The 72,089-nt window shown below is 47.6% G+C and overlaps 3 protein-coding genes across 3 annotated transcripts; 2 read left to right on the forward strand and 1 right to left on the reverse strand.

Annotated features, from left to right (window-relative positions):
• Window positions 1-26,306: 26,306 nt before the first annotated feature.
• Window positions 26,307-33,715, reverse strand: LOC129597523 (zinc finger protein-like 1). Its single transcript, XM_055495109.1, has 8 exons — window positions 33,472-33,715; window positions 33,311-33,403; window positions 33,130-33,148; window positions 33,014-33,041; window positions 32,190-32,355; window positions 31,301-31,442; window positions 27,474-27,618; window positions 26,307-26,830 (listed from the first exon to the last, which is right to left on the reverse strand). The coding sequence occupies exons 1-8, from the start codon at window positions 33,571-33,573 to the stop codon at window positions 26,596-26,598; spliced, it is 930 nt and encodes a 309-aa protein (XP_055351084.1). The 5' UTR covers window positions 33,574-33,715; the 3' UTR covers window positions 26,307-26,595.
• Window positions 33,716-34,142: 427 nt separating this feature from the next.
• Window positions 34,143-42,539, forward strand: LOC129597535 (la-related protein 1-like). Its single transcript, XM_055495133.1, has 6 exons — window positions 34,143-34,577; window positions 36,190-36,568; window positions 37,060-37,470; window positions 39,402-39,738; window positions 40,204-40,348; window positions 41,266-42,539. The coding sequence occupies exons 1-6, from the start codon at window positions 34,458-34,460 to the stop codon at window positions 41,602-41,604; spliced, it is 1,731 nt and encodes a 576-aa protein (XP_055351108.1). The 5' UTR covers window positions 34,143-34,457; the 3' UTR covers window positions 41,605-42,539.
• Window positions 42,540-44,773: 2,234 nt separating this feature from the next.
• Window positions 44,774-45,803, forward strand: LOC129597545 (uncharacterized). Its single transcript, XM_055495152.1, has 3 exons — window positions 44,774-45,469; window positions 45,542-45,708; window positions 45,770-45,803. The coding sequence occupies exons 1-3, from the start codon at window positions 44,774-44,776 to the stop codon at window positions 45,801-45,803; spliced, it is 897 nt and encodes a 298-aa protein (XP_055351127.1).
• Window positions 45,804-72,089: the final 26,286 nt, after the last annotated feature.

Below are 72,089 nucleotides of genomic sequence, written 5' to 3' on the forward strand. Positions count from 1 at the left end.
AGCAGAAGTAAATATGACAGATGCATGTTAAGCATTATCTTGCACGGTGTTTTTATTCGATGAAAGTTCACACTTGCTTCATTTTTGCACTGCTTACAGTTAACAATACTGAATTCTCCGTTTACAATGGATTTCCCGAGCTCAAGTATCAGTTTCAGGACGGAAACGTCAAGTGTTACGAGATCACCAGCAAATCTTCACTGTGGTACGATACTATCGGCAACACTGTCCTTCTGTCCCGCAGCCCTGCCTCTGATGGACTCATGACTGCCAGACAGAAGGGCATCATACTGGACTTACCCGCTATCAACAATCTTCTCCTATTGCTGAAAGAAGGAAAAATCCGACATGGTTTGGATGCAGCATGCATTGGACAATCCCGAAGTATACACATGTTAAGGATGCTGACGATGCTGTCATCGACATCAAGTTGGCTTACCATACCGCTTTTGGACGCACGATTTCCATCTCCCTTGAAGGGGCCTCAATCATGCTGGGCTACCGGAATTTCCGAAGTGTGTGCAAGTTACTCACTCAACTCGTTCCTAAAGCTTAAATAGTTCATGTGCTGCTTAAAATTAGAAAAAAAAAAAAAAAAAAAAGGGCGTTGCCCCAAATCTGCGTTATTTTTAGCTTGTCTACGGCCAAGCTGAAAGTAACGTGGTTTTGGGTAGCACTCTGAAAACGGGAAAATTCCGGAATTCTCAAATAGGCGTAGTCTGCTTTTGGATTGGTTAACTGCGAACGGAAATTCCAACTATCGTTCAGTGGTAGGAACGATCGGGTAAAACGTATAAAATGACCATGAAGCAGGGAATCAGACATCAGTTTTAGTCCATTGTCGGTTTTCCTGCTTTGCATAAAAATGATTCACCACTTCATAACCGTTGTTGTCTTTGACTGCAAGTTTGATCTGCAGAAAATTGCATCGTCCACCAAGTGTACATCTGTGAAGGATTTTAAGGCGCTTAATCTGACATCCTATGATGGTAGCTATTGTCAAGTTTTCAGTTCAGGCAAAGCAATCATCAATGGCGGCACTTCAGAGAAAGAAGTACGCACATTGTTGAAGCGATACCGGTTCCGTTTAACACATCTTGGCTATACTGCCAATGTCGTTAGCAAGCGCACTGCGAATATTATGGCTACGTACGACCATCAGCATCCGATCAACTTGTATAAGTTCGCGAAAGCACAGAAGTTGTATTATGAACCGGAGTTGTTTGACGCGGCAAAAATGCGATACGCCGATTTGGGTATAACCGTGAAAGTTTTAGTTCCGGAAAATGTACGATCCTAGGCGCCAAGAGTGTGAAAGCAGTGGATATTTGCATTGACCGTCTTCGAGCCACACTGCCATCCAATCCACCGCCGTCTCCTGACTTCGATGTAAGTGCCGTGCGCAGAAGCGCAAATCCATCAATTCTGACATTGATGAATTCGTGCGAGTCTTGGAAGCAGAGATGATGCGTGAATCAGAGGGCCGCACAACAGTTAGTCAAGGCACACAGACCACACCCCGAAAGCGAAAACGAACCATTCCCAAAAGATTGATGTAAGCCAAACAGTACAGCAGGAGAAGTGCAACGACATGGAAGAATGGCTGCAGGCAATTGAGAAGTGTGGAGAGGAGGAGCCCGCCCTTACGTTGACACAGTGCGATAAATTGGTTGCACAGTGGGGAAAGGATTCCAAAGAAACTGACCAAGTCGCCATGGAGCACGAGGAGAAGTTGGAGGAACCCGTATTCACTCTAACACAGTGCGAGAAATTAGTTGCACATTGTCCAAACAGATCAAGTGATGCCTTTACTTGGCCAGAAGACATCTTCTAAATGAACTGATTCGATGTGCGCTGTTCATACTTTTGCGTAGTTTTTATGTCGCAAACTTGTAGTTTTCGATTTGCTTTTTCCATAGACTTTGCATGTAATAATGTGACTTTCCTTGCACTTTTCCGATTGCAATTTTGGTAGTTTATTGAACGCAATTTTCTAATACAAAAAACTCCCGGTTTTTATCCTGAAAAAATGTTAAAAAAGAGAGCTGAATGCTCCAAATCGGTGGTAGTTTTAACTTGTCTGCGGCCAGGTTGAATCTACTGCTGTTTTGGGAATTTGCTCATTAAGCCATTCTACAAATCTGAATCACATGCAACCATTAAAATACTGTTTTTGGGAAAATGGAACGTGTAAATTTTGATTTTCGCTTCAAAACACCATGCTCGGTGTATGTGTGCGGCCCAACAATGTCTGGTAAATCCACTTTGATAATGGAGTTACTTAAAGCACCGCATGCACACTTTTACCCGTGTCCGAAACGTATAGTATACGCGTACGGAACTTGGCAGAATTCGTTCAAAGAATTTCCTTCGTCAATTGAATTAGTCTCTGACTATAACAAACTGTTCGATGATGGATTTTTCAACCCAAATGTCCCAACTTTACTAATACTTGACGATCTAATGGAAGAATTAGCCAACAATGTAAAAGCCTCAACACTTTTCACGCGAGATGTGCACCATAAGAATGTCACTGCTGTATTTATATCGCAGAACTTGTTCAAACAAGGGAAAAGCATGCGCGACATTGCTTTGAATGCCCAGTACTTGATTTTGTTCAAAAGTGTGAGAGACATCCAGCAAATTCGTGTGCTGAGTCGACAACTAGGAATGAAACATTTGGAAAATGCGTACAAAAAGGCCATTAAGGAACAGTACGGCTATTTGATTGTAAATTTACGACCTGAAACTCCGGACAACTTGCGACTTCAATCACATATTTTTGCTCATCGACGCATTTATACAGAATGAATCCAAGTGAAATCTTTGACATAGTGCGAGCGCTGCAAGCTATGTCACCCATTCAGCGTAGAGGCTTTTTTGCACATTGCACAAAGAAACAAGTCAATGCCATGGAAGAGGCATGTTTAAATCTGTTGAAGAATCCAAGTGGTCTACGCAAATCACAACTCCAGCAAGCGAGAAAGTATGCAGCAAGCATTAAGCGACTGGCCAGCCGTGATACGCCGCGAAAACGAAAACAGCAGATTTTACAGCAAAGAGGTGGATTTCTCGGTGCTTTATTGCCAATTTTAGGAACGCTATTATCTACATTCATAGCAAAATGAAGACATTCGTGCTCGTACCGGAGAGCGAATACAATACGGTGATGAAACCGTGTCCAACACCATGGACAAAGGCCTATCAAATTAGCAGTGAGATTGAGAGGCATTTAACACAAGGTCCAAAGACCAGTGCCGAACACAAACTTGTTGATTCATCAAATTCAATGCCGCAGACATTTGTACAAACCCCAAACCATGCAGATATTCCGCCTGTGCCAGCTAGTTCACGTGTTACTTATGATCACGCAGCACAAGTGGATACCGCACCGCTATTTGAATATGTTGCTGCGCCCAAACCTTTCATGGCAGACAGTCAAACACAATCGGACCCTATACAGCCAACAGTTCATTACATCGAAAAGGATCCTGTTTATTATCCTGTTCCAGTCCCGCAGTATATCAGTGCACCGGGCAAGTCTGTTGTGCGGCATGTTTATAAACCTCAACCTAAAAATAAGCGGATATCTAAGCAGAACCGTGCGAAAAATGCAGCCAGTACAATGCGTCATCCAAATGTGTCTACGATTACCAAAGGACCTGCATTGCCTGCCATCACATACGGCAATCAAAATCCGCAGCTGGTGTATCAGAATCCTCCATTGCTTCCAGCTGGCAATCCGTACTGGGAAATACGCAGTCCTTCGCCTACATTGGCTTTGGCTGACAACACGTCTGTACCAAATGTAGAAAGGCCGGACAGCGATGATGATTTATCATCTTCGTATGCATTAGCTCCCGCAGCCGCAGTACCGTCTTTAACGCACGAGCAGCCGCAGTTGCCCAGCAGTGCAAGTCGAAAAGCAATCACATATGCGCAGCCACAATTGCCGGCGTCTCACCAACTGGAGGCTTTGACTTATGTGCAGCCTAGAATTGCAGCATCTGCTGCCAGAAAATCACTTACATATGAGCAAGCCCGTTTGCCAGCACCTGCGGCCAGAAAAGCACTTACATATGAGCAAGCCAGTTTGCCAGCACCAGCTACCAAGCCAGCATTGACATATAGGGCGCCAAATAAAATTTCGGTCCCGGCAATCTTATACAAGCCCGATGAAATGTTTACAGCACGCAGCAAGAAAGCAAGAAACGATAATCAGCCTCCAACAAAGAAACATAAAACACAGCATCAGACAGGTAGTGGTTGGATCTCTTATGCATAATGGTTTCCTGGATGATCTATATTTGGATCCCTCCAATCCGGGCAGTTTGGGAGGAGTGGAACGTCTTTACACGGAAGCCAGTAAACACGGCTTTACAAAGATCAAGTTGAACGATACTTGCAGTCAAAAGACACCTATACCGAGCATCGACCGTACCGCTCAAAATTCAAACGGAGAAAAATTATCTGTGTCGGTGTAAACGATCAACATCAAATTGATCTTGCCGATATGCAGAAATTTCACAAAGAGAACGACGGAGTAAAGTATCTGTTAACATGCATTGACTGTTTTTCGCGATATGCATGGGCCATTCCTGTGAAATCAAAGAAACCAAGTGAGATTGTTCGAGCGTTGGAAACAATCTACAGAGACTTACGTACACCACCGCTGCGGTGTCAGAGCGATAATGGAAAGGAATTTACAGCCAAGGTAGTGAGAGATTTTCTTCGCGACTGTGGAGTTACTTTCTTTACCACAAAGAACGATGACATAAAGTGTGCAATGGTGGAGCGCTTCAACAGAACACTCAAGGACAGACTTTACGTTTACATGACAGAGAAACAGACATACCGATACCTGGACGTGCTGGACGATGTGGTCACAGCATATAATAATAGCGTGCACTCTGCTACCGGTTTTGCGCCAAGTGAAGTGGACGTGCAAAAGCTCGCGTGATACGGGGTAAAATGCTTGAGGAAGATGAAATGGATACAATTAAACCTCCTGGTTTTGCTGTTGGAGATTATGTGCGACTTGCCAAAAGAAGCTTACGTTTGAGAAAGGATATGAAACAAACTTCACGGAGGAGCTTTTCAAAGTGATAAAAGTTATTAAGAAAGGGAAGCAGTGGTTGTATGCAGTTGAAGATTTGTCAGGTGAAGAGGTTGACGGCTTGTTCTATGGTCAAGAGCTGTCGAAATTTATTATGACTGAACGATCAGGTCATAAAATATCACGCATATTAAGGACGAGAAAGCATAAGGAAAGGAACAATATCTCGTGCGATGGTATGGTTACGGGCCAGCTTATGATTCCTGGGAGGACAAAGATAATCTAAAATGAGTTTTTACATGTCATTACCAAGTTCTGCATCCAGTACGATATTCCCGGATAATCGTCCTGGCTGCTATACGACACAACTTATCCGTTCAATTGACTTGGACGGAGAATGGGAGGTTGGACTTTCTGAACTAATTCTCCCGCCAATGGAAATGCGTTTTCAGTCAGATCTAAAGGTTGCAATAAGCAAACCATATAAGCCGACTTTTGAAGTGCGTACGCTCCCAAAGAAATTATTCTATAGAGATGAATATGATTTAATCAGTAGCGTAAACGAAATGCTCACATACAATCCGCGTTTCGCTCGCAATTTGGACTTTCGCTACAGCCACCACGACTTGATTAACAGAGAGCCTAAAGACTTACCCCAAACAACGGAAGACGAAAAAAAGCAGTATGAAAAACTCCCTTTGCAGCCATCAAAATTCAAGGAGATCATGGACAGCTTTTCGTGCGCGGTGACAGTCAAGTTATATTTGAAGGAGCGGAGTATACACGTGCCCTTGGATTACACAATAACTATCCTTATATGGGGATTGAAAAGGAACCTTTCGTGTTACGTCCACCCAAACATTGCCGCATTGTGAACATCTACTGTGATTTAGTGGAATATCAACTCGTAGGGGATGCAATGGTCCCTGTTCTGCGCACATTGTGTACCGAAGCCAGTTCGTACGATGGTACCGTTCTGCGTTTCGAGAATCCGCATTACTTGCCTGTTCAAAAACAGACATTTAGCACAGTGGAGATTGAAGTGACTGACGACAGAGGAGAAGAAATACGATTTCATAGCGGAGTAGCAGTGATTAAATTACATTTCAGACCAAAAAGATATTAACCATGGTATTGAAGGAGCACCATTTCAGCGAATCTCGCTACACAGATTTATTTGCCAAACAGCATGGCTTTGGTATGCCAAAATACCGAGGCGCCCCAGTTATTGGTGGCAGCTTTTGGGGACGGGTGATTGGGTTTGCTAAAGGTCTATTTAGCAAAGCTGCACCTTACATTTCAAGCCTTGTAACCAAAGCACAACCTCATATGAAGACAGTTGCTTCTAAAGCAGTGGAGTCAGTCATAGACACAGCCGTGGAGAAAGTTAACAAAAAGCTTAAAGAGTCCGCAGGCGAAGAAATGGGCATTAAGGGAGGACGCAAACGACGACGACGACAACGAGTGCAAGGACACAAGGTCAAAACTCGCAGACAAGCAAAACGCGTGACTAAACGTAAAGGGACAAGAAAACGAACCAAGCGACAGTTAGCCATCGACGCAATCGCTAACAGATTTTAACAAAAATAATGGCGATGATTGAAGCAAATTCGGAGCCTTCGATGCTTCTGGAAAACCATCTCTTTTACTTACCGGCAACACTGACAGAGAGATGGAACACAAAGGATTACGATATTGGACCAGCTCAAGCGACATTTGACTCAGCAAACGATATTGTTTTCACTATTGCGCCCTCTCTGAGCGAATTAGTGAGCTTGGCGGATATTAGATTTAAATGCGACTTGCACGTTACGAATAAAGACGGCGCAGATTTGAAAGATTCGGACTGCTTGGCACCAGTTAACAACATTCTGCACAGCCTGTTCCAGTCAGTTACTGTTACCATCGGTGGTCGGAATGTCACGGATACAAGCACGCTGTATCACTATCGTGCATACCTAGAATCATTGCTCGGTTTTACGGATCAAGCTCAAAAATCACAACTTACCCTATCGGGATTTGTATTGGATAATAACTGGGAGAAAAAGCCTGGTCATGTTACAGATGCAACAACAAAAGTGAATCGTTTCTGTAGCGATGGGTCAAACAAAAGACGGGATTGGCTACAGAATATGAAACCGTTGCAGTTGTCAGGCAAACTTCACTGTGACCTGTTTCAACAAGATAAGCCACTCTTGCCCGGAGTCGAGCTCACAATTAAGTTGGTGCGGAACAAGAACGAAGTGGTTTTGTTGCTGACAGTGATAGCAACGCCCCGAAAATGGTGGCTATCAGAAATCCGCGCTTGCAAGTAAGAAAATATGAACCTTCTCCGGATTATTTTACCGCCTTGAGCAAAGAACTACTCAGCACCACTTCAAAATATCACATTGAGCGTGTGGTAATGCGTGAACATACATTGATTCTTGGTCAGCAACAAGCTGTTTGGTCCAATATTGTTATGGGTCAGCTGCCGAAAATAATGATTTTGGCATTGTACCGAGCCGATCGTTTGCTGGTGAATACGGATCATCCCCATTTAACTTTACACATTTCAACTTGACCAATATCGTGGCCGAGATTGACGGCCAACTGTTTCCCACACAAGGCTACAATCTAAATTACGAGAAGGGCAGTTCGATACAAGGCTATGAAGGTCTGTTGGATACACTTGAACGTCTCAACGAGGGAGCGGGTGAATTGCCAATAGACCGTGAACAGTACAACAAGGGTGGATTCTGCCTGTACGGATTTGATTTTACGCGTGGACACACAGGACGAGGGGCAATGTCCCTGTCCCGCCATGGGAATTTGAATATACATATGAAATTCGCCAAAGGTTTAGAAGAAAATGCGGTGTGTGTAGCCATGTTGGTGTTCGATAACGTGATCGAAATTAACAACAACCGTCAGGTTATCTTTGATTTTGCACCATGAACAACCTGCAAATCCAAGCCGCATTACAGAAGGACCCAAAATCCGAGATATTTTTGTGGGAGTGTATTCTGCAAACACACTACCGGACAAAGAATTTCCTGGTGCTTACATTGTCAACACAGAGGTAGACGGCAATCGCGGCGAGCACTGGGTGGCATTTTACTGTGTATCACCAGGCATACTAGAAGCCTTCGATTCGTACGGTAAAAATCCGGCCGTATACTCACAGCACATCAAGAATTGGATGGGTGACGACTTTCTCATTGTATCTAACACGGAGCGGCAAAGTGTAGACAGCACAGTCTGCGGTCAGTACTGCATGTTCTTTGTTACGCTACGTTGCTACGGATACTCATACAAGGATGTCATGTCAGCACTAACCAAGCATAAAGGAGTGAACGATGTGTTCGTATGCAAGTTCATTAACAAGTTTTTCAGTATGCGAACACGAGTAAAAGACCGCAACTTTATAAATGGACTTATCGCAAATTAACAAAAGCAGGTCGTGGCCACCTTGTTCTGGGTGGTCATGTTTGGCCTTCTCATCAGTTTCTATTCCCTGCAAATCTATCAATCCATTAAGGGAAACAGAAACATTACGGAAATTGATATTAAAGCGTCAAAAGACGTGACAGAAGCGTTCCTGAACACTATGATGCTAACGGATACCAATAAATCAACAAGCTATAATGGATAAAAGGATTTCATCTTCTACTGTATTATTTCCACATTGTGTCTCATTTTGTGGACACTGGAAGTGTACGTTCAAATTAAGATGACATCACAGCTGCCCAGCGATCCCATCATGATTCCCGAGGCCATGTTCAACAAAATCTTCCATAACGTGACTAGCATGCTGGGTGGAAAACAAATATACAGAATAACTGGTTACGGACCACTGACTGTTTAGACAAGTGGCAGAAGTAAAGCTGATGAGACTGTGCAAATCCACGAAGGTAAGAAGGTCAGAAGTCAAACTGTAAACTGCCTTGTACATTACAACGGCTGCATTCTGTCTTTTTTTGAACAGCCTGTTCCTTTTCCATTCTAGAACACTGAGAATGCCTGTAGACGCCATGTCTGTTCGCAAAGAGGAGAACGGCGTAAAGTATTTTCGCTTCAGCGACACTCTTCGTATGGAATGGCGTGTAGCTAGCAAGTCGTTTATACTTGTGCGTGTCAGTCCTGGCGGTCCTGCAGATGATGAGACTAGTGCTGGGTGTGAGCAGTGTATAGAGAGCATGGAGGAATATGACGTTCGTGTGGCTCGTAAATTTATCAGAATGGAGTTAAGCGGTGAAATGATCCAGGCGTTGAGAAAGTCCATTCTTAAATGGCAGCCTGTAGTTTGCGTGATCGTGGATGGCGTGCGCAAAGAAATTTTCATCAAAGTGAATGGACGTGCGGTGAAAGAGCAAGCACAGATCTGCATTATACGCCCAACCGATGGTGGACCTTTGGAACTTTCTGTGTTGGAGTTTCGAATCCTTTGCGCAACTCTAATGACTCTGGTTGATCAGTAATGGTAAGCACGCTTGTCAGAACTTAATGGGAGAAAGCATATAAGTTTTTAATGTCAGATGTATAGCTGTTTTTGCGTACGCGTCGATATCAAGGAAGACTAGCAAGAAATAGTCATTTACAACATTTTCTGTCTTCAGCAGCAATCATGGAGTCTGATGGGAATGACGATTCTTCTTTGCCGTTTTGCTGCAGCGCTGACGATGTATTATGGTTTTGGTTAAGCGACAGTATACGTGTCGGTTTCAGACCATTAGATCAGCATCTTATTATCGCTTCACTGGTTACACACATATCCAGTTGGAGTCTTGTACGAAACATCGGCGAGTATAATGATACCGTTGTTAAACGCATGATAGAAATGCATGAAGACGACTCATTTCTTCGACTGTGGAATCGCGCCATCACCACACGAAAAACTCAGTGTTATCGGATCAGGGATGCCACAGGAAAATCTGTTCGGATCCGCTTTAGACCACGCTGTTCGCAGACAGACTGCGTGCGCATCAGTAGTGCTGGGAATGTGCCTTTGGATCTAACTCTTGTTCAGTTTCGTGGACTATGTGCCACATTAGCCGATATTGTTACTTTGTAAAAAAAAAAAAAAAAAAAAAAGAGGGCGCTGCCCCGAATTAGTGACGGTCTTAGCTTGTCAGAATAATTGACAGACAAGCTGACATCGTCGCTATTTTGGGAACCCTTTTTGCATTAAGGAGAACAAACAAACTTACGCCGAGAACACTATTGTTAATATGGAGTCAAATTTGGTAGAAGTTAGCTACCCCGGCTATGAGGGGATTAGGACTTATCGCTTTGGAAATGGCAAAACATTTGTTTTTTGGCATTATACCGCAGGCAAAATGGTTTTGGCAAAAGATGTGCCATCGGTGGATGAGCACGGTTACAGGGAAGCTAAACGAACCGGAATAACTTTGACCAAGCGCGACTTGGAATTCTTAGAGTGGATGGTGCGAACAGAATGGTATACTCCGGATCTAGAAGAATCTGATTATACCTACAGACTGAATAAAAATTTGGAGATCAAGTTGAATCCTGTAGCTTCCATGTATACTCCGTCAGTTGAGTTCAGACAACAAGATCGCCAAATCAAGTTGTCTGTATTCACAATCATACAGATCGTGGAAGCGGCCAGTTAAACAAGATGACAGATGTCTGCCTGCATTTGCTTCCTCTATCCATCTAGGAACGGCTATGGCAGATAACCGGTAAAACACTTCTTGAAAATGGATATGTCAGACGTAGATAACCGCTGCAACAGCTTTGTCAACTGGCCATGTACTGAGTATTCCATAGCACGACTGGCGTTTGATGGATTCTTTTACAAGGGCGTGTACGACGAAATTCACTGTGTGTATTGCGGCCATGTTATGGGCGATTGGCCCAATTCTCGGTATAAGCCTTTCTATCGGCATCTGTTTGAGCGTCCGGATTGCCCTAACTCACAAGCACTGGCTGCTGGTGAGGATGACTTCGGTTCACAACATGATTTGCTTTTCGCTGCGCCAGAAATGCAAGATTACAAGACACGTTTTGCCAGTTATGCCGAATGGCCTGTAAGCAAGCAGCAACATCCACGAGACATGGCACACGCTGGATTCTATTACGAAGGAAATGGTGATTGCGTTCGTTGTTTTCACTGCGGCGGCCAAATTCACAATTGGGAAGCAACTGATGTACCTTGGGAAGAACATGCCCGATGGTATCCGAAATGCCCGTACCTTACGGAGACGAAAGGAGCGGCATTCATTGAAGAAACTCAAAAGAAATACGAAAAATCTGTTGTGTCTTGTTGTCCGTGTAGCACTGATGTTTAATACTGACTTCTGCAATTTCGATTTACTATATTGACTATCCAGATCAGTGGATGCTGCTTTGCTGATTTCTGACTGAATAAAACAAAAAAAAAGAGGCTGGGGAAAATCAAACAAAAGAAAGGGGCTAATCATAGACAGTGTACAGGCTAATACGCTATTCGTACACAGTATATTATAGGCGGCATACAGGTTAAACCGATCTGTACGCCATTCGTACACACTATCAGTCCAGACTGATTTGCATATACAGTACAGTGTACAGACCATATTCCGCTATTTGTATACCCTAGACTATAGGGGGCGGTACTTAGGCTAAACCGACCAATACGCTATTGTACACAGTACATGGACTGTACGCTATTCGTACACACCATCAGATCAGGCTGATTTGTACGCTATTTGTATATACAGTACAGTGTACAGACCATATTCCGCTATTTGTATACCCTAGACTATAGGGGGCGGTACTTAGGCTAAACCGACCAATAGGAGAGCCCGCTATGTGTACTACCATCAAACCGCTGGTTCTACTACTTCTCTTCTAATGTTTATATGAATTCATAATTACTTTATAAAGGCTAGTAACCTGCGTACAACCCTACAGGAATCCGTCGGTGTTTATTGTTCTGTATTGTATAAATTAACCAGTGCTCCTATGCTTTCCTTTGTAAAATGTATACAATTACGTACAAAGAGTAATGGGACCGGGTCATTCGAGTCACCAACATAATTATTCCTTCCACCAAGTCGAACTGACTACCCTACCAACGCATGAGTAAATTAAATGTCAACTGTGGAAGATTTCCAGTCTGCGGGAGCGGAACAATAATATTATACTTTAAGACGGCCCGGCCCTCTTGTTGTTGATGTCAAGCAGTCAACGTCAACATCGTAACTCACGGAACTGAAAACTTGGTTGAGTTTATCAGTACAAATACTACTTCAGGAAATCTTGCCACTTATCGATCTATGGATTACGTACCTAGGGCTGTAATTAGCACACAAAACAGCATTATCGAGCAGCAGCAGAGCAAATTCCGAATATCAAACCGGCAAGTGACAACATAAAATAAACATTTTAAACTGCCAAGCCAGTTATACAAAACGTAAAAAGTGAGGAGGCAAATGTTAATGAGAAGCACCATGCTCAGAATAAATATTTTCAACGGCGCAATAAAATAGTATGTCAAATAATGCATTGCCAGTACATAAGAATCCGGCATCCTCAAAACTGGTTTCTGGCCACACCCACTGGATCATTGCCGAAGAATCTATTTTTTTCGATATTCCCACAACATATACTGTCTTCAAACCGAAAATAAAATTTTTCTGAAGGAAACGGCGGTGACCATGCATTGGTATGTCCATGAATAAACAGACGGTTAACATTCTTACAAATTACTCAAGAGTTTGAAACAATATGGCTTTCAGATTACTCGTCTCCCTTTTCAAACGAAGCGGTTCGGTACAGCAGCCACACCAGTTGACTGTGTTACTACGAAGTCGCTCGCGCAAGTCGATATTAATACGGTCCACTACGAAATATGCTTGAACGACAACCAACAGTTTGTATTTTCAACAAGCAAGCGAACTGTCCGTGCTACTCCAGAATTTTTGCGTTAAAGTTTCTACGAGTATTATCGCCAATGAGCCGCCTTATACTGGTGCTTAGTCATTGCGAGGAGGAAACCCAGCGTAATACGAGACAAATTTTCCAGTTGTAAATTCTGAAGGCCCTCCACACACCACTTCTTTCCGCTATAATGAAACGACGGGCGAGGATCGGCCAGCTGCATTCCACAGAACGCCTGCAACAACGCAAGAACCATTCTTAATGATTATTACAGAGCATGAGATCACGGCGCAGTTACACCTTGTTCGCCATCTCGGAATTTGGATGTCGATCCATATTATCCAACCACATGGAGATATTTCGCCGTTCGGCACTGTGCAGCACGGGCACCGCTGCCTCCATCAGATCCCACAGGGCACGTTGCACATCGCCTCGCAGTGGCAGTCGCCCAACTGAAATACTGAGATCTTGCTGCAGTGAGATGATGGAGCCACTCCGGTTGACAGACCTGCAGGTCAATGTAATGGTGCAGCGGATAAACTTCATGGCATCGCACGCAACTCGATGACTGGTCTGCAGGAATTTATTTAGGCTGGGCGTGAAAATCGGATGGTAATTGGTAAGCCAACCGCCAAAGTGTGTCATCCCACATCCTGGTCGGCTTTCCAGCCGCAAAGCAAAGCCACAAAAATAAATGCTTGCCAGATTCACGCGTGGGTTGCTCTGCGCGACATGCGTAATAATCTCCCAGATCTCGGAGAGATCACTGTCCTCCATTGTCCGCTGCGCGTGAGCGACGACGATGTGCCGTGTGGATGGCCGCAGACATTTGAAGATGGTGGCCAGAAGCGGGTAGTGGAATCGGTCAGGATCTGTCAATCGGCTGGTTTCGGATGCGGTAATAACAATGACTGCTGTCAGCAGCGGCGATTGCAATGCGGTACTCCAGGTTGAGCAAATGGCGCGCAGTTTCGTCTGTGTCCAAGTATCCAGGTGGGAGAACACTTCCAGCCATAATTCCCGCGGCAAGTGCCCTGCGGAGTCCACTGTCCCGGAAATCAAAGTCAACCCGCGTGAAACAGTGAGAACACGCCGAAAGTACGCGATCAGTTCCAGTGTGGTCTCGTCATCGGTCTTTTGCAACTACAATAACAAATTATAATGAGCAAAAACAATACATAAACAGTTTGTAATGTAGCCGTTCATCATGACATACCTATTCTATAGCTCATGAACTTGGCTGACTGATCACTGTGCGTCTGTATCTGTCGTTGGCATATGCATATAATATATTGTGCTGTTGTATTCACTACATCCTCTACGGGTATCATTTTAACTACGAAGCAGTACATCCGCGTTAACATTTGCTCATAATAAAGCCTACGAAAAGCCCACGTTACAACTTACCGAAAATCGCGAGCAAGGAACTCTAACCGGCGAGTACAGCCAAGCATTGTTCCAGCTGACCTTGAACTTCTTTTCCGCACTGTCTTTTGGGAACTGACGCTCAATGTACCATAACATTCCATCCGCGACCCCCGTAAAGAAAACTGCGCGATCACTGCTGCTAGCGACCTTTTCCTCATTGAGATCCTGGAGTAGTGCGGCAGTCGACACAGGGCAGTAATCCATCGGCAGCTGAAAACTGCCCTTCACAAAAGTCCCTTTCTTCACAGACTCGGCCACCGAAAACCGCTTAGCTGACAAGAACCAGTCCGTATCGAGAAAGGGCGCCCTGGAATTGATATCGCTAATCCGGTAGCGAAAGCGTTCGGCATTAACGACATCCACTCCACTGGTGCATCGAACAACAGCAGCGCCCACCCAGTTTTGTCCCAAACCGCTCGCCTTAGGGATATTCTCTGCCGGCAGCCAGGTCCACGGACTGGATAGAGTCGGGCGCATCAGCACATGGAGTGCTTCCGTGCTCCAGTGTGATCTGGTATAAATCGTAGCCTCGTCTCCGCGATCCTGAACTTCTTCTCGACTGACCGCAGTCACCGTGAAAGCTTTGTCGAAAGGAGTGAATTCACGATGGCGATCTGGGCAGAGGAAGTCGATGAAGAGTCCGTTGTCGGCGACGTCCACCACGCGTCCATAATGTAGGTGGCCATCGTCACCCAGGATGTCCACGCCGTTTGTGGCGAATAGTCCGTTCGACATACTAGAAAGGTCACGCGAAACTGGCATGCATGTCGGTAGTCAATTAAACTAGGTAGTCTCGGTAATTACGTATATTATCGATCGAAGCGTAGCGAAGGTCCGCTATGTTCAGCGTTTATGAAAAAAGTGGTGTCCGTCGGTCACCGCCACTTAATGCACACATGTGCGAGTATGCTATCAAATGCATATATGCGCACTGGCCGTATATACTGGTTCACTAGCCATTTACAAGTGCTGCGCTGCTTATTGAATTTTCAGGGATATATTTCTTTGGTTCTAACTTTGGCATTTCGCATCACAATCTTTACATCACACGCGAACGGAAAATCTAGGAAAGAAGATTATAATGCAACGCCTGAAAGTACGGAAGTCACAGCTGCTCGTTGTGATAAGCGCAATACCGGCATGGGCAATCGGCGTCCTTACCTGATCGCAGTTTCATTAGGTGGCTACAGTAGTCAAACGTGCAAGTATTTCTAAAACCATATTTAACCACCAGCCCATATTGCAACAGTAAAATTTTGGTATTATGTCGGGAAAGTTATCGCAGTTAGCTGCAATGGGAACCAAGTAAAAAAGATTTAGGCTCGTTACCAGATTTCTCGTAAATCAAAACGGAGCAAGTATTATCCAGCAACACGTCTATACAGCCGGGCGCAAAACCATGCCTAGGCCGGCTCAGATCTACCTGAACCGTAATTTATACCGTAATTATTTCCCTTCCTTTAGGTTTTAAAAAATATTGAATCTTTCAGTACGGTGGCAAACAAATCCCATCCATAAGTTTTATTACGTTCTAAGAACAGTGGAATGTTGGTCGGTCCGGGAGCTTCCACTTGTTGCAGGATTTCGCTCCAAATATCTCATACTAGTAACGAGAATTCGACAAATATTTGCTACGAAGAAAGGTGAAAATTGATTATAAATTTCCTGCTACGCTTCGGTCATTCAGTGCCCGCCAAAAGCGAGTGCACTTTCCTAGTTTATACTTCTATTATTCTATGCAGAGTTCAAAACTACGGTCTTTTAGTTTTGACATCCCGCGCTTTTCGGCTACAAGTACTGCTGTATTTACCAAGTGATCGTACTGCACTTTATGTATTCAAACAATATTATTTTACATACATGGTTTCTCTAACATTATCTTATCAATATAAACTCTGCGTTTCAGTGTTCTTCGGCATAAATAAATTAAAAAATACGCGAGAAATAACAAGCTACCGGTAAGGCTTACCTAATTTTCTGACTTTGCCACGAAGGGTGCTGAGGTCACGGTGAAATATGACGAATATTAAAACTTAATTTCTTATTATGGGGTTTTACTGTAAACTTTATGAGCTTTTTATAGCAGTCAGAACTAACAATGACTGCACTGCAGTCACTTCAGAAATCTTCGAATGCTTACAAATGGGTCAAAAACACACACAAACACACACACTTGAGGAGTCAAAATCACACATTGCTTAGAACTGCTTAGCGAAACACCAACTTAGCTAATCTTAAAAGCGGATTCTTTGTTTATATATTTTAAAAGCGGATTCTTCGTGTATATTTTTCGCACCCTACCCTGGTCAAACAGCCACCTGCGCAACGAGCACCATTTTCGATGAACTAGACTGTTTGCACAGAGAGAAAGGGGCGAAAAATGCACCGAGGGGGGAATCGCACCCCGGATACGTTGTAAGATCCACGTAGGCTGTACCACGGCGCAAAGTGTTGTAAATCGTTGTACGTGAGCCGCTTCTCTCCTCACAAAGCAATCGAGTGACACCATAACTATTTTAGGATCAACAAGGTCAAGGTCACCGTGTTCGCTCCCGTGTTTAGGCGGTAGTTTGTTGATTTTTTTCCCTCCGGACCGCCAAACCCATTGACCAGATGACCGGAATTGTAAGCTGAAGGCGTCCACTTTCACGTTAAAAATGGTAATGCTCAGTTTTCCCTCACCATGGTCAGAAATGATAATCCTTTTCGGGCAGTACATATCGGACGACCGAAAAATTTTGCAGTTGGCGAAAATACCGCGCAATAAACAGCACTTTATCATGCAAACCTATCCAACTAACGGATTTTTTCGTGCACTTAAGGCGTCTGAATTGCGGTTGCAGGAAACATGGGTGTATCGTATAGCCAAAAGTTTGACACCGGCTTACCGACAAGTACAACTGACATCCGATGACAAAGCATGCCTGAGTTAGCGTAGCGTAGGTTTCAAACGTGGCAGTAGCTTCTGAATATGCAAAAAAACCAACAGAATGTAAACAAGTTTGTGAGTACAATAGGTACGTTCAAAAACATTTTATAGTATATCATGTGGTGTGGATTTCGGCTGCCAGCACGTACTGAACTGCCGCTGGTACGCACTGCACGAAAGTGCCTTGCCAACTATGGACACTCCTAAGAACTTAATATTAACGGCATGCACATTTTTGTACAGATATGGCTGGAAAGACCTGGCTCCGAACAGTAGCGTGCAGGTACTAAAATCACTGAGTTTACAAGATTGCTTCAGTTGTGGCCTTTCAGTTGATATCTGCTCCCGAGATCTTAACCGTTTCCTGTTGTTTGCTAGGGTGGATACGAGAACGATAAGCTCGCTCATTCTGCTTGTGATGATCTTGCTCTTTAAGGAAGCGGCATTACAAAGTGTAATGGATGCAACTCACGCTGCGTTGCTGGCTTTCAGACGCTACACTTGAAAATTACCCTAATACAGCCACACTTACATGACTTTCTGGCTGCTGCATACAACAAAAACGTCGAGAATGATTGGCTTTACAGCTATCGTTGCAAGAAGTCGGAATACTGACACAATAGTGACTACGCCGTTCAAACTCGATCGATCACTCTCAATGTAAAAAAATTAGTACTCCGTTTCAAATAGCGGAACTACAGCGTGCAGCAGCTGGCCACACTTGGCTGAACAGCCACCGTACGGAGCATCTAATTTTTTACGATTGTTTTTAAGCGGGAACCTAATAAGTATCACGGTGCACGTGCAAACCAAGTATCAGAACAAATCTACATCAGAAACACTTCCTCAGTGCCCCTCTGATCGGGAATCGCACCCACCACACAAATTGCATTCCCACGTTGCTATCGCCTTGCGCACAAGCGGCACAGCTACTTCGTTCTCAGACTGGAGAAGAAACGAATGTGGCGGTATCTTCTTCAGCATCTGGTATATGTAAAGTCATGCTCGCCATGGTAATACGAATTAGTACGTAAAATTGGCATTATGAATTAGGGTAGTAATACGAAAAATGCTCTGTATAATACGTATTAGCGAACTCGAGTCCACTTGCGCAACTGTGCTTGTGTTGCAACCTGCTATATAATAATAATTATTAATTATTAAATGCTACTGCCATATGAACAGGAATTATAGCATGCTCATCCCTGTAAACCATGCTGACGATGTAACAGTAGCCGATCTGGCTGCTGTTCTAGTGGGTTGGCGTGTTGACCGTACCACGATGATGTGTGGGCTGTTGGGATGAAAGGTTGGCACGGCCGGCAGCGATGCTGGCCGGGACTGCTCTTACTGACGCAACAAAATTACTGCACGTAACAACGGCAGTTCACGGCATGTTTAATGACAAGAACAATGCAACACAAGGAACAAGGTTTAGACAAGAGTTTAACAAGCGGAACAAGCTGATCAAGCTGGTGCAAGCTGTAACAAGCGAAGGCAAGACTGAATTCTAGAAATTGTGAAGAAGAACAGCTAACCGGCAAAATAAAGAGAATTCATAACGTCATGATGAATCATAACTGGGTGGTCTTATGGGTTGTACAACTTCTATCGCTACATCCCTCACGGTAGCGATGAGATATAACTGTCTCATCAAGACAATACAAAAGGAAAAGAAATTAAGAAACAAGATGAAAAAGGTTAAATGCGGTTAAATACTGGCTGTGCTTGCATGGCGTGTCCGGAGGGGAAGGAAGGGACTGGTGCGGCACTGGTGGCTCCTGCACGTGCAACTTACTGCTCCCGGGTCCGGCGATTAACATTACCTTATCACGGAAGAGCCGAAAAGCCGTGGAAAAGGGGACTGCAACGCTTCCGCTACTGCTGCTCCCCGAAGCCCAATGTCACGCCACGCACGTTTCGCATAACGGCATTCCAGTTATCCACCGGGGTGGCCGGTCTCTTCCGAGGCCGCATCAAGTGACCGGTTTTTCATGTAGAATGGTTGCGGGACACCGGCACCATGGTGACGAAATTAGAGGACTCCCGCATCCATTTGCTCAGCCGTGGACGGCTGAGCAGCGCTGCGCAAAATCGGATGGACAGCTTGCTACGCGGTGATAATGCGCCGTTCTGGATGCAGCCTTGCAATGCTTGGACGCCCCCTTTACGCCGTATGATCCTGCCGGGAATTCGGCGGTCTGTCTTTTTAAAGGGCAAGTATAATATGCGCACCATAGTGATATATTTTGTAGAATATAGACCGGCGGACAGTCGCCGATACGGTGGCGGCTTAGGCTCAAACATCGGACAGTACAGCGTTAATTTTAGACAGATAACGTTTGAACTCAAATACGCTTAATTTTTATTGCGCTCAGTGGGAGTCTCCCGGCACAATGTATTAAATTCATGCACATGCACAAAGACTTTTATGCGGTTTAGGCTCTTCCAAGCGCAACAGTTTGACATTTAAGGACATCCATTTCGAAACTCAAGTGGAAGCCTTTTCTTACTTGGACATTTACCATCGTTACGTTTTCCAAAGGTAATTAATTTCACTGTACTGTAATTTACATAGAATTGACTCTGCTTGGTATAGCACGTTAACTTTGGTGCACGAATCGAAAAGAGCAAGATCAACTTGGCATAACTATTTGTGATTTTGCGTGCAGAGTGTGCAGCAGCTGGCGCACGGCATTCCAGTCCACCGATCTCCATTACGACACAATCATTCCCGATCGCGAACAACGTGAATCAGCGCACGATTTAGCACACCGCTTGCAAATGTCCGTGACGAGCCGAACCAAGATCGTGTACCTGACGGGAGAGTACTGGCACGATTTCCTGGCGCCTGTCGCCGTTCTCTTCTCCTACTTACGCATCCGGTTAGACTGGCTAGTCATTGCTGATACCGATTCCCGTGGCACCGGGGAATTCTTCACCTGGGACGCCGGACGAATTACGAAAACCGTCTCGCAGATCTGCCGGAATCTCGCTCTGAAGCGGTACTGGTTCGAATGCCGGGCCAATCATTTTTTCTGGGGCAGTGGTATCATCGGTGACTACGAACGGAAGATGGTGGGCTATATCGATAGGTTTTCGTACTCGCTTGCAGATGAATCGCCGTGTGACCTACAGTTAGCCTTGTTGAACCACGTTGACAAAGCTCTCCAGCCGTTAGAACCTGCGCAGTACCTCGCGGTACGCTCATGTATCGCTCATCTGCAGGATATTTTCAAAAAGTCTCCTGGATCCTTCAAGATGCCCTTTGGATCACGGAGAAACAGTTGCTACTGGAAGACATTGGTTTCTTGTTTCACGAAGTACGTGCTTCACAACTTTATCATGTTAGCGGTTAGCCTAATGTGTGCTTCAAATTTAACAACGAAGTAAAGAAATCGAGTTTTGTCAGGTGGAGAGTGCAACCGCCGGAATCTGTTAACAACTTGGCGTATTCTTCCTTCGATAACATTGTAGACCGAAAGAATCTCGTGCTCCACTCGCTGGCTTTCTGGGCAGATGCAGTGGAAAATTCAGTGCATCGCCGTGCAACGTACAAGGTCGACTAACAATAAGAAGACATTTAACACGTGATCAATTTATTTGGCAACTGCCTCTACTCAATGACAAGAAGCCTGCGCGAATTTAAACTAATTAAAATGATTGAATTTTAAACATTGAAAAAACATCCAAAATCGTTAGTATCATTACGAGCGCGCAGCGTGCCCAAAACGGCCGCTGCATTTCCTCTGACTACTGCCAGGCTTAAACGTTGTCTCAAAAAGGCCGTAGATCGAGGTTCCCCGGTTACTTCGCGGATCTTCCGGCCGACGAATCGAATCAGCTCCGCAAAAGACACTCCAAATGTCCCGAAAGTCTCGACTGCCAGAGGATAGAAGAGATATCCCAACTCTTCTACGAAATCGTATTTCCCGCGCTTACTGTTTTCGGCCATTTGGGCTACGCTCCCGGCTTTTCTCGAGCTAGCGTTCACGTGAGACACGGCCACGGTGTCCCAGCATGTCGCATCCCACACCACCGCCTTGCCGTCACGCACCGGAATCAGGGTCATACCGTCAGGTCGCTTGCCGTGGAGATCTGACAGTCCGGAAGGCTCGCTTTTACACGGATAGCCCGCGGTCTTCAAACCACGCTTAATTTCGTTGTTCAGCTCGACATGGCGCGACCACCTACCCTTGCTGCTTGAACAAGACAAGCCGTGGTGACTGTTTATTTCTACATGGCTTCCGCAATTTACACAGTCGTGTTCCTCTACAACTGGAAGTCCAAAACGGAGGGCAACGCCAACTCTCACCTCTTCGTCCCGAAGGAATGTGCGCAGATTTGGTGCCGGGAGTGCATTTAACCATGCACCGGAGTCACGATGTAGAGCGGCCAGCAGTACAGCTTTATCGGTTTCGTTCGTGGCGGCTAGCAGCAGCGCCGACAGCACAGAGTCAATCACTGGACGATCCCAGGCCCGTTGAAATTTCCTGTTCTCTTCTGCAGGTGGTTCACACTTACTCCTGTCGGTCCACTGCCGCACAACCGGATCTAGGAGCTCAACCGTGGCAGGCTGGTAGATTTCCGAGACAAGAGTAGCCACTGAATGCGCCGATGCTAAAAAAGCAGGGAAAACTAGCGATTCTGTGGTACGTAGTCCCAGTCCACCGTCTCTGATCGGAAGTGTCATTTGGCTCCACTGTAGATCCGTTACACCGACACGCACATTTAAAATAGATTGTATACCAACACGTATTTGTTCGTCCATGGCGGCCATTAAGGCTGGGTGTTCATAACATCTGGCTGTGCGAAATCCATAGAGTAGTTTCGGAATAAGCAGGCGATTTTTCAACAGATAAAGACTGAAATGTGCGGGGATTTCCTTAAGACGACAAAGGAAATCTTTCAGTTGCGTGGTTTTACTGCGCAGAAATGTTTCGCAGGCCGCTGACGTCAACGGAGCTCCAAGCAGAATAAAATCTTCCTCCTTGACCACACGCATATCCGGCCATACATTGAGCACCATCTGGACGGCATGCAGGCGATCCGCAGTGAAGCTTCCTATACCGTATACTTCACACTTTTTTATATTCAGCTCCAGTCCTATATCAAACCCCCGAGAAATTATGAGACGGATCGCCGCAATCACTTCATCAGCCGGTCCTGTGAAAGTGACGTCATCCAAAAAACCAACAGATATGTCACATTTTATATCTGCGAACAGCGGTAATGTTGCAAGACTGTATCCAAAGGGGCCATTAGGATCGCCTTGTTGCACTCCAGTTTCTGATGACAGCAGAGATTTACTGAATACCACAGGACAGATGAGAGGCGTGGCGATAGCACTGCCAGAAGTAACGGTAGTATGCCGGGAATTTGTCACGCACAGCAGTGAGAAGCACATCGCGGCGAAGAGTACTGAAGGCGTTGGCAAAATCTAGCTTGACAACCACACGTGCATTATGGTGCGCTGACTCCACGTAAGTACGGACTGCGTGTACTGCTGCTTCGGCTCCACCACGGATTCCAAATCCGACTTGAAGTGGGCTGAACATGGCAGCCGCTTCGTCTGTACAGCGCCGGCTAACGATTTTGGAGAACAGCCTTCGGAAGGTGTCACCGACAGCAATTGGCCGCACACCACCGTCCTTCTTGATAAGCGGAATAAAATTCGCCCCAAACAGATAAGGCCTGATGTCTTCGGGAACATCTTTTCGCAGCACCATGGTGGCAGGTCCGAGAGAGCTATGCAAAGCTCGCTCTGTGTGTCGTCTTTTCGGCCAAGAAGGTCTTTCAAATGCTGTGGACGCAGCCCAAACACTCCTCCTGCTGATCCTGGTGGAAAGCTGAAAATAGCTGCCATTAGTTCCGCAGGGGACACTGCTTGAGGTAGGACGGTGTCATCAGGTGGTGCTGGGAACTGGCAGTCTACTGGTGCAGGAGGATGCTTCTCCCGGAGCAACTCAACAGTTTGGGGATCGACTTCTGCCAGTTTATCATCTTCAGGTAGGACACGGATCGCGCCTTTAACGTTCGCATCCTGTAACATGGACGTTACTTTGGCGCAAAGTCGTTCACGAGTAACGTTTTCGCCTTTCTGCTGCTCACGGCGGGGAACGGTTTGCCGTTTATCTAGCGAGAAATCTGCAAGGTTTCTCCTGATGACTGCAGAGAGGGAGTCTTTTCGGAGGGATTTTGCTGGGGGAAGTGACAGAGCGACAGGTGCGAACAACAGCAAGGCGGTCCAGGCGGTTGAGTCATTCTTGCGTAGGCAGTCGCGGACCAAACCTGTTAAGACTCGAGCACACTGAAGGCGCACCGCTTTCGGGATTCTTTTCGGTATGTGATAGCGATCCCCTTCAAGGAAAGAACGTAGTGGATGCTTCTGAGGTCCTCCAGTAAGCGACGGAGAGGACGAAGAACCGTTGACACGTTGAAATACCTTACCTTTGTCACGGCTTTGTGTACATTTGTGATACGACACGACATTGGCTTTCCCTGTGTAATTGTTTTGCAATTCGATGCCTCTTTGTCTCCATGTCACATTCTAATTGCAGTACGGTGACTTTTACAGCCAGGCTGACCGTGAGCCGAACGTAAGTTAATATTGTTCATTGTTGCGCAAACAGTCACCACAAAGCTGTTGCGCATTATAATTCACTGTTCATCCACAATGTACAGAGTACAATCGCTTCTCCGTTCGTAAGTTCTGCTCCGAAGCACCCGCATTGTACTTGCAACACACGGACAACTTTATCAACACTTCAGAAGTTCAGATGCCGCATGCAGATAGTATAAGTGTACGAAAAAACCATCGTTCGAAGCTTTAAGCAGTGAGGGCACGGCAAGACTGTTATTGTAGAGAATACAGATCGCAGTAATTACTGACAGTGTACGACTGGAAGTTGAGGTCACTGCCGTTGATCATGGCTAGTCGGGCGCTGCTAGCGCGTTGCCTTCGGATGGCAGTGCTGTTGTTCGTTGTCTGTGTGGCGGATAGTACACGTGGTGGACGGCAGTCTACCGGGATTGTCACGCCGCCCGTGTTGGCTGCTTCGCCAACGACTACAACTATGGTAACCTCCACTGGATTGACCGTCTCATCCGCATCTTTGTCAACCGGCATGAGCGCTGTCACCGGAGTAATTCCTCACCGGACGACAAACGTTGGCCAGCAACCATGCACAAACGGGTATGTACGCGACTGTACCGTAATTAAATAACCGTAATGATGGATTGCTAAGTTATCTGTACATTGACAGTGCCACGCGTCCTGTTGCCCAGCAAACACCTGCCTACTGCCACTGGGCCTTGCTTACTGGCAAAGCGGTAGAACGTGACAATGGGAAACTGCCAAGATACCATGTTTTTTCATTCAGTTTAAAGAGGTTTATTTGAAGGAAATCATAAGGTGTATGTAGCTATTAAATGTAGATGCCCTTATCGCACCAGACGAGAACGTAAACAGCGGCTGAATGTGCTACGCGAATTGCTGACACACATTCGTGCCGTGCTTTTTATTCCTTTTAAGAGCCTTTTTTAGACGCTGCAGCGCCCGTTTCATTGGCCGGCGCGTTACAGGTTCGAGGCTAGCGTATTCGTTTTCTCAAACAAAGATACGCTGTACTGGGAAGTGGAATGGGATATGTTTCCTTGGAAAACAGATTTCCTAGTTGTTTCCGAATTTCTGAATATTGACCCTTTTTTACCGCTAGCCAGTCGCGAAATATGGCATATGCTCTTGCCACGTGCCACTGTGGATAACCGGTTTTCTGAGTGGAGACGTAAAATAAACCCGATGTCTTCCAGTGTCAAAAGGCGATGTCGGCTTTAGCATGCAGATTTTTGCCGTACCGATGAAAATGTCCGATTTCTACTTGTCCAGTAATTTACAGCTGCCGGTCACAGACTGATCGGCGTTAATTACAGTAAATATTATTACTGGCCTGACGACTGCTTTTGTTGCAGTTCTGATATGGCATGGTCAGCCATGACACTCCTCAGCACCATGAGCACACTAAGCTCCGAATCAAGCAACACCAGCCGCAATCCACTGAGCAGCACTCTCGCAACACTGACCACGCCAACACCAACTCTGTGGCGCTGGAGAACCGGTAACCTTGACAACAACCGTACCACCAGCCGCAGACATATCCAGCACTATCGCCGACGGCCGGATCACGGAGTGGACCAGCACACCGTCAGCCGCCACAGTATCGGCGACCGTTACCACCACAACCACTGTGACTCCGCCATTACCCACCCAGTGGACAACTAGCCCGGCCAGCGCTACCACAAAGTGGCGCCCACCCTACTTCCCACCGGGTTACCAGCCTCGTAAGACCGTCGGTAAGGAAAACGCGCGTACCAGCACACCAGACGTCTTAGTTTAACTGTTACAGTAACGTGTTGCACCGACGCAGGTCGTCACCATCCAGTTTCATGATAACCCTCCCCAGATATGTAATGTTGCCGCATTTGTGTGGAATAAGTGTGCCGGCTGCATGTGCCCCGGCTTCCCTTGCCAGATGGAACCCCCCATCATAGTATCCGTCCTTTTTCTTCAACATTGCGGTGGGCACCGCCGCATAGTCAACAAAACCGCGCTACGCGATTCTCTATTCAGCACGCATCACTTTCCATTGGGGCTACTAATGTACTATGTATTTCGTGTTATGTGATTTTTCCTTTGTGTATTTCCGCTAATTCCTTTTCACGAACCATGCCTAAACTGTTGGATAAAATATACCGTTCTCGTAGTGATGTTCGTAATTTACGTTCTATGTCGTGTTTTAAGGCCGCTCTGTTTTCTGCCAGTTTTTTTCTGAATTCTTGGTTATTGGATGCTAAGTTGTAGACATTAAGTCTTGACGTTCAGCCAGGTTTAAAATCCCATGCTAGACTGTCAACCTAGCCGGAAATGGGCTACCTGCTCTGATTGCAATTAAATTAAATTTTATGGACTTTGAATAAATTATTCATAAACCAAACTAATTAACTGTTAATCAACCCAATTCCTGCGAGACACAGTTGAAGTTGTTCTGCCAAGAAAACACTTCCAGTAAACTGTATAACAAACACCCGGTGTTTTCCAGTGAATCTCTGCCCATTCAACATCCAACTCGAAATTTAACGCCAAGACACCCACAAAGCCACTGCTAAGAAACCAAAAATAAAAAGGGAGAAGCCAGCATGAGTGCACAGCAGGCGTTCTAAGCACAAGATAACTGTACGCATTACATCCGCGCGTCGCCCGTGAGAGACACAAAAGCAAACACCATCCACAGGTCCATTAAACCCTTGGACACCCGTATCAGCGCGCCGACTCCCCGCCCATCCCCTCCAGCCGCACGGCCTTCTCCCCGGCTCCCAGCTCCTCCGGCAGATCGGCCGCGGCATCCGGCACCTCCTCGTAGCCGGGCGCCCGGTTGACGCTGGTCAGGAAGACGCCGAACGTCAGCAGCATGACGAGGATGACCAGCACGCTGATGAAGAGCCGGCGCAGTCCGGCCTTGGCGTCGTTGGCCGATGGCCGGGGAATGTACGCTCTGCCGATAACACACATAATTATTACCAACAGTTATAACTTCCTGCCACCGGTACCGTTCATACGACGCAGCGAGCACGATTCATTGCGATGCATCTGCCAGTTATTCGATTTTCCTGGTTTAAACAAGGCTCCACAAATTGTTTTACACATATTTTATTCATCGCATTACTTTTAATCAAGCAAATAAATTGTTGTTTTTAAATTATTTTAATTATACTCGTCTTCGAATAGGCTTTTTATAAATATAACAAAAAAATTATTTCTTAAAAACAACTTTTTTTAAATTAATTTTTTTAAATTAATGTTATTTTCAAATACTTCCGACTAATAACGTTTGCAAATAAGGTCCTTATAAGTAATGCCTCGTTTTACGATAATCTGCTTTTTTTTATCACTTCCAAATAAATTTTCTTAATTCGCGGTATTTCAAAACAATTAATTTTCTGAAAAAATCGAATACCATTTAAATATTTTATCCACTTAAATAATTTAAAAAAGTCTCGTTGAAATCAGCTATAATTTTTGACAATTTTCGTATAAAGTGAAGACACCAGCGAATTCTGAAACAATAATGCCGCTGCGTACATTATTACAATTATTGTGTAACCAAGCGGGTGAAATTCATCCAGGGATCAACTAACCTGATGAGACGCTGGAACCATTCACCGAACGGCTTCCGTTTGTACTTCACTTCCACGCTGTCCGAATCGTGCGCTTCGTGGTAGCGCGATGCGGACGGTGTGGCTTTGCTCTCGTACGAGTCGCCAGCACGCCGCACGGTCTCGCCTGCAAATTTCATTTTGGCCGACGTCAAATTAACCCAACAACCACCATCATCGCATGCCAAAACACATATCAAAAATCTATCAACGAAATTTACGGACCTTCTGGAGACGGTACTAAAAGCTAGTAGAAACGGTTGAAAACGGTATAGCGACTTCAACCGGCCAAAAGCGGGCGAAAGAGTTTTTTAAACAGCGAATATCTATGCAAATCCAATGGGGAAACGCGATTTGTGTAATGGGCACGATCCCCGATCAGGATAGCATAGAGACGAAACAATTACTGAATAAGACAAAATTAACCAAGACCGCGAGCGCAAAGCCGTCTCACACGAAGCACTTCCAGACGAAGATACGATTAAAAAGGAAATAATTGTTATAAAATATCATACTGCCACTACAGAATTACAATCAAAAAACACGTTATTGTTAAATTAAAATAAAATAGCAATATGTAATTTTCAAACAAATTAAAACAGCTTGATGTCAAAGTGTCAAAATAAAATAGTACTTATACTGATTTATTAAACAAATTAAAAACAATAACACTAAAGCGCCAAAATCAGTACCAATTTATGAAAAATTAAAACATTATTAGTATTAAATTATTACTAAAGTGCCAAAAATAAATTAGTCATAATTTATAGAAAATTTATGAACTTTACCAAAATAACAAAGTACTGATTTATAAAAACTATGCAAATAATGCAGCTGCCGACCAGTGACCAATACGCGCACGACAACACATCAGATTTTCTATACAAAATAATAGCTAACTTTAAAATAATCAACAAATTCACCCGATAATACGGCTTCAAATCCACTGTAACATGTGCAATTTTTCTATTATTTTGTTTAAGGTGGAAAAATCGTTTGTAATCATGGATCGTACGGCTAACTGGAAATAATTAAACGAAATGGCTGTGCGCCCCGACAATCGGGGCGCAAAGTAAAATGGCTGTGCGCCCCGATCGGGGCGCGAAGTAAACTGGCTGTGCGCCCGGTCAGGACGCAAAGTAATTTGGCTGTGCGCCCCGAATTTTATGTGGAAACGAAAACCTTCCAGGCCCGAATTTAATGGGTTTGCAAAATACAGGTAGATACCAATTACACAATTTACTGAAATCTTCTAAAAAGGTATTAAAATGGTACACCGTTCATCTCTTCAAGGTTATCTTTTAGCGGGCAGTTCAAAGAAACTCGCAAATTAGCAGCTTGTTCAGCCGAAAGCGTCATTTGCGGTGTTTCCGGTTTGGTGGTTTCGTGCGTAAATCGTCCACGTTTCTTTGGCGGTTTTGAGATTATTTCAGTTTCGATTATTTGTTTCAGCCATTGCGGGAATTCTGTTTCCTCTTTATAATTCGAGGTTTCAGGATTTCCTTTCAGCATGATATCAAGCGCAAACGCGCACGAGTAAACGGCACAGTTATTTGACGCGCTCGACTGTTTCGGAACCGGCGGCATCACGATATTAACGTCTTCCTTTTCGCCACACAACGTCCATATTTGCAGAAGAACCCACGGACTGGGTGTCCATCCCAGCGAGTCATAGAGAGTTACGACACGTGTCTGTGGATCGATTTTAACAGTGACGAAATGATTCGTCATGTTAAACAAAGGTTGCACGATAGTTTTTCCATTCAAGTAATCTTCTCTCACTGTTTGAATGACCTCGTAATCCGGCTGGCATCTCTGCACCCACAGAGGGCTGAGGAAGCCGGTAACAGACTTCACTGATGCAAGGCCAGCTTTAGCCAAAGCACAGACAGCAGCAACTACCTTAGAGTCGATGAATTGTCCGATGGTTGAAAGGGCGCGCATGTCAGATTGGTGTATAGCAAATCTGCCTGCTATATTTTTCACCAAACGATTTCTTCCTCCCGCTTCCTCGGGATTTTCATCTGAGCTCCGTCGCCTTTTAGCAGATGTATGCTTTAGCTGTTCATCTGGCAAACTGTCGAGGGTTATTACAGGAGGGCATGTTAGACGTCGTCGTTTGGGTTTACTCTTGTATGGCTGTGTGGGCGGCGCATCGGGTGTTTCAGGCTTTTGCGAATTTTGTGTTGCATAAAATCCTAAGCCGCTTTTTGGTGGTCGACCGCGTTCATTTCTGGCATCGCGAAACAGTTTGAATTCAGGTAAACTCCTTCTTGGACTTTTTTCTGTCTCTTTTTGTGCATTTTCTTCCAGTAAGTGCGCAGGATTATCAACAACTTTTCCAGTTAAATCTGTCTGACAGGAAACTGACGCCGTCTCAACTACCGGTAATACGCGGAACAAATACCCTTGATCAAGGTGGTCCAAGGCACGCTGCAGCTGTTGCAAAATATACTGGTATCTTTCTGAATTCTGCGCTGCGACAACAGATGAAAGATCTTTCGACAAAATTCTGAAGGCTTCATTAAACTTGGCTGCCGGACGAGACAATTTCTTGTCTGTTTGTTCCTCCGCCTTGTTTTCGACTTCAGGGTTTTCTTCGTTCTCATCCATGTGACCACTTAATGCGTCTAGCACAACGTCGTGATAAAGGTCAACATGTTCTCCGGAGCTTTCTGACGACAATCGCTGCCATCTCGGAAGACAGTCTTTAATATCAAATGTGTGCATACTTTGGAACCGCCTTGCTGCAAGCACATGCCGGCATGGTAAGCCAAACATGCAGGAAACATAGCAGTTGCAGCACATTTCCCCACTGTCCGGATTGCAAATTATTTGATACACTTTTCCGGTTTTTTGATGTTTGGTTTCGTAAGTATCCGCGCCAGTTGATACTGTGGTATAGAATTCTCTGGCAAGCAACTTATACTGTTCTTTCACCACCAAAGCGGCAAAATTAGTCAGCAGTCTGCCGACCATCTCTCCCACTTTGACATCCGGAAAGTCGTGCATGATTAATCTCTTTTCGTTATTCATGTATTCTCCGTAGTCCGAAAGAGTAACCTTTGAATTAACTGCCGCCAGTACCATTTCAATACATTCAGCAAGATGCATGCGTTTGATGACCCTGCGCCCTTGTCCGCGCATAACGGCCTTCACCATTGCGAAAAATCTCTCGATGCGCATTCGTAGGTAAGCTTGGAATACCGATGGGTGATATAAAATCGGTCTGAAGGACGGAGTATATCTGTCCTCTTTCCTTTGATGAACAGCTGGTTTGTTCTCGCCATATATGACTCCATGTAGGTTTCTAGATCCCGTAGAGTTTCAAACTGCATTTCTGGGCCTGGATCCATTGCACAAATTTCCATGATTGAGTAATTAGTACGCAAATTACAGTTTAAACAATAATATTCATGTTGAGTTTCTCATTTATTGGATATTTCCGTATTTCTGTTCTGATCAATATGTCCTGGAGGTCATGCATTTATTGTTTTTTCAAGGTCACCTGTCTCTCCAGAAACATTATAATACCCATTGCACAGTGTATTACGTGATATTTATTGGTTTAGAAAATTCGGGGCGCAAAGCCAAATTACTTCGCGTCCTGACCGGGCGCACAGCCAATTTACTTCGCGCCCCGATCGGGGCGCACAGCCGTTTTGCTTTGCGCCCCGATTGTCGGGGCGCATAGCACTGACCATAATTAAATTTATGATAATATTCATTTCCAACTGTATATCAACGTTATCAACGCACGCTGGCTAATTCTTAAAAGTCGAAATTATTGCTAAGAAAATACGGCTTACGTTCATAACCCAGATCCTTGGAATGATCTTTACTCGGTTCAAAGGAAATGGTCGTTTCCCGGGATTGCTGCTGCAGATTATGGACAAACTCCGGATCCATCGCGCCAAAATTGACCGCCGCGGTGCCCCCGTTACCGTCCAACTGTCAAGCAAAATGCCGGTCATTTTGAATAATTACGCGACATCTTCATGCATTCTAAATTATCATTATCCGCCAATTTATAAATAATTATGATTATTAATTATTATTATTATCCACGTGATGATAGCAGCCGAAAAATGATAACCAGCACAGGCACTGAAAAATTACAAATAAAAACTTAAAATGTACCTTCCAAATTATTACCGGAGCCCTGCTTTTGAAAAAAGAACGGAAGAATCCCAACCGATGTGAAGCGTCACGCATGGCATAATACCACAAAATGCCCGACACATTAATCGAACGTAATTCTTAATTTATTTTGTAAGATTCTCGTGTCAGCCCGTCTCAGCCAAATCAAACTGTCCAAAATTAAATAATGAAAGAAAAAAAAAGAAAAAAATGGAAAGCAAAACAGTCCAGAAATAAAAAAAACAAAAATAAATTATAAAACACGAAAAAACGACAATTTAAAAAAATGCCAAAAGAAACATCAACGAATGAAAAGTGAAGTAATCCAGAATCCAGAATTCATAAAAATACAAAACAAAACATAAAAAGTAAAATATTCCATAAATAAAACCCAAAACAGTAAATTCAAAAATACAAAAAGATAAAAACAATACAAAATAAACATCAAAAATAAAATAAAATTCTCCAAAAATAGAAGACATGGACCAATAAATTTAAAAAATTCGTGCGAAATTAGCACGCTGAAAATGCGCATCCGTGCTGCACGTTATTACTCACCAGCGGCAGTCCCAATCCCGCGCGACCCCAGTTGACCGTCTCCAGCTGCTGGCGCAGCGCATCCGCCACCGGACTGGCCAGATTGCCCTTGGGGAAGATGCACTGCGAGCAGGTGTAGCATTTATATCCGGCGGGGGCGGTGTTGGCCGGTAGTTGGGAGGCGTATCTGATTAAACGGGAAATACATAAATAAGCCTTATGGTTAAACGGGAATACCTCATAATATTCTGTTAATCACAGTCAATAGCGGCGACACTGCTGCCAATTTCCGCAGTCGGCCTAACCGTTCAAAAACATTCTTACAATTTAGTAACATTACTTTTAATTTACTAAAATTTTATTGCAATTTAAATTTAATAAAAATATGTGTAACCATACTTTACCAACATTTTATCGCAGTTGAATTTTATTCAAGTTCAATTAGCGAATTTATAACCGAATGTGCATATTCTCTGCAGAGTAACGCATGAAAACACCTGAATAAAAATGACCAATTTAAAGGTAAATTTTACAGCAAGTCGTAAGTAACCGTATTTCAGAAACCCACCGAAAACTGACGCAAAGAGAAGTACGACGATTGTAACGGTTTATAATAATTAATTGTCCATTATATCAGTTACTACTCACTACTGCAGCAAAAGTCGCTCACATACTGTACTTGCTGTAGTCGCGAAAATTAGTTTTCTAAAACGGAATAAATAAATACTTCATAAAATAATAATTTCGAAATCATAAATCTGAACTCAACTACAGAAAAATAAAAAAAAGACAAATTACAATATTATTATTTAGAGATTTTTCAAATTATTCCGAAACGCACGTACCTGTTCAGACAGGACCAATGAAAGAGATCTATAAATCAAAAACCCAATCAAACACTCCCATATGAACCTCAAACATTGCTACAAATTTTAACTGCTAATTCGGACGACAAACTTACGGTAGCACGTCAGCCGAGCCTGCAAAAACAAACGCAAACCGTCAAACGGTAAACATTAAAAATAATTCAAAAATCCCCAGAAGCACAGTAATAACTCGATCTACTGCACGAATCCCAGTACGTTCAGCTGCGTGCCACAGTTGTGGTACAGGGAAACCATGAGTCTCAGCATGCCACTTACGCATTCGCTGTCGCCCAGTGCACGATGGCAGAACGGGCATGTGGCATCGTATCCGCTGTCCTCCAGCCAGTTAAGATAGGATTTTATCACACACTGAAAATCGTTCAACCCTCAAGATAACCAGGGAAGTCAGTAAAAGGGAAGATGAAGTCAAGACGAACCTTATTGTGATCATGCACCACGCATTCCTCGCAGACATTGACATGATGCTCGAAACAGAAGAGATTCGTCATCCGCCTCCGCGGACACTTGCACAGACCCATAATGTGAGAGCAGGATAGACCGTTTCACTATATTCCTCTTCTGATGAATTACGAAATCATAAGGAAAACAGGATAATTTCGGAATAGCAAGATTATATCGTCTGAAAAACTGGATTTTGAAAAATTCGATTTTTGAAAGCGTGCGTCGTGGTCGGAAGTCGGAATCTGCCACAAATCACCCCTGTCACGAGGCGAGCATGACGCGAGTGGGTTCGGCGGTTTTCGCACAATCTGCTCGCCACGGAAGTGAATTAACGAGGCAGTGGTATTCTGTTCGAGTCAAACTCAAGTATGATCTCGAATTTTCTTTCACTTTTAGCCTTTTCTGAATTCTTAATTTGATATAGCCTTTTCTGAATTCTTAATTTGATAGTTGGCGTTATTAAAATTTTTTCCCATTATTTTTTTGCGGGAAAGAAGGGGACCGAAAGAAGCATTTCAACCAGATTTTTAGGAAACACCGCATATGGGTGTTTCCGATTGCTTAATAGCACCGTGACGTCACATGCCGGTAAACACCGGCCAGAGAGGAATGTCGATTGCGCCACGTCGAACTGCGCGACACAGCAGCAGGCAGTAAGCATAAGCAGACGCAGTTAACACAGCACGTATGCGACCGCATAGCACACATTTTCGCCGTCTATTGCGTTCTTCCATTCACAGATCATCCGGGCCCTGGGGATTTTTCTCCACTTTCATACGGATCTTCCACGATTTTTTACCCAATTAATCCTGCATGGTCATTGTCCGACCTGGAGGTTGATTATTCTCCGTTATCCGTGGGACATTCGCACGCATTTTCCCTTGGAACTATTCCAATTCGGTCAGCCCGTCGTGATCAGCCGGCGAGCGGGTTCTTCGACGCCGTGTGTGTGTGATTGGCCATGAACGGGGCACAGTTCTTTAAAAACATGATTGCCCGTCGTGAATGCTTGGATTTTACCCGGGACTTCAATGATCCCCGACAATGGCCGGCGCTAGGAGAGCGGAACGACGCAGAGCAGGTGGGTTTATTCGCGGCGGAGATTGCCGTAGCGCATGGGGCTGTTTCCCTGTAGCGGTACATAGATTGAGTGCCTATCGGTACAGAGAGCGGCACCGTGCGTTGGTTTAATTTGGCTGAAGTGCCTGAAATCCTTTCTGGAGTAAACACCGGCCAAATTCACGAGTTTCTCCGGTCGTTTTGGAATAGATCCCACAGATCCTGTTTAAAAAAGTGTTATAAATTGCGCTGCGAATGCTACTCTCGTTTTCAGTAGTGGATACCAGCTTCCTGTTGCGCAATACGGTGTAATCCTGCAGTAATTATTTTCAGATTAAAGCAATCGATTTTTAATGCCCGTTATTTGTGAATTTTTTTCTTTCGGTAACAAAACGAATAGTAGCCGTTTTTTTGGTTTATTCGTAATGATTATTAATAGATGAAAATTAGCCTAATTAAATTTTGATGTGTTTGACTTTTTGTCATTTATTTTGATTTTTTTATTATTATTTTTTTATGAATTTTTATTTTAATCGAATTTTTGCCAGTTTTTTCGTTCGTTTGTGGTAATCGCACTGCAGAAAGAGGTGAAAATTAAATCTGTTTATTTTTTTCATTTTTGTTACACTTTCAATCCATCGGAAAATAGTCAGCGTCGTCATGGTCGATTAGACAAGTCAGAATAACAAAAAAACAGCCCTGTCTGCGACTGACCAGGCACGTGTGGATGGGGCCGGCTGCGGTGTTTCCAGTTGAAAAAATATTATACGACTGTCTAATGATGGTGCTGCGAAAAAAACCGGCTTTGGATGGATGTCATCGCCGGCGGGCCTCCGAGAGTTACGGTTGTTGACAATAGGATGGGTCGGGGTGTTTTCGGCGAACTGATATCAGACCGAGGCTGAGAGACTCAGCGGAGAGAGAGAGAGAAAGAGTAGACGCAGTGGCAGAGTAGAGAGAGTAGAGGCCCATTAAATTTTCACATTTGTGCCGGTGTGTGCGTGGTGGTTGGCAACTTGGTGATTAGAGAGAGCGGCATGCAAAAACAAATAAAAATCATCATACCGTCAACACCGGTAAAAAAATGATACAGTTTAGTGTTTACTGTGCGTTGGTTCGCGGAAAGAATGCAGTCATCGACGTACCTAATTTAAGCATCTCCTTGTTGTAGATTTTATGCGGAAAATTAAATGCAAATAAATGCCGTTGATTTTCAGATCAATTTCCGATCAGTGTATTTTATTATTCTTAAAATTTACCGTAATTTTTATAATTAATTTCCCTTAACAAGCTCAGCAGCAACAAAAATTAAGTGTTAATAATTTAATGTTGACTGTAGATGTCGGGTGAGTTGTATACGTAATACAGTCTTGTTATACTCGTATTGGAATTTATCGTAATTTTTGCATTTATTTAATATTCTTTGTTAATAAATCTGTTTATTACTAGATGTCAAAAGTTTCAATATTATTGTGGCCTAATTGTTCTGTTGTTAATTTCATTTTATTTTTTACTCCGTACTAATTATCGTTAATGCAGAAATTCGAGTTTGCGATCTGCTAATTTTTTTGGTGATTACTAGTAATGAAAAATTAAGGTTGTAATGTGGCATTAATTTCGTTATTTTTGCGTAGAAAAAGAAACTCCCCGCTCCCATCGTGGCCTCCTCCTACAATCCCGCCTGCCATCTCGCCGCCCGTCCCTTCATCCCCCGTCAGAAGCACACCACCAGCGAGAGCGACCAGTATCCCGTCGCCAGTAAATGCTCCTCCCTATCGTCCGGCATCGGTTCCCTGTCGTCAGAACGCAAATCCGAGAGTGACTGCAGCACTTCAGAGGCCTTGGCCACCTCCTCCGCCGGCACCGGCCACCCCTCCCTCGAGGACGCCGACGGCCTGACCAACCAGGAGCCGGCCTCCGATCCCTTCTCCAATCACGACGAACAGGGCGAGGCCCTGGCCGATCTGCAGCGGCGCAACTCCGCCGATGAGTCGGCCGCCACCCGCAAGAAAGGTCAGCCGTCTTTTATTTTATTTTAAATTACTACTACAATTAAATAGCATTTTCTCGATAATTTCTACGGTTATGTGTACATTGTCAGGCTGAAGTGCTTAATTTTTTTGGTGATAAATGTTTGTTCCTGATTTATCGTTGATTGAATTGAATTTTCAAAAATCTATTGTAGACAACCTTTTTCACTGGAAATATTCTGATATTTATTCGAAGAGAAATTAATGATAATATTCAGCAGAACATGATGTAAATATTGTTGCGGTTTCATCGTTACTCGCTATGAAATTTAGAAATTCTTATTTTTAAACCGTGAAAATATTGAATATTTAGTGAACGAAAAATAAGAAATACTCGTTTGACGTACTCATGCATTTTGAATCATGACACACTAAATCAGAAAAAAATCATTAAAAATCAGCAAAAATTATTAAAAACCATTACAATCATTAAACAGGTGAAGATTTGATTTTAAAGACAGCGTAATCATGTAGGTACCAAAACCAAATGGATCCCGCTGGAGCTGCCTGCGCCGCGCCTCTCCATGCAGCAGAAACTCCGCCAACGCTACGAGAAACACCGCGAAGCGGCGGCCGCCCAGCTGGACAGCGCCGGCTGGCACTGGCGTCCCCGGGAAGACAGCAGCGGTTTTCCGGAGCGCAGCAGCGCCGCCCGTCCCGCGCCGCGCACATACGGCTACACGGGCTCCTACTACAGCTACAGCAACAACGCCCCCTCGCGGGCACCCTACCATCCCTCCGCCGTGGCTAACCGCGGCGCCGCCGCGCAGCAGGACGCCGCCTTCGGACAGCACCACAACGCCCACCGCCAATTCTACCGGCCGCGGCCCAAATTCTCCCGCAAGATCCAGGGCTTCCGCAACCGGGAGATTATGTATGATTCAGGTATGGCGGTTGCGCGAGCGGTCTTTCGTTAGCTGCTAATGGTAAATGTTCGCTGTAAATGGAATTAATTTATGCGATGAACTGGTTCTGAAATTAACGAATTTTAGCGTTTGCTGCTCAGTTTTTATATGAAGTACTACACCTTTAAAATACGAAAAATAATAGGGAAAATTCGTTAGTGTTGTGAGTGTGAAGCTGTTACTAAAAACGATTATTGATATCCGGTTTATTTCAATTAGAAATAGATTATGAAATAAAATGTGGAAGAAATTGCTGGAAAAAATGTGGGCAGTTTTTTAGTATGCCAGATTGGAAAATAATTCTCTGTTGTCGTCAGTTGGAATTATTATTATGGAATTATTTTTGCGGTATTTTTCGCGGTTTCGCCCGCAAGACAGTTGTATCGTTCGCGGAATCGCAGATCATTAAAATTCCGTGTATATTGGCTACCTTTTTAGTGTGAGTGGTTGCCGGTTGATTTTGGCATACATGCGAGCATTTTGTTTTTCTATTGGTGGAAAATGCTGATGATGATAATTAATTGGGTGATAAATTAATGAGAGCAGCCATGGCTGTCGGTGTGGCAACGTATTTGCCGGGGTTTTCCTTTTTGGCAGCTAGCGCCGACGTTTCAAAATGTAGCGAAAAATGCCGGCACGCGAAAAGTGTGGCAAAGACGTCTGCGAGGGATTTTAGGAGATAGTAGCGATATTTACACGAATGATAAACGGTCTTTCCAGTTTGTAGGCGATTAGGTTATGTAAGCCGGGCGATCAGTTTACCGGTTATGTGTTGCCGGGTCACCTGATGAGTGCGCCGCGCGCGCGCGCGTTCACACTGATAAGAAAATCGGCGAAAATGGATACAATTTGGTGGTTGGTGCCAGGTCGGTGTTTTTGAGAAAAAAATATGCAGACTTTGGAAAGTGGCTGCGATGGCGATCGCCAACGTTGACGGCGGGGAAAAACGATACATTTTCAAGTGGAAAATGTACTTGTGTGTATGTCTGCCGTCGTGTGATAATTTTTGACGCTTTTTTCCGTGCGTCTGATCATCTGATGTAACGTGGCTCGAGTGGGCTGTGGTGCTGTGTCGGCGGAGACACCGGTGTTGCTTCAAGTTGTATGTTACACTGTTACGTAAGAGTTCAAGTGCATCCGGTCAGGTTTCGTCAGGAGAAGGTGCTTGTACTGTTGGGCGCGCGTCAGGGAACAATCGAAACTGTCGTGCGCAGCGTTTTTTTTTTCGAGTGTTTTTCAAAAAAATTTCGTTCTTCAATTTTTTAAATTTTGCTTTATAAGAAATAATTGGAAAAAATATTTTTATTGATTGTCCAGGTTTTGGTCATGTCTTATCCGATCGTTAGTAATCCGAAAATTAATTCGCATCGTCCGCAATAAAAAGGAAATTAGTCTATGAGGACTACAGGAATAAGTCTGGAATAAAAAAAAAACAAATTGAAATTAATCTGGAATAAATAAGAAATAAATTGGAATAAATCTGGCATTGAGTGATCGTTAGATTTCAAAGTGGTCGTAAATTCTTATCACATTTGACCGTCATTATGGTTTCAGTGTGAATGAGATATGTACAGGCTGGCTGGCGCCAAATAAAACAGTGCAGTAGCGTAATGAAATATGATTTCTTTTTATTCTGTTCCTGAAATGAGTAAACGGAAATTAAAATTATTTTCAAACTATGAAATCTTAAAAAAATCAAAAGACCAGTAGTCATTACATTTGTTCTGGAAAATGAAAATGAAAAGAAAATAGATCTAGTGAATTAATTGCCGGTTGTGAAATAACGAAACTTTCGTGCAAAATAACGAAACTTTTGCATGTGTGTTATGGAATCACTTTAATGACGTGTATATTAAATGTATCAAGTGATTAAATACGGGGATTTTGGGAATAACGGTTAACTGTCTGCAGAATTTGCCGGGCGCGATGGGGATCAGTTCTCGGACGGGGCGGATGATATTTCGCTGACGGAAGGCTATGACTACCACTACTACACGGACGGCAGCCGGACGCCCGGCAGCGACTGGGGCTACTACCCGCCGCCGACCCCGGGGCACGATGCCGCCTATCTGTCGGCGGTGGACGGATTCTCCACGTCCGGGGATGAGTACGGCGGCGCGTACGATTATTACGGCGATTCGGGGATGGAGTCCTCCGGGTACTATCTCACCGAGGAGGAGGAGCTCTTTGCGCCGGCCTACGTGCCGCAGTCCGAGGCCGAGCTCAAGGAGATGATCCGCACGCAAATGTACGTTTACTGCTTGTTTAAATATTCGGGATAATTTGGGAGTGATTTTATTATTCGGTTTTTTTCGAATTTATTTTTCGCGAAATTTATGAATATTCTGCAGCAGTGATTTATGGGATGGAGTGCTAGAATGCGTTCAGATTAGTTTATTGGCGTTTGTTTTTTAACGGTATTTTCTTATCATCGATTTATTTTTTTTATTAATTTATTGGCCATGTTTCACGTTTTTTAAGTGGTTTGTATGCGGTTATTTTGTGTCGTTATTTTGTTTTGCAATCATACAGTTTTTGCAACAAGATGCAACAGGAAAAATATTCGTAATAAATTTGTACGTATTATAGTTTGAAACTGTATTGAGTATATTTTCATGTTATTTGATTAAAAAATATTCAGTTACCATTTGTCGGTGGGGATATCATTCGTGATTTATTCAGTTTGACAGTGGTATTTTTTTCTGCTTTGCAGTGAGTACTACTTCAGTGCGGATAATCTGCAGAAGGACTTTTTTCTGCGCCGCAACATGGCCGAGGACGGCTCGGTGCTGCTGAGTCTGGTGGCCAGTTTCCAGCGGGTCCGCTCGCTCTCGCAGGACTTCTACATGATTCTCGAGGTGCGTTGACATTTTGCATCATCCGTGGCGCTTTTTTTCAGTTTATTGTGTCGCAAATTTTCCTTTCATAATTTTTTATGTTGAATTAATTCGTTCTGGGTTTAGAATCTTTTTTTTCCGCTCACAGTGTAGAATAATTTTTCGATTTTGTAATTTCTGCGGTGTGATACTGGTAGCTTTTGTAGAGAGTTATCGCGTGTACTCGTACACGCAGATGATTGGATAATCAATTATGCGTGGGCTTCTTGAATGCGTAATTAACTGGATTTTGATAAGGCTTGTGTGTCAAGTGCTGTCGACCTTGGCGTGCTTGCATGTAAGAGGCTGATGAGGAAGTTACGCGTGGCGGACGACTGTGTTGTGTCGTGAATAATACGCACTTGCGAGTTACGGATAGCTTTTCCCTTTGAAATTTTAAAAAATAAAATAAAGTGGAATTCTTATTAATTTCTGGAAATAAATTCATTCATTAAATTTCCGTAAATGTTGTCAGTGGGAAAACTGGATGAAATTATTCTTGCAAAAATTGAAAATCCAGCCACAACAGCGTTGTAAATATATGTTTCCCGGACAGGGAATTCGAAGAGTAAAGAATAATTAAATGAAGCTGATAATGGGAGAGTGGGAAATAAATGAGTAACTGAAATGTGAATAATCAACGTAAAAATAATGTAATAATTTATGAAACATGGCAGATTAATCATAGTTAATTTTTAATTGTGCAGGTAGTGCGCAGCAGTACGTAGTCGAAATTGAAATAAAAATGAAAATTGAATTTAAATTGGAAAACTGGATGAAAAAATTCCAAATAAATAGAAATAAATTATTATTACAAATAAATACATACATAGGTAATCCGATTATTAAAATTCGAAATAGCAGAAACCGACATGAATGGGAAATATTCTCTCTCGTAGGCGGTGCGCAGTAGCACCCTGCTGGAGCTGATGGACGGGTTCATGGTGCGCTCCCGTGACGCGCCGGAAGCCTGGCCCATCAAGGAGGACGATGAGACCGGGAGCTACTACTACATGGACGGCGAGGCCCCGCCCTCCTCCGAAGAAGGCGGCCAGTGGACGTATTATACCGACGACGACGTGCTGCCCGTGGGCGGCGAGAGTCCCAGTGAGCGCGACGACAAGGAGTCGGGTCACTGCGAGGAGGATTACGATGGGGAGGCGGAGGATGAAGAGGCGCTCTCCCTGGACGGCTCCGAGCTGTCGGAACTGTCCACCGGGGTGAAGAAATCGGATTAATTCAATGTGAACATATGCAGCCGTTAGCGTGGGACCGGTTTGCAGCGCTTTCCTTTGCACGTGATACAGTGTGGGCGTGTCGGCGGGAATGGAAATGTCGGGAGGATTTTAGATTTATAGTTTTTTGATCGATTGTGGATTTGGGATTGTGGCGTCCGCCCGCGTACCGTTGTTGCCTGGTTGATATGCCTGTTTTTATTTTTTTCCGGAGAAAATTTAACCCATGTTTCTTTGCGTTGCGGATTTTTTGGCTAATTTCGAAAGAATTAATTTCCGGGAATTTTGCGGCTAATTTCGGAGAGTTAATTTTCGGATTTTTTTGCTAATTTCGGAGTGAATTGATTTCCGGGATTTTTTGGATAATTTCGGAGTGAATTAATTTCCGGGATTTTTTTGCGAATTTCGGAGTGAATCAGTTTCCGGCATTTTGTGTTCTTTGTACATTTGTTTGGATTGTTCGGCGGGAAAATAATTCGTGGTGGTGCTTGCGCTTCCGGATGGACATTTATAATTTTTTGGATAATTTGTCGGCGATTTATTGCGGATTTATCCGGGGATTTATTCTCGTCTCGTGTGTTGTTGGAATAGACGCGCGCGCGGCGCGTTTCCGTGTTTCGTTATACCCGCGTCTCGCCGGTTGGTAAAATCATCATAAATTTGGTTCATTTATTTTGTGGGGATAATTTCTTTGCGCGTCGTGTCATTGATTCGGGGATTCATTTAAAGGTGTTTGTTGGCTGTTGTTTTTTTTAACTTGTCATTTGTTTTTGCGTTGCGTGTATGCGCTGCCGGGGCGATTGATTCGCGGTGCCGGTAGTGTGCATGTTTGGGTGTCATTTTTCATCGTTGATGGTGTTAGACGTATAATTTATCTTCGCGCCAGAATCGTCGTACTGAAACAAGATCATTTACAGGATTGATATTGGAGGTCGCGATCGTGATCGTGTTGTAATAATTTAAATAAAATAGGTAACAAAATAAAAAAAATGAGGACGGGCAGTTATTTCCCGGTATTTTTGTTGAAAATAAACTGAAACAAATAATTATGAAAGAAAATTAAAATTATAAAACCGCAATATTGTACGGGTGGTTATTTCCCAGTATTTTGGGTGGAAAAATAATTTTAAAAAATCCGTAAATTATTTACGAAACGAAGCAACGGCAACAGGATTCGGTTTTTTTCGACAGACAGTTACTGAACATGTATTCATCGTTAATAAACAACACACTGTGCACCGGCATCCGATGCAACGCAGACAGGTGCGCCTGTGATCAGTGGTAAGTTGTCTGGAAAGTGGGAACAGTGACCGATGCCGCGGCACTTGTTGCTGCCAACACGGCATTCAACTTCACGCGGATGGTATCTTCCGCTCCTGATCCTTATCTCCGCGCTGCCCGGCAGGCCGTGAATGGAAAGATGGCATCCGTTAGACGCGTTAATTGCAGGTGCATGTACAATTGTACAGTATACATGCATGTATCCGTATACTAGGCAGAGTACGTTAAATAAAACCGGTTTTGTAACTGCCTTAATCGAGCGCGTTAATTAAGCCGTTCATATATGTACCCGTGTAAAGTACACGTGAAGCCTAGCTCCATGTAAAGAAAAACCGGTTTTTAACTGGCTTAAATCGAGCGCGTTAATTAAGCCGTTTATACGTGTACCTACGTAAAGTACACATGAAGCCTTGTAAAGATATGCGGTTTTTTTTATATGAGCGCGTTAATGCAGTCGTAACATGCAGCAAAGCTAGCGGAGACGCGGCCATTTTGTCATAAATTATAACAGTACTGTTGCCGAATCATTGCCGCGATTTTTATTGAAAAAAATAAGCGAATAAACCAAGAAGTAACATAGTTCTCACGAGCATTTTTTGCAGTATTAACCAGCAATCGCTATATGCGTTTCGTGTATAAAAACACAAAAATTCACGTGTGTACGTACGTACGTCAACGACGTTTTGGGCGTCATTTCATCGTTGGGTGTAAAGCGTGTAATTTATTTTTCGCGAAAATAGTCTGAATGAAATAAAACCATTTACAAATACATATTGCGCGTCGATCGTGTATACTGTGAAATGATAAAGTAACAACATATAAAAATGGTGAGGCAGGAGTTTTGTGTACATAGTGGTTATTTCTCGGTATTTTTATTTGAAAACTAATTATTTTAATTTAAAAATTTTTAAAATCGTTTAAATTATTTTCTAATGAAACAGCGGCAGCAGGATTCGGTTGTTCAGACAGACCGTCGCTAACAGGGCATGTATCGTTAATAAGAACACAACATGCACCGGCATCCGATGTAAACAACGCAGACAGGTGCGGCTGTGATCAGTGGTAAGTTGTCTGGAGAGTGAAAACAACGCCCGATGCCTGCACTTGTTGCTGCCAACACTGCATCAATGTCACGCCGATCGTATCATCAGATCCCGATCTCCGCGATGCGCGGGAATGGGACAACTGCATCCGTTACTTGCATTACTGCTGGTATTAAATCGCGTATTCGCGCACTCGTTCTGCTGAAATAAAAATTAATCATTTGCAGCAATAAATGGCCACCGTTGTAGAGTATGCGTAATACGTGCAGATGTAGTGTAAAGAGTGAGTAGTGTACTTTAAATACCGGTAAGGAAAGCGTATGTAAGAATAAAATGCAGGAAAATTAGAAATTAATATTATTACACCGTCGTTTTTGTTGACAAAATACTAAAAAAAAGAGAAATAATTTGCTAAGGTAGCAGCTCTCACCAGGACTGATTTTCAACAGACAGTCGCTGATAGTGCACTTAAAAACTACTAGCACCACTTAGTGTACTGATATGTATCAGATAAGAACAGCGCCGGTAAATGTGGAGATGAGAACAATAACCGACGATGCGGCACTTGTTGCTGCCAACACGGCGTAAACACGGATCGTATCTTCCGATCCCGATCGCTATCTGGTCACAGCACGGCTGCGCTGGAATGGCAAATTGCACGATTTGCATCCGTTGGAGAACTGCCATACAGTCATTACAAAGTGATCCGCACCACTCTGCCATACCTGGCCAAAAGATCACGAAATTCTCCTATGTGAATTCTCAAGTGCATTAACGAGATAGTCTCAGTTAATTCTATTGTACAAGCATCACATTTATCTACGCCGGCCAGTCAGTAATCTGCGGCCATGGATTTTGCCAGTCTACGGACAAACAGTGTTGATATCCTGGGTGAAGACGGTTTCTTCCGGCATGCGCGTGTGGTGGATGTGGCTGATAACGGGCTCTTCATTGACTTCCTCTGTCCCAAACGACGACGTGTGCGTATTCCTTATGATCAGGTCTTCCTGGTTAACTCACAGCAATTGCTTATGTGTTCGGAGTTAATCAGCGCGATCCCTGAAACATGGGCACCGATCCCCGTGGCGGTACTGCGGCGAGACTCACCCAATCAGCCATGGATTTGGAAAGCGGCAACGGTGATTAGCCTCGTCAGCCGGATGCGTCGGAACGCTTACGAGGCTTTTGTTGTACATTGGGGGGAGGGGCAACAGCAAACCGATGTCGTCCACGCCTCGCGGATCCGCTGGAGAGTCTCGGAGAAGTGGTGGGCGGAGCACGGTGCAGTCCGCTGGGTGCCCGTGCGTTCGCGTCCCGAGGACTGGACCAATGCAAGCGACTACATGGCGCACTTCCCGACCCGCATCCAGCCGGGCGATTTTGTCAAGCGCAGTGTACCGTTGCCGCATGCGTGCGATCAACCCGCCGCTTTACTCGAACGTCTGTGTGGGTACCATCGGAATCTGGTGTTTGTGAGCGTGGACGTCGCGGATGGACGGTTGTGGTATATTGTGCGGAATATTGACCGGGCGTCACTAGGCGTGGTAAATTAAATTATTGAAAATACGGTGGCTATATATAATTATACTACGTAGTGTAATTGCTGAATTTTGAAGATGGGCGCGCTGAGCAGACTCTCGAATCGCCTTAGCGGGATCATTCCGTGGCTTTTACTGCCGGATGTTGTCAGCAGCATTACGGACTGGGATGAGCTTATTCTGGATCTTTGGATGGGAGTGTTTTCCCATTTGGATTCTGCCCGTCAGCATCTACTGCGAAGAACGTGCGCGACGTGGAATTCGATCATGGCGTCGCCTCTACTCACTCCACACGTGCTTGTGCAGGGCAGACAGCGTTACAAGGATCATGGACTGCTAACAGTGTTATTTCATACTGTGCGCACTACTACACGAACTATTACCGTAACAAATGATGACCCGGAAGCGAGTGATGCGGATGCCGTGCCTGCCCTCTTGGACTTCCTGGCGTTCCTGGCCGGTTGGAATACACCTATTCGACATTATAATCTGCGCTTGGTCGGATTTGAAATTCACGTCCGAGTGGGGGCGTCCCGGCCCGGAATCTGCGCAGTCCATGTTTTTGACCATTACGCTGAACTGTTTGGGCGTACGCTGCACGGCTTTATTGGTTCGTGCCGCACATTATCCTGTCAGTCCATCCATTTTATTCGTTGCGATTTCAAAGTCGAGTGCATATATCTGCATGTTAACGACGGATTCCACCGCCCGCCACCTGTTTCAGCGCGCTTGACGGTGGCGTTGCAAGTAGGATCCGATTTTGAGTGTGCATTGTGGAATGCTCTGGGAGCGTCCCTGCCTGAGCTCAGTGCTGCCGAAATCGGCCATCTTCTGACCTGGCGAGCGGACAAAAACGGAACGAATGAAGGCCGGCGGTTACTGAAGGTCAGTTACATATTTTTATATGCATTTTTACTACATGTTATAGCTTTTCTTGATGTGTACAGTGCTTACGCAAGTAATGACGCTTAGTACACCAAGTACATATTTTGCTTGCCATGGTTTATGCTACTCGATTCCATGAAGTGTGAATGCGCATTCTTTTGCAGTTGCTGTGCGCTGTGCAGACAGCAGATCCGCGTCTTGTGTCGCATTACCGCGGGAAGAAGTGGTGCATGGACGGCATGAACGATTTCCCACCGACACTGCATATGTTCAATCGTTTGTTGCTGCGTCTCTGGTTGGAGCTGACCAATCGCTTTCCTTAATCGCCGTACATGTTTAGTATTAGCTGAGGGGGTGGATCTTAGCCTATTCTCTTTTTATCTTGCCTTTTTTGCACTGTGATTGTCGTCTGGCTGGCCTAGAGGGAGGTTTGTGGCGTGGCTGTCTTTTCTAAACTTTAGGCGCCTGTTTTATCTTGTACTGCTTTTGAAGCTTCTTATTTTCTGTTTTTATTTTCCTGCTTTTGCGGACTCATATTTTGATGTCTTTATCTTGTCATGCATTTAATTTTTCTGGTTTTTCGTATAAGAATAGAACATTCTTGTTCTTGGAGCTAGTGACTGAACTTAGCACGGATCACTGTTTACTGTTTTTGTCATGAACGGCGGCATACACTTGATCATCGCCGTGCATCGTCAATAAAATTGCTGTCAGAAAGTGGGTCTATACCGTTGTGAGGATTGCTTCGAGCAAGTGCAAAGAGCTACCGTTTATATTAGCTTTGGTACGATTCGGCAGTACCCGGTACCCGGAAGTGGTCGCCAGTACCACACCACCTCCCCGACACTGACACTTGCGGCTGCAAGTGGTCGGCAGTACCACAACACCCCCCCGCCACTGACACATGTGGCTACAAGTGGTCGCCAGTACCACAACACACCCCGGCACTGACACTTGCGGCCGGAAGTGGTCGGCAGTGCCAAACCACCTCCCAGGCACTGACACATGTGGCTGCAAGTGGTCGGCAGTACCACAACACCCCTCGGCACTGACACATGTGGCTACAAGTGGTCGCCAGTACCACAACACACCCCGGCACTGACACATGTGGCTACAAGTGGTCGCCAGTACCACAACACACCCCGGCACTGACACTTGCGGCCGGAAGTGGTCGGCAGTGCCAAACCACCTCCCAGGCACTGACACATGTGGCTGCAAGTGGTCGGCAGTACCACAACACCCCTCGGCACTGACACATGTGGCTACAAGTGGTCGCCAGTACCACAACACACCCCGGCACTGACACTTGCGGCCGGAAGTGGTCGGCAGTGCCAAACCACCTCCCAGGCACTGACACATGTGGCTGCAAGTGGTCGGCAGTACCACAACACCCCTCGGCACTGACACATGTGGCTACAAGTGGTCGCCAGTACCACAACACACCCCGGCACTGACACTTGCGGCCGGAAGTGGTCGGCAGTGCCAAACAACCTCCCCGGCACTGACGCATGTGGCTGCAAGTGGTCGCCAGTACCACAACACACCCCGGCACTGACACTTGCGGCCGGAAGTGGTCGGCAGTGCCAAACCACCTCCCCGGCACTGACACATGTGGCTGCAAGTGGACGCCAGTACCACAACACACCCCGGCACTGACACATGTGGCTACAAGTGGTCGCCAGTACCACAACACACCCCGGCACTGACACTTGCGGCCGGAAGTGGTCGGCAGTGCCAAACCACCTTCCCGGCACTGACACATGTGGCTGCAAGTGGTCGCCAGTACCACAACACACCCCGGCACTGACACATGTGGCTACAAGTGGTCGGCAGTACCACAACACCCCCCCGGCACTGACACATGTGGCTACAAGTGGTCGCCAGTACCACAACACACCCCGGCACTGACACTTGCGGCCGGAAGTGGTCGGCAGTGCCAAACCACCTTCCCGGCACTGACACATGTGGCTGCAAGTGGTCGCCAGTACCACAACACACCCCGGCACTGACACTTGCGGCCGGAAGTGGTCGGCAGTGCCAAACCACCTCCCCGGCACTGACACATGTGGCTGTAAGTGCGCCAGTACCACAACACACCCCGGCACTGACACTTGCGGCCGGAAGTGGTCGGCAGTGCCAAACCACCTCCCAGGCACTGACACATGTGGCTGCAAGTGGTCGGCAGTGCCAAACCACCTTCCCGGCACTGACACATGTGGCTGCAAGTGGTCGCCAGTACCACAACACACCCCGGCACTGACACTCGCGGCCGGAAGTGGTCGGCAGTGCCAAACCACCACCCCGGCACTGACACATGTGGCTGCAAGTGGACGCCAGTACCACAACACACCCCGGCACTGACACTTGCGGCCGGAAGTGGTCGGCAGTGCCAAACCACCTCCCCGGCACTGACACATGTGGCTGCAAGTGGACGCCAGTACCACAACACCCCCCGGCACTGACACATGTGGCTACAAGTGGTCGCCAGTACCACAACACACCCCGGCACTGACACTTGCGGCCGGAAGTGGTCAGCAGTGCCAAACCACCTTCCCGGCACTGACACATTTGGCTGCAAGTGGTCGCCAGTACCACAACACACCCCGGCACTGACACATGTGGCTACAAGTGGTCGGCAGTACCACAACACCCCCCGGCACTGACACATGTGGCTACAAGTGGTCGCCAGTACCACAACACACCCCGGCACTGACACTTGCGGCCGGAAGTGGTCGGCAGTGCCAAACCACCTTCCCGGCACTGACACATGTGGCTGCAAGTGGTCGCCAGTACCACAACACACCCCGGCACTGACACTTGCGGCCGGAAGTGGTCGGCAGTGCCAAACCACCTCCCCGGCACTGACACATGTGGCTGCAAGTGGTCGCCAGTACCACAACACACCCCGGCACTGACACTTGCGGCCGGAAGTGGTCAGCAGTGCCAAACCACCTTCCCGGCACTGACACATGTGGCTGCAAGTGGTCGCCAGTACCACAACACACCCCGGCACTGACACATGTGGCTACAAGTGGTCGGCAGTACCACAACACCCCCCGGCACTGACACATGTGGCTACAAGTGGTCGCCAGTACCACAACACACCCCGGCACTGACACATGTGGCTGCAAGTGGACGCCAGTACCACAACACCCCCCGGCACTGACACATGTGGCTACAAGTGGTCGCCAGTACCACAACACACCCCGGCACTGACACTTGCGGCCGGAAGTGGTCGGCAGTGCCAAACCACCTTCCCGGCACTGACACATGTGGCTGCAAGTGGACGCCAGTACCACAACACACCCCGGCACTGACACTTGCGGCCGGAAGTGGTCGGCAGTGCCAAACCACCTCCCCGGCACTGACACATGTGGCTGCAAGTGGACGCCAGTACCACAACACCCCCCGGCACTGACACATGTGGCTACAAGTGGTCGCCAGTACCACAACACACCCCGGCACTGACACTTGCGGCCGGAAGTGGTCGGCAGTGCCAAACCACCTCCCAGGCACTGACACATGTGGCTGCAAGTGGTCGGCAGTACCACAACACCCCCCGGCACTGACACATGTGGCTACAAGTGGTCGCCAGTACCACAACACACCCCGGCACTGACACATGTGGCTGCAAATGGTCGCCAGTACCACAACACACCCCGGCACTGACACATGTGGCTACAAGTGGTCGGCAGTACCACAACACCCCCCGGCACTGACACATGTGGCTACAAGTGGTCGCCAGTACCACAACACACCCCGGCACTGACACTTGCGGCCGGAAGTGGTCGGCAGTGCCAAACCACCTTCCCGGCACTGACACATGTGGCTGCAAGTGGTCGCCAGTACCACAACACACCCCGGCACTGACGCTTGCGGCCGGAAGTGGTCGGCAGTGCCAAACCACCTCCCCGGCACTGACACATGTGGCTGCAAGTGGACGCCAGTACCACAACACACCCCGGCACTGACACTTGCGGCCGGAAGTGGTCGGCAGTGCCAAACCACCTCCCCGGCACTGACACATGTGGCTGCAAGTGGACGCCAGTACCACAACACCCCCCGGCACTGACACATGTGGCTACAAGTGGTCGCCAGTACCACAACACACCCCGGCACTGACACATGTGGCTACAAGTGGTCGGCAGTACCACAACACCCCCCGGCACTGACACATGTGGCTACAAGTGGTCGCCAGTACCACAACACACCCCGGCACTGACACTTGCGGCCGGAAGTGGTCGGCAGTGCCAAACCACCTTCCCGGCACTGACACATGTGGCTGCAAGTGGTCGCCAGTACCACAACACACCCCGGCACTGACACATGTGGCTACAAGTGGTCGGCAGTACCACAACACCCCCCGGCACTGACACATGTGGCTACAAGTGGTCGCCAGTACCACAACACACCCCGGCACTGACACATGTGGCTGCAAGTGGACGCCAGTACCACAACACCCCGGCACTGACACATGTGGCTACAAGTGGTCGCCAGTACCACAACACACCCCGGCACTGACACTTGCGGCCGGAAGTGGTCGGCAGTGCCAGACCACCTTCCCGGCACTGACACATGTGGCTGCAAGTGGTCGCCAGTACCACAACACACCCCGGCACTGACACTTGCGGCCGGAAGTGGTCGGCAGTGCCAAACCACCTCCCCGGCACTGACAATTGTGGCTGCAAGTGGACGCCAGTACCACAACACACCCCGGCACTGACACTTGCGGCCGGAAGTGGTCGGCAGTGCCAAACCACCTTCCCGGCACTGACACATGTGGCTGCAAGTGGTCGCCAGTACCACAACACACCCCGGCACTGACACTTGCGGCCGGAAGTGGTCGGCAGTGCCAAACCACCTCCCCGGCACTGACACATGTGGCTGCAAGTGGTCGCCAGTACCACAACACACCCCGGCACTGACACTTGCGGCCGGAAGTGGTCGGCAGTGCCAAACCACCTCCCCGGCACTGACACATGTGGCTGCAAGTGGACGCCAGTACCACAACACCCCCCGGCACTGACACATGTGGCTACAAGTGGTCGCCAGTACCGCAACACACCCCGGCACTGACACTTGCGGCCGGAAGTGGTCGGCAGTGCCAAACCACCTCCCAGGCACTGACACATGTGGCTGCAAGTGGTCGGCAGTACCACAACACCCCCCGGCACTGACACATGTGGCTACAAGTGGTCGCCAGTACCACAACACACCCCGGCACTGACACTTGCGGCCGGAAGTGGTCGGCAGTGCCAAACCACCTTCCCGGCACTGACACATGTGGCTGCAAGTGGTCGCCAGTACCACAACACACCCCGGCACTGACACATGTGGCTGCAAGTGGTCGCCAGTACCACAACACACCCCGGCACTGACACATGTGGCTACAAATGGTCGGTAGTACCACATCACCACCCGGCACTGACACATGTGGCTGCAAGTGGACGCCAGTACCACAACACACCCCGGCACTGACACTTGCGGCCGGAAGTGGTCGGCAGTGCCAAACCACCTTCCCGGCGCTGACACATGTGGCTGCAAGTGGTCGCCAGTACCACAACACACCCCGGCACTGACACATGTGGCTACAAGTGGTCGGTAGTACCACATCACCACCCGGCACTGACACATGTGGCTGCAAGTGGTCGGCAGTACCACACCACCTCCCCGGCACTGACACATGTGGCTGCAAGTGGTCGGCAGTACCACACCACCTCCCCGGCACTGACACATGTGGCTACAAGTGGTCGGCAGTACCATAACACCTCCCCGGCACTGACACATGTGGCTACAAGTGGTCGGCAGTACCACAACACCTCCCCGGCACTGACACATGTGGCTGCAAGTGGTCGGCAGTACCACACCACCTCCCGGCACTGACACATGTGGCTACAAGTGGTCGGCAGTACCACAACACCCCACGGCACTGACACATGTGGCTACAAGCGGTCGCCAGTACCACAACACACCCCGGCACTGACACTTGCGGCCGGAAGTGGTCGGCAGTACCACACCACCTCCCCGGCACTGACACATGTGGCTACAAGTGGTCGGCAGTACCATAACACCTCCCCGGCACTGACACATGTGGCTACAAGTGGTCGGCAGTACCACAACACCTCCCGGCACTGACACATGTGGCTGCAAGTGGTCGGCAGTACCACACCACCTCCCCGGCACTGACACATGTGGCTACAAGTGGTCGGCAGTACCACAACACCCCACGGCACTGACACATGTGGCTGCAAGTGGTCGGCAGTACCACAACACCCCCCGGCACTGACACATGTGGCTACAAGTGGTCGCCAGTACCACAACACACCCCGGCACTGACACTTGCGGCCGGAAGTGGTCGGCAGTGCCAAACCACCTCCCCGGCACTGACACATGTGGCTACAAGAGGTCGGTAGTACCACACCACCACCCGGCACTGACACTTGTGGCCGGAAGTGGTCGGCAGTACCACAACACCTCTTGGCACTGACACATGTGGCGACAAGTGGTCGCCAGTACCACAACAGCCACCGGCACTGACACTTGTGGCCGGAAGTGGTCGGCAGTGCCAAACCACCTCCCCGGCACTGACAATTGTGGCTGCAAGTGGACGCCAGTACCACAACACACCCCGGCACTGACACTTGCGGCCGGAAGTGGTCGGCAGTGCCAAACCACCTTCCCGGCACTGACACATGTGGCTGCAAGTGGTCGCCAGTACCACAACACACCCCGGCACTGACACTTGCGGCCGGAAGTGGTCGGCAGTGCCAAACCACCATCCCGGCACTGACACATGTGGCTGCAAGTGGTCGCCAGTACCACAACACACCCCGGCACTGACACTTGCGGCCGGAAGTGGTCGGCAGTGCCAAACCACCTCCCCGGCACTGACACATGTGGCTGCAAGTGGACGCCAGTACCACAACACCCCGGCACTGACACATGTGGCTACAAGTGGTCGCCAGTACCGCAACACACCCCGGCACTGACACTTGCGGCCGGAAGTGGTCGGCAGTGCCAAACCACCTCCCAGGCACTGACACATGTGGCTGCAAGTGGTCGGCAGTACCACAACACCCCCCGGCACTGACACATGTGGCTACAAGTGGTCGCCAGTACCACAACACACCCCGGCACTGACACTTGCGGCCGGAAGTGGTCGGCAGTGCCAAAACCACCTTCCCGGCACTGACACATGTGGCTGCAAGTGGTCGCCAGTACCACAACACACCCCGGCACTGACACATGTGGCTGCAAGTGGTCGCCAGTACCACAACACACCCCGGCACTGACACATGTGGCTACAAATGGTCGGTAGTACCACATCACCACCCGGCACTGACACATGTGGCTGCAAGTGGACGCCAGTACCACAACACACCCCGGCACTGACACTTGCGGCCGGAAGTGGTCGGCAGTGCCAAACCACCTTCCCGGCGCTGACACATGTGGCTGCAAGTGGTCGCCAGTACCACAACACACCCCGGCACTGACACATGTGGCTACAAGTGGTCGGTAGTACCACATCACCACCCGGCACTGACACATGTGGCTGCAAGTGGTCGGCAGTACCACACCACCTCCCCGGCACTGACACATGTGGCTGCAAGTGGTCGGCAGTACCACACCACCTCCCCGGCACTGACACATGTGGCTACAAGTGGTCGGCAGTACCATAACACCTCCCGGCACTGACACATGTGGCTACAAGTGGTCGGCAGTACCACAACACCTCCCCGGCACTGACACATGTGGCTGCAAGTGGTCGGCAGTACCACACCACCTCCCCGGCACTGACACATGTGGCTACAAGTGGTCGGCAGTACCACAACACCCCACGGCACTGACACATGTGGCTACAAGCGGTCGCCAGTACCACAACACACCCCGGCACTGACACTTGCGGCCGGAAGTGGTCGGCAGTACCACACCACCTCCCCGGCACTGACACATGTGGCTACAAGTGGTCGGCAGTACCATAACACCTCCCCGGCACTGACACATGTGGCTACAAGTGGTCGGCAGTACCACAACACCTCCCCGGCACTGACACATGTGGCTGCAAGTGGTCGGCAGTACCACACCACCTCCCCGGCACTGACACATGTGGCTACAAGTGGTCGGCAGTACCACAACACCCCACGGCACTGACACATGTGGCTGCAAGTGGTCGGCAGTACCACAACACCCCCCGGCACTGACACATGTGGCTACAAGTGGTCGCCAGTACCACAACACACCCCGGCACTGACACTTGCGGCCGGAAGTGGTCGGCAGTGCCAAACCACCTCCCGGCACTGACACATGTGGCTACAAGAGGTCGGTAGTACCACACCACCACCCGGCACTGACACTTGTGGCCGGAAGTGGTCGGCAGTACCACAACACCTCTTGGCACTGACACATGTGGCGACAAGTGGTCGCCAGTACCACAACAGCCACCGGCACTGACACTTGTGGCCGGAAGTGGTCGGCAGTGCCAAACCACCTCCCCGGCACTGACACATGTGGCTGCAAGTGGTCGGCAGTACCACACCACCTCCCCGGCACTGACACATGTGGCTACAGAGTGGTCGGCAGTACCACACTACCTCCCCGGCACTGACACATGTGGCTACAAGTGGTCGGCAGTACCACACCACCTCCCCGGCACTGACACATGTGGCTACAAGTGGTCGGCAGTACCACAACACCTCGCCGGCACTGACACATGTGGCTACAAGTGATCGCCAAAACCACAACACCCCCCGGCACTGACACATGTGGCTACAAGTGGTCGGCAGTACCACACCACCTCCCCGGCACTGACACATGTGGCTGCAAGTGGTCGGCAGTACCACAACACCTCCCCGGCACTGACACATGTGGCTGCAAGTGGTCGGCAGTACCACACCACCTCCCCGTCACCGACACATGTGGCTACAAGTGGTCGGCAGTACCACACCACCTCCCCGGCACTGACACATGTGGCTACAAGTCGTCGGCAGTACCACACCACCTCCCCGGCACTGACACATGTGGCTACAAGTGGTCGGCAGTACCACAACACCTCCCCGGCGCTGACACATGTGGCTGCAAGTGGTCGGCCCTACCACACCACCTCCCCGGCACTGACACATGTGGCTACAAGTGGTCGCCAGTACCACAACACCCCCCGGCACTGACACTTGCGGCCGGAAGTGGTCGGCAGTACCACACCACCTCCCCGGCACTGACACACGTGGCTCCAAGTGGTCGGCAGTACCACACCACCTCCCCGGCACTGACACATGTGCCTCCAAGTGGTCGGCAGTACCACACCACCTCCCCGGCACTGACACATGTGGCTCCAAATGGTCGGCAGTACCACAACACCCCCCGGCACTGACACATGTGGCTACAAGTGGTCGCCAGTACCACAACACACCCCGGCACTGACACTTGCGGCCGGAAGTGGTCGGCAGTGCCAAACCACCTCCCCGGCACTGACACATGTGGCTACAAGTGGTCGGTAGTACCACACCACCACCCGGCACTGACACTTGTGGCCGGAAGTGGTCGGCAGTACCACAACACCTCTTGGCACTGACACATGTGGCGACAAGTGGTCGCCAGTACCACAACAGCCACCGGCACTGACACTTGTGGCCGGAAGTGGTCGGCAGTGCCAAACCACCTCCCCGGCACTGACACATGTGGCTGCAAGTGGTCGGCAGTACCACACCACCTCCCCGGCACTGACACATGTGGCTACAAGTGGTCGGCAGTACCACACTACCTCCCCGGCACTGACACATGTGGCTACAAGTGGTCGGCAGTACCACACCACCTCCCCGGCACTGACACATGTGGCTACAAGTGGTCGGCAGTACCACAACACCTCGCCGGCACTGACACATGTGGCTACAAGTGATCGCCAAAACCACAACACCCCCCGGCACTGACACATGTGGCTACAAGTGGTCGGCAGTACCACACCACCTCCCCGGCACTGACACATGTGGCTGCAAGTGGTCGGCAGTACCACAACACCTCCCCGGCACTGACACATGTGGCTGCAAGTGGTCGGCAGTACCACACCACCTCCCCGTCACTGACACATGTGGCTACAAGTGGTCGGCAGTACCACACCACCTCCCCGGCACTGACACATGTGGCTACAAGTCGTCGGCAGTACCACACCACCTCCCCGGCACTGACACATGTGGCTACAAGTGGTCGGCAGTACCACAACACCTCCCCGGCGCTGACACATGTGGCTGCAAGTGGTCGGCCCTACCACACCACCTCCCCGGCACTGACACATGTGGCTACAAGTGGTCGCCAGTACCACAACACCCCCCGGCACTGACACTTGCGGCCGGAAGTGGTCGGCAGTACCACACCACCTCCCCGGCACTGACACACGTGGCTCCAAGTGGTCGGCAGTACCACACCACCTCCCCGGCACTGACACATGTGCCTCCAAGTGGTCGGCAGTACCACACCACCTCCCCGGCACTGACACATGTGGCTCCAAATGGTCGGCACTACCACACCACCTCCCCGGCACTGACACATGTGGCTACAAGTGGTCGGCAGTACCACACCACCTCCCCGGCACTGACACATGTGGCTACAAGTGGTCGGCAGTACCACAACACCTCCCCGGCACTGACACATGTGGCTGCAAGTGGTCGGCAGTACCACACCACCTCCCCGGCACTGACACATGTGGCTACAAGTGGTCGGCAGTACCACACCACCTCCCCGGCACTGACACATGTGGCTCCAAGTGGTCGGCAGTACCACACCACCTCCCCGGCACTGACACATGTGGCTCCAAGTAGTCGGCAGTACCACACCACCTCCCCGGCACTGACACATGTGGATGCAAGTGGTCGGCAGTACCACACCACCTCCCCGGCACTGACACACGTGGCTCCAAGTGGTCGGCAGTACCACACCACCTCCCCGGCACTGACACATGTGCCTCCAAGTGGTCGGCAGTACCACACCACCTCCCCGGCACTGACACATGTGGCTCCAAGTGGTCGGCACTACCACACCACCTCCCCGGCACTGACACATGTGGCTACAAGTGGTCGCCAGTACCACAACACCCCCCGGCACTGACACTTGCGGCCGGAAGTGGTCGGCAGTACCACACCACCTCCCCGGCACTGACACACGTGGCTCCAAGTGGTCGGCAGTACCACACCACCTCCCCGGCACTGACACATGTGCCTCCAAGTGGTCGGCAGTACCACACCACCTCCCCGGCACTGACACATGTGGCTCCAAATGGTCGGCACTACCACACCACCTCCCCGGCACTGACACATGTGGCTACAAGTGGTCGCCAGTACCACAACACCCCCCGGCACGGACACTTGGGGCCGGAAGTGGTCGGCAGTACCACACCACCTCCCTGGCACTGACACATGTGGCCGGAAGTGGTCGGTAGTACCACACCACCTCCCAGGCACTGACACATGTGGCTGCAAGTGGTCGGCAGTACCACAACATCCCCCGGCACTGACACATGTGGCTACAAGTGGTCGCCAGTACCACAACACACCCCGGCACTGACACTTGCGGCCGGAAGTGGTCGGCAGTGCCAAACCACCTCCCCGGCACTGACACATGTGGCTACAAGTGGTCGGTAGTACCACACCACCACCCGGCACTGACACTTGTGGCCGGAAGTGGTCGGCAGTACCACACCACCTCTTGGCACTGACACATGTGGCTGCAAGTGGTCGGCAGTACCACACCACCTCCCCGGCACTGACACATGTGGCTACAAGTGGTCGGCAGTACCACAACACCTCCCCGGCACTGACACATGTGGCTACAAGTGATCGACAAAACCACAACACCCCCCGGCACTGACACATGTGGCTACAAGTGGTCGGCAGTACCACACCACCTCCCCGGCACTGACACATGTGGCTGCAAGTGGTCGGCAGTATCACAACACCTCCCCGGCACTGACACATGTGGCTGCAAGTGGTCAGCAGTACCACACCACCTCCCCGGCTCTGACACATGTGGCTACAAGTGGTCGGCAGTACCACACCACCTCCCCGGCACTGACACATGTGGCTCCAAGTGGTCGGCAGTACCACACCACCTCCCCGGCACTGACACATGTGGCTACAAGTGGTCGGCAGTACCACACCACCTCCCCGGCACTGACACATGTGGATGCAAGTGGTCGGCAGTACCACACCACCTCCCCGGCACTGACACACGTGGCTCCAAGTGGTCGGCAGTACCACACCACCTCCCCGGCACTGACACATGTGCCTCCAAGTGGTCGGCAGTACCACACCACCTCCCCGGTACTGACACATGTGGCTCCAAGTGGTCGGCACTACCACACCACCTCCCCGGCACTGACACATGTGGCTACAAGTGGTCGCCAGTACCACAACACCCCCCGGCACTGACACTTGCGGCCGGATGTGGTCGGCAGTACCACACCACCTCCCTGGCACTGACACATGTGGCCGGAAGTGGTCGGTAGTACCACACCACCACCCGGCACTGACACATGTGGCTGCAAGTGGTCGGCAGTACCACACCACCTCCCCGGCACTGACACATGTGGCTCCAAGTGGTCGGCAGTACCACACCACCCCCCGGCACTGACACATGTGGCTACAAGTGGTCGCCAGTACCAGAACACCCCCCGGCACTGACACACGTGGCTACAAGTGGTCGCCAGTACCACAACACACCCCGGCACTGACACTTGCGGCCGGAAGTGGTCGGCAGTGCCAAACCACCTCCCCGGCACTGACACACGTGGCTACAAGTGGTCGCCAGTACCACAACACACCCCGGCACTGACACTTGCGGCCGGAAGTGGTCGGCAGTGCCAAACCACCTCCCCGGCACTGACACATGTGTCTACAAGTGGTCGGTAGTACCACACCACCACCCGGCACTGACACTTGTGGCCAGAAGTGGCCGGCTGTACCACACCACCTCCCCGGCACAGACACTTGTGGCCGGAAGTGGTCGGTAGTACCACACGAGCTTCCCAAAACTGACTTGTGTGACCGGAAGTGGTCGGTGGTACCACACCACCAGCCCGGCACTGACACTTGGGCCGGAAGTGGCCGGCAGTACCACACCTACTCCCCGGCCTTAACATTTGTGGCCGGAAGTGGTCGCAGTACCACACCACCTCCCCGGCACTGACATTTGTGGCCAGAAGTGGCCGGCTGTACCACACCACCTCCCCGGCACTGACACATGTGCCCGGAAGTGGTCGGCAGTGCCACACGAGCTTCCCAAAACTGACCTGTGTGACCGGAAGTGGTCGGTAGTACCACAACCCCAGCCCGGCACTGACACTTGGGGCCGGAAGTGGCAGGCAGTGCCACACCAACTCCCCTGCAGACAACCCGAGAAAAGCTGATAAGAATTAAGACAAAGTAAGAACATAACGAAACCTCCCACAGCCGTGACTTTGTTATGAGATGGGCTTGTAGTTTTTGCTTGATCTTGTACGAAAGTAAGAGCCATAAATACGATTTTGTGCACAACTGTTTTTACGCGGGGAAAACGTGTACGAATCAATGCGGTACAGTCTTTAACACGGGTAGGGGTACCAACGCAAAACAGGGCAAGCACAAAATACACACTTATATAATTATGTACAGCAACGCACTCTGATAAATCTGGGACCAGCCAGCAAAGGCATTCATTCAGATCGCGAAACGCTGAGCTATCTAAACATATGTAGCTAGTACGGCAAAAATGTGATATCACTAAACACTTACTAAGTCCGTGGTGAGCAGAATAAAGGTGTAACTCGCAGGCCCATGCAGAACAACAAGAGGAGCCTGTACTTGCACACAAGTACAAGCCGCAAGGAACGCGCCAGTTGTATGTATTTGCGGTCGGTTAGATAACACTACGTCCAGCACGGACTATGATAGGGCGAACAAAGGGACGCATGCTTCTACATCATTCCTGCCAATAATGCTAGTGCGAAGTGCAACCGTTAAAATCCCTACCGGTTGTGTGCTCTTGCGCACGTAAACGAAGCAAATCGTAACAAAATAAATCGCATCAAATAAACTTATTGCATCATTTCCATATGTTCCAGTTGCATGAGAACAATCAGCCACATTATCAGTTTCTCTTGCGCGAAGGTGCCCGGGCAAAGTTGTTTTCTTTCGGAACTCCATATAGGATATACGATAACAGTCAATAAGAACGCTAATGAGAGTGTTTCTAATGCCAACACACATCTAAGTACGATCAGTTCGTTGCACTATCATTTCCAGCGCCAAGGGAAAGCAGTACGCAGCATGATGACGAGGAAGCGCAGTGTAATACGCGACGTTTCCTTCAGCCGCAAATCTCGGAGGCCGTCGACACACCATTTCTTCCCGCGATACGGCGACGATGCACGCGGATCGGCCAGCTGCAGTCCACAGAACGCCTGCAGCAACCACAAGAAACTTGATAGAAACAGCCGTAAACGTTCAAGAAGTCATCGCACATTCTCACTTTGCACGCGCCCATCGAATCCGGATAGATGTCAGTATTGTTAAGTACCGAAACTAACCACGCGTCGATCTTCTGCCACTCGTTACTGCGCAGCTCGGGTGTTGCAGTCTCCATAATGTCCCATAATGCACTCTCGACATCGCCGGTCCACGGTATCCGCGCGGCTGTTACGCTAACAGCGTGCTTCAGTGTGATGATGGCGCCAGCTCGATCGATTGTCCGGCAGACAAGCTCTATACTGCATCGGACCAACCAGATAGCATCCCACGGCGCCTGATACTTGGCTTGCAGGATGCGATTCAGACTGGGCGTCACGGCTGGATGGGGAGCGCTCGACGGCAGCGTACCACCATAGTGCGCCCGGCCACACCCGGTTGCGCTTTTCAGCGGCAATGTAAATCCACAGAAATAGATGGACGCCAGATGAACGGCGGGATGTGTCTGCGCCATGTACTCCACCATCTCACACAATTCCGCCACGCAGCGCTCCGCGGTCCTCTCCGATGTATTAACCACAATGATGTGCTTTGTGGAAGCGCGCAGGTTTTTAAAGATTGGCGCTAGCAGCGGATACTGTTCTATGTCAGAGTCGTACATTCGGTTCTCCCCGGCTCCCAGGCCAGACGCCGTAAGAAGAATGACCGCAGCCAAGACCGGGGTGGTCAGTATGTGGTCCCACGTTGAGCAGACGGTGCGCAGTTGTGTCTGCGTCCACGTATCCAAATGGGAGAACACGGCCAACCACACTTCTCCAGGGAGATCAGCGGCGCTGTCCTCTGTTGCGCAGTCTACCGTGGGCCTACGGGGAAGTGGAGCGGTGCCCGCCAAGTATAAATCCAGTGCCTGGAGGGAGCCGTATTTTTCTTCCTACAATAGCCAATGTCCTACAATACCGAACTTAGACTCGCAGTCGAAACTTTAAGTCAGAGGAAAAATTTAGTTTCGCGGTTTCAGACATTTATTTCGCTTTGGCCAGGCGATCTAATGATGTCAAAATCACCAGACACGTTGCTTCCCCAGACACGTCGAAATCCCCAGACACTTTAGGCTTCGTGGACTAAGCTTCGGGTACCGAAACTGGTCCGAGTAAACGGTTTGCTTCGCAATTCGCAGACCTTTTGGTAAAGCGTCTCCGCGAAATCGTGAAGGGCGTTCATATTAAATTATCGAAGCAATAAATATAATGGTTGACCAATATAGTAAGCTTGTCTAATTGGTTCTCCATGCTCTGACTTCCTCTACTGAGTACTGACCACTTTGCCATGAATGCAGAACTATGAGAAGCTGGTCATGCTGTTTCTGATTGTGTATGACCATCTACCGCTTAATATGTGCACCGACGTTGTGAACTGATGCATCCTTTATAGTAAAGTACGTATAAAGAAAACATTAGATTACTGGTTATCGCAACAGCAACCTTACAGCATCCATCTCGAACGTACAGAGAAAATCTCCTAAAAACACCAGATACACTTTTGGAGTTCAGATGCTCTACCACCTGCACCAGGCTAGTCCGTATTGTGAGTCGCAGGCTTTTGTGCCGGTATAAAGCCAACAGCGTCGCGGAGCCATCGTTCGCCCTTACGCTTTTTGGCCGTTGCCACAGCTTCGAAATCGCGAAAATATTTTTGATGGGGAGGTCAAGAATTCTATGACAAAAAGCTGCATGGTTCAGTGTAATGCATATTTGGCGCTCTACCATTTCTCCGTTAGAAGACATTTCTGGTTATATATACGTACTGGATATTCCTGCTGCATATTCTTATTTGATTTCATCATTAAATTTTCGGACACTTAATCTAATGTGGTTTTTTCGTAAATTTTGCGGTAAATTTTCTCTCGAGCGTTCAGGTCAGTATACGGACCGAGAATTCCGCGGCAGCGTTTTCGGAGCCGACAAATGTAGACGAATACTTTGCTTTTCTCATATTCCGGTCACTTTGAGTGTATGGTTTCATATTCCGGTCACCCAGTTGTACGCATGCGCAGTAAGTGAGCAGCTATCTCATTCAGCAATCTCTCATATAGTGAGAGATTCCTGAATGAGATTGCCCGATCACCTGCTGCGCGTACATATACTGTAGCTGGTGACCGGAATGTGAAATCATACACTCAAAGTGACCGGAATATGAGAAAAAGCAAAGTACGTATGAAGTAGCCATTCTCACCTTTAGGTTCAATTTCATGGTATCATCTTCTTCATCGGCATCGGCCGCATCGTCACTCGGCAGCCGACGCTCAATGAACCACACCCATCCATCAACGACATCCACAAAGTAAACAGCCAGATCAGCCCGCAAAGCGAGCGTAGCGCCATTCAGCTGTTGGAGAAGCTGGGAAGTCGGCACGGAGCAGTATTCTTTCGGCAGCGGAAAAGCCAGCTTAACAAATGTTCCGTCCTCCGCAGGCTGGGCCACGGACCATTGCCTTTTAGACATCCACCAGCCTGAATTGGGAAAAAACTCCACGGCAGTGATATTGTGGATCCGGTAGCGGAAGCGTTCGGCGTCAAGGACATCCGTATGAACCCCTTCCTGGTGCCCGTGTACAACGGCCACACCCACCCAATTTCGTCCCAAACCGTTGTACGCTTTATGGATATTATCCGCGGGACACCACGTCCACGGTCCGGATGGTGTCGGCCGTACTAACGCCTGCAGTTCCGCCTGACACCAGTGTGAGCGGGTGTACAGGGTCGCTTCGTCGCCCCGCTCATGCGCCTGCTTGTGATTGATCGCCGTAACTGTGAAGATCCGGTGGAAGGGAGTGAATTCGCGGTGGCGGCCGTCGCAGAGGAAGTCGATGATCAGCCCGTCCGTGCCCACGTCTACCACGTGTCCGTAGCGCAGTTGACCGTCACCATCCAGGACGTCCACACCGTTGGTCGCGAAGATGCTCCTTGGCATGATGGTAACGCGCCACAGAATGAGGCACTCACTCCCTGTCGCGGAATTATAGGTGTGGTTGAACCGGTAAACTTGCTGCCTGGCGAAAAAGACCACCTATCATAATTTATGAAAATTTAATTTCATAAAATTTCGGGGGGTCACTGAAACTTTGAAGTATTTGGAATTTTATGTAGATGCATACGCCCGTGTAAAGTACTCTTGTACTGTAATACCATGTACTTGCTGTTTGTATTGTACGTGTTCTATACTGTACTGCATGTTTTTTACGCGTGCTCCAATCATTAAATGAATGCCATATTAAAAAAACCCCAATAAAATCTGCATCATCCTAGCTAGAGTTCTAAATTTTCAACACTGGTTCAAGTTGTCAACGATTTTGTACGTTGCAGGCAATTCTAGACAGTACATACCTTATTTCCAGGCTCGGCTGGCAAGTATACAATGGCTTCGATGGAACCGGACAAATAATACTGTTTTTAAAAACAAAGGTATTTTCATCATACGAAAATCTAGCGTACAGTTGTACAAGTAAATGCCAGGATTTGGGTTAATACGAAAAGTTGATAATCTTTTTCGATCGCGACTGAAATGCAAATGTTGCTAACAGTTGCCGGGATGGTCACAACGTCTGTTGTCTTAAAACGGATGTTTAACATAATTATCAATTCGTTTCATAATGTAAAACGTGGCCTAAGGGACGAACACGGTACATACAAAAACTCATGAACTGAATCAACTGACTGCTTTGAAAAACGATGGCCATAATGATTACGCCACTCTTTGCTGAGTGCTGCGCAAGAGGCTCCGCATCCTGAAATATTGTGAAAATAAGGACCGAAAATCCGTATTAAAACAACAGACATTTGACCTCTTCAAAAATTCTAATGGCACCTGAATATATTGACCCAGTTGGGCAAAAATTCTTACATTATTGTTTCTTATTACAGGTCCTGAGAATTATCACCAAATATTTACTGTTGAACCCTGAGCTAGAACGTTTAACGATAAAACATAATAATTGTAATAAACTAATAATATTCCTTTGATTGTATTATAACCATTGCGTACTAGCCGATCCAGAAGTAAGGTAAGCGCGAGGCCCAATAAGTAGCAAATCTGTAAAAAAAGGCGCAAACGGTACCATTATGCAGCGGTTGCTGATGTCCAAGTGGCAGTGTTACGAGTATAAATGTGGCTATATAACTATCCGGGATGGTGGGTTTGAGGAGAGAAGCGGCTCACGTACAGCGATAAAGTCTTTCAAATGATTTCAACGTATTGCGCCGTGGTGCAGTGGTATTGCCTAGTTAGTGCCTACGCGGATCTAACGTCGTAGCCGGGGTTCGGTTCCCCCATTGGTGCATTTTTCAGCCGTTTCTCGGGTTCCCTCGGATTGCGCCCTGTTGATATGGGAAATAGTGGAAGATGGCACTAACACTAAACAACTACCGCGTACAGTATACTCGCAACAAAACAGCAGCTAGTGACAACTCTTTACTGATGAAAAGTCCAAATGAATGGATCGCATTTTCTAGCAGCATCGCAGTGCGCATATGCTCTAAGCATCAGGGATAGAAGGTCAAATCGGCATAAGAACACTGAAATGGGCGTCCATCAATCACTTGGCTACCGCAACGCACAGGACCCGACGGTTTGGCCGGAGTTTTTATAGATTAATCCATATTGATTATCCGTAATGGGGTTTCCAGCTTCCCGTGACGACGAAATCCTTCGTGTTCCATCATTGCGGTGAGAAATCGCATTGTAACACGAGAGAAATTCTGTGGACGCAAACCATCAAGACCATCGACACACCACTTCTTCCCGCGATACACTGCCAACGGGCGTGGATCAGCTAGCTGCATTCCACAGAACGCCTGCAACAAATAAGCACGTTCCACAAGAGCCATCTTCCGCCGCGCTCTTACCATGGATACCGACATCCAGTCTGGATATAAACTGGTATCATTCGCTAGCGAAACCAACCATTTGAAAATTTTTTTATGTCTTTCACTGTCAGGCGCTGGCAGCGTCGTCTCCATGATGTCCCACAGCGCACTCTCCACATAGCCACTCAATGGTAGCCGAATCGCTGAGAAGCTGAAGACTTGCTTAAGCTGGATTATGCGCTTCTCCCAGGTATGAGTCCTGCTGTATAAATCGACACTACATCTGACGAACAAGAAGGCATCACATGGAACACGGCGGTCGGCTTGGATCATCTTGCTCAAGCTGGGAAGACGTGCTGAATACTTGCCGGGAAGCACATTACCATAGTGTACCATGCCACAGCCACGTTTACCTCTAAGACGTAAATTTAAGTCGCAGATGTGGATGGATGCCAGATGAATCCCGGTGGTATTCCGCGCAACATGCGTAATCACGTCCCACAAGTCTGACAAATCGTCCTCGTCCATTATTCGTCGGAAATCAGCCACAATAATGTGCCGTGTAGAAGCACGTAGACATTTGAAGACGGGAGCGAGCAGTGAATACTGGAATCTGCACGGTTCTACTAGTCGGTCATATTCGGTTCCCGTGAAGTGGGGCGTGATCATAATGATACCGGTCAGAAAAGGGGACAACAGTATCTCGTTCCAGATGGAGCATACGAGGCGCAGCTGCGTCTGCATCCACGTGTCCAGATGGGAGAAAATGGCCAACCACAATTCCGTCGGCAAGCTTCGGACAGAGGTCACTGTCGCGCAGTCTTCCGAGTATCCCAGTAAATACTGAACGGAAACTGGATAAGCAAAATACTCGAGCAGTGCCTGGACAGTTGCGTCATGGTAGTCATCCTGAAACCGGCAAGGCTTGACGATTTGATGGCTTAAGTAAATTTGAAGCGACAAGGAAAGTCTCGGTATTACCTGGGCAATACTGACGGTGTAGTTGCCAGCCGCGATGTCTTCCGCCGATCTACGCTCGATGTACCACAACTGTCCATCCACTAAATCCACAAAGCAGACTGCTCGGCCGTTTCTCATGCCCAGCTTCTCGTGATTCAACGTTCGGAGTAGATCGGCAGTCGGCACGGCGCGGTGTTCTGCCGGCAACGGGAAACACCGTTTGACGAACGTCCTTTTAATCGCACGGTCGGCCACGGCGAACTGCTTCCATGATGATGAAACGCAAACACACGAATCGGTCGATTTGATCCGGTAGCGAAACGTGTCGGCGTGAAAGACTGCATCCGCATCAGTCCGGCCATTGGTGCACTGAACAACGGCCACGCCCTTCCAATCTCGTCCCAGGCCACAGACCTTATGGATATTCTGCCCCGGCAACCACGTCAGCGGGCTGGATGGAGTCGGTCGCACCAGCGCCTGCAGTTCTTGCTTGCACCAATGTAATTTATTGTAGATGATTGCCTGATCTCCGCGTCTTTGTGCCTGCAATTTATTGACCGCCGTCACCGTAAAGACGCGGTGGAAAGGCGTGAGTTCGCGGTGGCGGTCAGGGCAGAGGAAGTCGATGAACAGTCCGTTGTCGGCCACGTCCACCACGCGTCCATAACGCAGTAGGCCGTCATCACCCAGAACGTCCACACCGTTAGTCTTGTACATTATTCCGCTGCACACGACAGAAGAATGATGATACTGAAACGAACATACTGACACAACGCATTACGGTGGTTTTATCCAACGTAATGCAAAAAGCCCGCAGAGTAAGCTAACGTCGGATTATTACTTCCCTTCATTGTTTGGGCTGAAATTAACAATTTCATATAAAACGGTGACAAAATAATATACCAAGTAGGTATCACAGCATGATATTTACCGCGAAGACTGAAATAGAATTTAATTGCAGTGTAATGGGAGAATACTTGTTTAGCGAAGAACTACTCTAGAACTCGCTCCTAAGCTTTCGGTTAATATTGCAGCAATGCATCTTATCAACTATAATCCAACGATCAATCTCTAGAATATTCATGAGTAGTATGTATTGAGTACTTAGTGTATGGCATATTAATAAAGTTGCTCCAGGTTGGCTTTGGTAGATGCTTAAGCGAAAATAACACCATAACGTGAGCTGTTCTTGCTGTCTAATGCACACTGCCTGCTCTGTAGTCCGTACACTGAATTATTACTGCGGAGTCGCGGTTAACTCTTGTAAAGTTTTACGTTGATTAGACTCACCAAAGCCACCAGATACGACACCAAAGTCACTCCATGTTCATGATGGCGGCATAAACAGTATTCTGACACGATGAAAACTTAATTTAATTGTGGTCCTATTAGCTGCTTTAAACTCGACAACATCACTTCGTACAATGAACCATTGATTTTGAAGATGTCGAACTGCCAGCATATGTTCTGAGTTTGCTACATTTACTTTCGCCATCTCGGTTTCATCGCCTCTCGGTTCTCTAATCTCTATTGCTCAAGCAGGCCAAAAGCTGGGTTGTGCCTTTATTTCTCTATTCCTTTGCATACCCAGTTTTTCTAAATGGAGTCATCTAGGCTAGAACAATACAATTAACCTCACAATAGTTTGACAGCATAGAGATACCTATGTCAGAGTGCTCTGGTCGGAGGTCAGTGGGTCAAAACGCCGGCGAATTCCCTTTTTCGGCCAACGGATTTTGTGCAGGGTTACATTTCAGACTTGGTAGTTTGGCCGTCCAGTCTGTTTGTTCGGAACGGAAATCCAGAATGGTTGGCTCGAGGATGGATCAACAGATCAACTGGCTTCTGTTGCTGTGCATGCGTTCTGTGAAAATGTCTAATGTTGGGTCTCTGCCGACCATATCCTGAATTTGTCCCAGCCATTAATAATCAGCGGCGCCACCACTTGTGATAGACAGATAGCTCGTATTAATGCGATTGAGAAAATGTAAGAATGACCCGTGCCCACTGTCCAGTGATGCAATCAAGCAGTTCCCATGGCGCATATCAAATTTTCGATAAAGAATTAATAAGCAGAAAGCGATATTGCAACAGCAGCCGGTTAAGTTGCTGTTCTAGTGGGATGGTTTATCCACCGTACCACGATGTAGCGGCTGTTAAGGCTAACTAATAATCAAAAGGCTGGCACGGTCGGCAAGATGCTGACCGGAAGGAAGATGACAATTACGCAACTACCGTGTGGAAGATGAGACGATTCATCTCAACGTGATTACAAACAACAACGCAAGACGTGGCAGTTATGGCAAGATTCTTATTAGCAAGTAAACGGGGCAAGAAGGCAAAAGCAAGGTTAGCTAGCTGGCAAGAAGCAAATCCAAGAATGATTCTAGTGCGGCAAAGTAAAAGTCAAGAGCATCGAGATTGTAGCGGTAAAGCGGTAAGACAACGAGATGCTGATTTACAGGATCTTAATGAGGAAGACCAGCAATGAATGAACCAATAACTGATGTAGAAAAGCAATTAACAATCCAAACTGGCGGTACTAAGATTTTCTATCGTTACATCCCGGACGGTAGCGATGAGATATACGTGTCCCATCAAGAAAGTAAAAATGAAAAAAAATAAAAAAATACTGCTGTATGTAATACTGTACGGCGTGGTGGATCCCAAGTTTAATCTTCCACGCGAAGGTTAATTTTCAAGCAGACGATCGGGATTCTGCGATCGTTTTCCGGTATGATGCTCAGTGAGTGCGCCGGTCGGAATCGTGCATACGGTTCATTCGCTGACGGAGCTAGTCCAATTCCTGTCGTAGGTCATAGATTTCCTTATCTTTGTCCCGGACGGTAGGTGAATGATACTGGTTAATTTCTTCGTCGGTATATCCTTCAACGCCAAATGCTGTCATAATTGAAGCAACATCGCGGTTAATATGCTTTCCAACGGCAACTTCGGGTAATTCCACAAACGGTAACGTCTGGTCTCCGTTATCTCCAATTGCGTAGAACAGCTGGTCATCTTCGAGTAACTGTGCTCTAATCTTTGCGGCACGGCTTTCGGCGGTGTAGCTGCCGTCCCATTTTATCTGACCACGGTAAAAGGGAAAGTCGGTGGTGAAGAAGCGGTACGGGTTGAAGTAGCGCGGGTATTGTTCAACTTGCTCGAATCCATGACGTTGTGGCGTTTTAATATAACGGTACACGAATCCACATCGGTGTTCGTATCGCCATGTTCCGTCGTCTCCGGGATAGCGGATCCACGGTGATAGCACAAATCTGTCGAAGCGCCAGGACTGGAAATAATGTGGGCTTAAAACACTGCTCATGGGAACAGGGAAGGAGGAGAATTTGTCTTCATCGGCATGGTCAACATTGAGGCGAAGGCGCTCTAGGAAGGTGTACGTGTTGCATAACACCTGGTTCTGGGCGATTTTAATGTCACGTTCGTACGGATCTGCTGTGTCTTTGATGATGTACGATCCATTCTCAATGGCTGTATTGATGTTTTCCATATGTGCGCGGTAGTCATGATGCGGAGTTTTAATTTTGAATCCAATAAAAGGATTCCTGCCTTGTCGTCGGACATGGTGAGCTTCTTGGCGCGGTCCAGGGTTAACGTACTGGATCTGGTCATCCGGGGGATCTTGTGGGCTTTGTTCGCGCTGTCGGCGTTGTCGAGGCATAGCGTTCTGATAATTTCCGCGACTTTTTCTTCGTGATCCACGGCCACGGTAGCCAGTATACTGAAGGCTCTGACCGGTGTACTGTAGTTCATCTGCATCTTCAGGTGTGTCCAGGAGCGGTGCACGCGGCGTCGCCAATTGAATGTCTGCCGGTTTACGTAGAGCGGCAGCATAGTCGGGCTGCACGTTAATCTTGTCCGATGGTGCTGCGCTGGTTGTCGGAGCGGGTTGCTGCTGTGGACGGCTGCTTTCAGCTTGCGGTGCGTTAATATCTTCCATGGGAATGTCCATTTCTGTAGTTGCATCTACAATGCGGTTAATATGGTAAATCTGCAGTGTACATAGGGCTAGCGCATCCAACGAGTATAATCTATTTGTACACTTCTGACGTGAGCAGATTACTTCGCGCTAGAATGCGCTAAATTACTTAGCGCTAGTTGCATCTATAATGCGGTTAATGTTAAATCTGCAGTGTACAATGGGCTAGCGCGTCCAACGAGTATAATGTATTTGTACACTATTAACGTGAGCAGATTAGTTAGCGCTAGCGTTATGAGTGTGGCGGGATCTTAATTTTTGGACGTAGTCGTTTCGACTATTCTGTACATCCGCGTCGTACTGTTTATAAGATTTTAATTTTGAAATTTGTACTGTATCTGTTGATCTTCGCTTTGATGTTGGATGATCGTATTTAATTTGCACGTTGCCGTTCTTTAATATCTGTGTAATAATGTACGGCCCTTTGAATTTATTCGTTAATTTCTCAGTACGACCAACTACTCGTACTTCATCTTTGATATACACCGAATCGCCAACTTTAAAGGTAATATCCACTTTCTTGTGGTCATAATTTTGACTGTTCTTCTCATGAGTAATATCCGTTAATATTTTTGAGAATTCCAAGGCGTGTTTCCATTTTTGTCGCATATACTCTATGTACTGTTTAATGGTAATTTCGGTAGAGGTTGTCGATGCAAAATTTTGATATACAGTATCAATCGGTAATCTCGATTCAACACCAAATAGTAGGTAATGTGGAGTTTGCTGCGTAGTTGAATGTTTAGTATTGTTGTACGCATAGGTAATATACGGTAGATAATGTGCCCAGTTGTTCTGTTCGGCATTAATATACATAGTGAGTTTTTCTGCTAAGAACCTCATAAAACGCTCAGCTAAGGTATTGGACTGCGGGTGAAATGCAGTAGTGTACTGGTGGTCAATCTGCATAATTTCGTTAATTTTCTCAATAATATTGCTGGTGTATGCAACTCTTCGATCTGAAGTAATATGCAGCGGTGGCCCGTAAGGTAATATAATGTTGTTAACTAAAAATTGGGCGGTTTCGTCTTTGCCGGTTGACTGTACGGTTTTCGTAACTACAAAGCGTGATACATTTTCCACTGCTACTATTATGTACTTGTGGCCTTCGGGCGATGCATGGAACGGACCTACGTGGTCGAACGACCAAGACTCTAAAAGTCCGAACTGCTTAATTTGCTGCAAATAACCACTAGGTGGAATGTTTATGCTGTGTCGCTGCTGGCACGATGTGCACGCATCACAATAATTTTTCACGTAGTGCAACATACGAGGCCAGTAAAAGCGGGATGACACTGTGTTCCATGTGCGTGAAAACCCTACATGTGCGGAAACCGGGGAGTCATGGCACTCATACAGTATCTCTGCACGCGTACTGTTAGGGATACAAATCAAAAAATGTGGTCGCCCCTTGCGGTATCTGAGCTTCTGCAACACACCGTGTACTATGCGTAAGCTGTCAGCTAATTTCTGCATACGCTTCGGAGCTTGAC

Source organism: Paramacrobiotus metropolitanus, unplaced genomic scaffold (assembly GCF_019649055.1).
Source record: "Paramacrobiotus metropolitanus isolate TYO unplaced genomic scaffold, Prichtersi_v1.0 Parri_scaffold0000106, whole genome shotgun sequence".
In the NCBI taxonomy this organism is placed as follows: Eukaryota; Metazoa; Tardigrada; class Eutardigrada; order Parachela; family Macrobiotidae; genus Paramacrobiotus; species Paramacrobiotus metropolitanus.

Bases quoted from the DNA above. Each gene is read 5' to 3' on its own strand.
- LOC129597545 (XM_055495152.1), top strand. From the start codon at position 44,774: ATGGATTTTGCCAGTCTACGGACAAACAGTGTTGATATCCTGGGTGAA. The intron at 45,470-45,541 runs GTAAATTAAATT...TGAATTTTGAAG, and splicing joins ACCGGGCGTCACTAGGCGTG to ATGGGCGCGCTGAGCAGACT. The intron at 45,709-45,769 runs GTGCGCGACGTG...GTGCTTGTGCAG, and splicing joins CAGCATCTACTGCGAAGAAC to GGCAGACAGCGTTACAAGGA.
- LOC129597523 (XM_055495109.1), bottom strand. From the start codon at position 33,573: ATGGGTCTGTGCAAGTGTCCGCGGAGGCGGATGACGAATCTCTTCTGT. The intron at 27,619-31,300 runs GTAAGCCGTATT...TGAAATTTGCAG, and splicing joins CAAGGATCTGGGTTATGAAC to GCGAGACCGTGCGGCGTGCT. The intron at 26,831-27,473 runs GTTAGTTGATCC...TGTTATCGGCAG, and splicing joins TGGTTCCAGCGTCTCATCAG to AGCGTACATTCCCCGGCCAT.
- LOC129597535 (XM_055495133.1), top strand. From the start codon at position 34,458: ATGAACGGGGCACAGTTCTTTAAAAACATGATTGCCCGTCGTGAATGC. The intron at 36,569-37,059 runs GTCAGCCGTCTT...GTAATCATGTAG, and splicing joins GGCCGCCACCCGCAAGAAAG to GTACCAAAACCAAATGGATC. The intron at 40,349-41,265 runs GTGCGTTGACAT...TCTCTCTCGTAG, and splicing joins ACTTCTACATGATTCTCGAG to GCGGTGCGCAGTAGCACCCT.